This window comes from Olea europaea, chromosome 18, assembly GCF_002742605.1.
Source record: "Olea europaea var. sylvestris chromosome 18, O_europaea_v1, whole genome shotgun sequence".
Taxonomy (NCBI): Eukaryota; Viridiplantae; Streptophyta; class Magnoliopsida; order Lamiales; family Oleaceae; genus Olea; species Olea europaea.
In genome coordinates this window covers 1,918,799-1,990,716 of record NC_036254.1, presented here as the reverse complement: position 1 = coordinate 1,990,716, position 71,918 = coordinate 1,918,799, and the positions used below count along the sequence as shown (strand labels likewise).

Here is a 71,918-nt window from a genome sequence, read left to right as displayed (position 1 = left end):
TTTAAGTTTTAATAATTTGCAAAGCCGAAAAATTCTTCGAATGGAAATCATGAGATCAATTTTCATTTTTATATAACAATCATGGAATTGGAAAACTCATTGCTATCGAGTAGAAGGATACAAAAAAGTTAGAGAATAGAAGTCTAATATACAAACTTACTTAAACGATAACTATGCGAGACAATAAAAACCATTATATTGTCCGTTTCTTGTAATTATTCGTTCAATGCTCTGTAGAACTTGGGCAAACAAATTTATCTCGTACTCAAATTTTGCGTAGATTCCTTGTATCCGATAATGGTGGTAGTGGCGGCAGCGTGGGGTGGAAGAAGATGCATTATTGTTATTTTTTTGTTATTTAGTGCTTTCTTTTGTTTTTTGTTTTTTTGTTTTTTTTGCATTTTTCATTTTCATTTTCATTTAGCTCACGTGTCATCTACTGCAACTTAATATTGATATAAAGAATGTGACATAAGTCAACTATAGAGTCGAGATAGTAGAATAGATAGACCAATTGTTCCTAAATTTTTATTTAAAGGGAGACTACTTAAGTGCATGTATGGAAAATATTAGAGGAAATCCCCTCAATGGTCACCGAACTTCACTTCATCCCTAAATGATCACGAACTTTGTCAAAATCCTCTAGGAGGTCACTGCACTTCACTTCGTCTCTAAATGATCACTAAACTTTGCCGAAGTTCCCCAAGAGCTTACTCAACTTTTGCAAAATGGGACTCCACGTATAACAAGTTCAGTGACCTCCCAGGGGCCTTTTACAAAGTTCGGTGACCATTTAGGGACGAAGTGAAGTTCAGTGACCTCCTAGGGGAAATTGGCAAAGTTCGGTGACCACTGGGGGGATTTCCTAGAAAATATTACAATTTTTTTACCATTAGTGGTTTTAAATATTAATTTTATCATATACTTTATAAGAAAAAATAACTACTATTCACTTATCAACCATTCATTTCAAGCACATTATTTCAGTAACTCATAATTTTATCTAAATAAAATAACAAATCTTAAAATAAGAACTTAAAAGCAATGTGCAAGAGAACAAAGTGTAGGGACATGATATCATTACGAAGAAATACCATGGGCTTAAATGGTATATTCTGAGGCCAAGTGGGTAAAGTTGATAGTTTACAATGAAATAAATTATCCCGTGGTTGATGAAATCACAAGCCTATGTCTTGTTATCCTAACAATAAATTAAATTTGATACACATATAATAAATGTGATTATAATCAATATATCTAACATTACTACTAATATTATCCTTGACTATGTAAAATTTGAGTACTCATTGGCTTCACAGTGACATATTATAGTTGAAGTCAACGATCCCATTTGGCCTCTCCAATTCTCCACACAGTGCGGATAGATGGAAAGATGGCTCCAAACTGTGCGGAGAGTTTTTTTCTCATGGTAGTTTATATATATTAAAATTATTTTTTTAATAGTGATGACACAATGCGTGTGGAAAAACATTTGTTAGATCACCATAAACAAAATCCTTCAAAAAATGTGAAAATGAAAAATGACATCACGCACAGTAAAATTGAATTAATTTACTCTTACATCTACATTAGTTCCTCACTGCCCTTTTTATAAGAAGTTAGAAATAAATATAAATTTTTTGAGATCTCCTTTGTTTAAAGCTTCAAGTGACTATTTTGAATTTAGAATCGACGTAGTGAATTAATTAACATTTAAGTTTTAATTTTAAAAAAATGTTAACACATAAAAAAATATAATTAAGCACACCTAAGTGCACATAACCGCGCCTGTGCACCTAGGCGCGCATTAGCAGTCAACAATTGATGTTGACCGCTAAATAAGGCGCAAAGCCACTTGGCTTGGCGTATCCATCGTGCCACGTTGACCGCTAAATAAGGCGTAAAGCCACTTGATTTGGCGCATCTGTCACGCATTGGCAAGTGCACTTCTTTTAGAGCAGTGGGCGGTGGTAGTCGCAAGTGGCTGTTGTGGTAGCAGTGGCAGTGTTGGTTATAATGTTATGTAACCAACTATTTAATTGTTACCTAAAAATTCGATAATTTGTAACTAAAAAATAATTCGTGACCAACTAATTTGAAAATTCTGTGATCGACAATAAATTATGACCTATAAATTTTTTGATTTGTGACCAATTAAATAAATTGTGACCTATCAAAATTGTTTATTTTGACTACAAAATAATATGAGACCAATAAATAAATTATGACCTATAAATACATACATGTGACCATTGTATAATTGTTATCTTCATATATTTAATTAATAAATTATAAATAATTGATTAATTAGTACTTGGATTTTTAATTTTAAAACTTAAAACCTGAAAATTGAATTGCCACAGATTTAACGTCCGACTTATGAATTTTTTCCATGAATCAAAGTGCTTAGACCCGTGAATGTGAAAAGATATAGGGGCTTGGGCCGAAAACAATCCCAATTGTTTAGGCCCATGGATCTGGGCCAGCAGCCACAGTCCTGCTTGTGGGCTTCCGTTCAACCCTTAACTAAGTAGGTCATCCTTGGTCCATATAACTCTTTGATCACACATTGATGGCTTCTTGATTTCCAATCAATTTTTCCACTAATGTTTATTAATTTTAGTAAATCAAAATGGGCGAATTGACTCGATCGACCACATACAAGATTGTCGATGCAGCTCAGGCCCGTAGTGGGCCTAGACCAACTGACCTAAAATTACAATTCGAGTCTTACCTGAGTTGTGTGGATTGGACTGGCCAGCTAACTCGTCAATACTCCATGCTAGCTAGACAAGTCTAGATCAACCTTTCATTTGATAATTTATAATTTTAAAAAAATTAAATATTCTCAACCCAACATTTGTAAATTGCTTCATTATATCGTTTGTGAAATACAAATAAAAGCTTTACAAGTTGAACTTGATAGTAATATTACATTTTTTTTTTAGTAAATCGAGCTGGTAGGACTAATCTTCATGGGTCACTCAGCTAAAAATTCCAACCCTACATGCATCATAATTGACTATTAACTTGTGAATTGGCACGAAGCGGGCTAAATTCGTTTTGATCCGATTTTTTTAATAGACTAGATAACCTTGATCAGGGTCAGATACTTATTTTGACACTTCTAATTAATTTTTCGATTCTCCTATCAAATATCCAACAATCTAACTTACAAATGCGGAAAACTTCACTGGTTGTCACATAACTTAGAACTTTGTTTCGTTTTGGTAGCTTAACTTCAATTTGTTTTAATGTGATCATTCAAAGTATATTTTTATTTCAATTTGATCATCACATATTGACTGTTATTTCGATTAGATAAGATTGACATAATTTATGAAATGACGAACGAAATTCATGACTTGGTTAACACAAGGAGTCAATATTTATATAAAGGTCATTGTTACTGTAGAAGACTCACTTTCTTAAAACACAAGACGTGGAATTTGTATTTTTTAGCACTTAATTTTTATTTTTATTTTTAAATTGAGTCACAAATTCCATTATCCAGACTGCAAAATCTACCACTTATTTGGCACTAGTTATAGACAAAATGGCCGTATCAATAAAAACATAAATTGAAATAATTATAGTTTAGCAACCAAGACGAAATAAACTTGTAACTTTGGTGACCTCCAGTAGAAAAAAAATTATTACAAACCATACCTATCGTGTTCTGTTTGATTTGATTGCCTTTGCAAACAGACAAGTCAAATTTTCAGATGAATTGAAGGATAAGATTTTGACATTTTCCCCAACAAATTAGGCAGAAAAGCCGGCCTGAAAATTTATTGACTCTAAATTGGAGACGGCAATTGGTCAAGTCGGTTAACAAACTTTTCGATTTAGCATAATTTATTGGCTCGCAAAGTCCACGAGCTTTACTTGCAGAGCTCGACTCAAACTCTTTTGGTTAAAATTCAAGATCGACTTAGCTCGACTCGATTAAGTAAGCGGATGGGGACTCCAAATTGGATAATAGGGTAACATTTGGGATTCGGCAATTAATATTTGATGTGAATGCGCAATAGCCCCCTACATGTGCATTTAGATATACGAATCTATTGGTCTATATTGAACAATGCGTGGTATGAATGCACAAAGCCTTTGTTAATTATAAGTGGTTGCCACGTTACAATCACTTATAAGCCACTATCCATAAGCACCACTTAAAATCAAGAAAATAATCAACTTATAACATGGCTCACGGGGTTTGCACTTTATTTGTCATCAGCTTAACAAAGACTTGCACGTTGGGTTTGTCCCAACCCTTGTAAAAGTTTATCAACACTATTAATGGGCTAGAATAATTCAATTTCTGAATTATTTTTTTTATGGACAAATAGTTAGTATGTTAGTGAAAAGTTTCAATTATGAACTTATTTTTTATGTCGTGGCAATTGAAGCTCGTATGTTATATATATATATATATCCATATGACTAGAACGATGTTAGTGAAAAGTTACTCGATCACCTGAGAGATAGAATCACAGCAAGTGTACATTTAATCAGTTGTCGAAACAAGAATTTTGGTTTTTTGTAGGTTTATCTTCACATGCAACTCCACTATAAGAAAAAAATAAAAAGGCTTGCGCAATTTGACAATCAGGGTTAGACTTTCTCGACTATTACAATCCAAAATTATTTATTTATATTTGTATCTTACATTATTCAGTAATGCTACACTTAAAAAAAAATAATACAGATGTTTTATAGAACACACCTTGTAGTGGAGCCCATCCCAATAAGATATTCACATAGAGTTCACCCCATGTGCCTATCCTGTAAAAGATTTGTGGAAAATTTTAGGTACACAGGGTATTTTTTAAAATTATTTATAGACTCTAACATATCCTTAATCTAAGGTTCCCATTGGTTGAAGTGACAAGTGGGATACCCCATGTGGAAATATAGCTTTCAAAACAGAAGGTCACAAGTCACTTTAAACTCCGGCCTCCAATAGGGCCATTTGTCGGCAATCGCATGTTACATTTTGGCATCGAAGAGGTAATTATATTGCCATGTCATCTTCTCGGAGTGTTTGAGGCGATGCTTGCTGTCCAAATTTTTTAGGAAAATGCAATGTGGCCAGGCTCGGGGCCGACTCGGGGACAGGGTGCCGAGGTGACAACACCTCGGCCATTGGATCTGAAAAAAAAATGAAGTTGAAATCCAGGGCTGAGATGATGCCACCTCAGCCTCCTGTCCCTGAGTCGGTCCCTAAGGTGGGCACTATAACACGGTTGAATTTTTTAATATTTGTTGGAGAAGAGAGATAATATTTTTTTAAATATCTCTCTTCTCCAACAATATTCATTAAAATTGTCAAAAAGTAAAAGAAAAAAACATGAATGAAAGTAGCGTAGGGCACATTTGATTCCTGAAGTTGATTTTTGGAGCAAAAGCATGTGCAAATGTAATAAACTTTTAGGGTCCCATATGTCATTATCAATCACATATTCAATGAAGCTATTCATTTATAAGCTTCAACGCTTTGAAATTGTAATTACCTAACGATTTTGTTGAGGATTTTGTGGGATATGAGATTGTTCAAAAAATTCGTGTAAATAATAGAATTTTTTTTTTATGTATGTTGATCGGAGTAGTCTCGTCCGAGATCAAACCCGAAGAATATCTTTCTTGCGGCATGCTTAATAATTCATATTAGACCGAAATATATAATTTTAACTTTTTTTTTTTTAATGATACTCAACACAATGCAATCATTCATACTAAATCCCTATTTGATATCGATTAAAATCTAGATTTTAATTTAAGTAAAAGTCAACAATTCATTTTAACCATATATTTTATAGATCACACAATTTTTCAAACCACACGTTTCGTCAACTTCTATCAAAATATACTAAAAAAATGATTTTAATCCATACCTAACAAATATGTGTACTAAAAGTTTAGTTTATTTTTTAAGTAAAAGTTTACATTGTTTATATCACAATAAAAATGAAACAATCATGCAAGTTAATTTCTTGTCTTTAATTTTGCTCGGTTTCTCTGTTATTTTCTTGAGTACCCTCAACTTTAATAACTATAGATAAAAATATGATGAAATGTTCAACATGTTCACAAGAACAAATAATATAAAATATACACATTTCAACATTCATTTAAAAATAATAATAAATTTTATTCTCAACAAATTTAAAATCAAAATTGTATCCATTCTTTTGCTACTGCATTAGGTTCGCGAATATCCAATGCAATTGAAAATATCAATATATGTGTCCGATAGAGTGTCCCTTGTTGTCTTGCTTTTCTACCATCGAAAACGTCCTTGACATGCCCTTTTCATATCATTGAAACGCCAGGCTGGGGGAAGATTACCAAATAAATTAATACAAACAAAAATTCTTTAATCTCCATTTCTAATTTTCGCAATGAGAATAATGATTAGGGTTGTGCTACCTGCTCTGTTGCACAGAGCCTGTACAAGTACACACACATGGGGTGGATCCATAGAGCCTGTACAGGTACGCACACATGGGATCCACCCCCCATGTGAGATGCCCTGTACATGCAGGCCTTGTGCAAGAGCACTTCTCCTAATGATTATTTGCAAAGATTATCATTCCAACACTAACTTTTAATATTTTATTAAAAATTCGTGTGTTGGACGTCTTAGTACATATGCTTTAAAAAATCCAAAATTCTATTTATTAGAATGATTTGATTAACTACAATTTTGATTAATTAATAAAGGAGGGACAATGTATTATAATATTTTATTATAGATGTTCCACTTGCCTTTTAATTTATAGTGGCCACAAACGTAATGATCTTGATGAAATAATTGTAAAAGATCACTACTTCTGACAAAAATAGATGAAGAATTATCTATAAAGACAAATGGTCATGTCATTGCCAAAAAAATAAATGAAAACATAGAAGTTTCTATCAAGAAACAAGAATGATATAATCAGTGTCGGTGTTCAAGATTTCTAAGAAATTAATTTAATTAGAATGTTAGTTCAAGATTAATAATTTTGCAGTATTATTTAGGAAGAATAATTAAATAAAAAAGCTTACCCATCAAAAGACGAGGAATACTATGAAAAATTTAATACTATCACTTGGACGTGTTTTTCCAACTTCTTGTTACTTTTCGACCCAGAGGGATTTTGTATGCATATACTGTGTGTATTTACTTGTAATTATTGCATTTTTCGAAGGCTATATTTCACATCCCAACATGACTAGTCGAACGTTAAAAAAGACGAAAACATATTCTATGTATACATAGAAATCTTTTGTCGGCCCATTCATGAATATTAAGAAATGAACTAATTAGGTAAACCCTTTCAATTTAGCATCTTAGATTCAACTTTCACTATAGCAGATGAAGACTTGAAATCCCTTTGGATGAAAGGAATTAGCTAGACATCAATTTTATTTATTTATTTTTTCACTTTTGTAAAAGTCAATAATAATTGAGAGAGGTTGTTGGCCCATAAATCTCGTTTCAAAATTTTTTCCACCCCAATGAAATTTGTAAATTTTTTTCCTTTGAAATGAATTATTATTAATTAATATTTCATATGTTTTATAATCATTTCATAACTGCAACTTCATTGGACTTTTGTCACTACTTCATGTGAATTAACTTTGACATAAACGCCTAAGCATGTGCTTAAATCATTTCCCAATTTTAAGAATCCATTGATTAGAACCCTACATGTACCTGAAATTATGTGGACTTTTAACCCAAGTTGGCTTCAATTTCAAAATCTCTTGACTATTTGTGAAGACTCGACATGGTATCGAAGTCCAAAAAAATTCAAATGAGAAATCGATTCATCTAAAGTTCAAACAAATTTGGATTTTCATTGATGTTTTCACGCAAAAAAATCATCATAAGGGGCATGTTAAGAGTAAAATATCGTATTTGTTTAAACACAAAAATAAGATTGAATCCAGGTTAAAAAAATTCAAACAAACAATCAATACGTTTAAAGACCAAACGGCTAATTGAATTGCATGATTAATATTCTCTATTAGTCACCATCTTGTGAGACATATAAATGATTAAATCTTGCACCATTTAAACAATAAAATAGTAATTAACATATAAGATCTAAAACTTATCCTCTTAATAAGTGTTTTACCCTTTAGGATGAAACTTCAATACTCCAACAGCAATTAAAGCAAATGCTCGTTTATCGACATGCTCCATATACTGCACTAGCTCGACTCTTCTTCCATGCACCTCTGTTTTAGTCTCATTCATCCCATCATAGTCCGGAGAAAGTAATGCATTTTTGTGGGTGGGAGTTGGGGTGGAGTGGGGTGGGTGAGGTAGGGTTGCGTGGGGTATAATGAGGGGACAAGTTTTTCAATCTTTTGTGTAAACTTGGACTTTTTTAACGGCCAAAACTACCATATGGGAATCTCAATAAAACCAGTAATTACAATGAACAAATGAGACCCTACATGTATAATATAATCCTGCCACCTTCCACGGTGGTTTTGGCCCTTTATAAACACCTCAATCCCTCCATTTTTCTCAGTCCCTCACTTCACAAATCAGACATAACCACCAATGGCTACATTCCCTTCAATCCTATTTCTTATTTTTATAATTTCTCTTCAAATCCCATCCCTCATTGCCTCATCTTCAGCAGTACAAAACCCAGAATTCGTAGTTGAAGAAGTACACAGGTACGTGTATGCGCATTTTTAGTACGCAGTATTGGACATGACGGTAATGTTGTTCGTAAACTAATTTGATTTTTTTCAAATGCAGGAAGCTCAATGCATCAAGGAGGAAACTAGGATTCCTTTCTTGTAACACGGGTAATCCCATTGACGACTGCTGGCGGTGCGACTCCAACTGGGAGACGAACCGCCAAAAGCTAGCGGATTGCGCTATAGGGTTCGGGAAAAACGCAGTTGGTGGAAGAGATGGTAAAATTTACGTTGTCACGGATTCCGGTGACGATAATCCAGTGACGCCGAAGCCCGGGACTCTCCGGTATGCGGTCATCCAAGACGAACCATTATGGATCATATTTGCTAGAGATATGGTGATCCAATTGAAGGAGGAGCTGATTATGAACTCATTCAAGACCATTGATGGAAGGGGTGCTAGTGTACACATTGCTGGTGGTCCATGCATTACTATACAATATGTTACTAACATTATTATTCACGGAATTAACATACATGATTGTAAGCAAGGAGGGAATGCTATGGTGAGGGACTCCCCAGGGCACTACGGGTGGCGGACCTTATCGGACGGTGATGGTGTGTCGATCTTTGGTGGGAGCCACGTGTGGGTAGATCATTGCACCTTGTCTAATTGTCGTGATGGTTTGATTGATGCCATTCACGGGTCCACTGCTATTACCATTTCAAACAATTATATGACCCACCATGATAAGGTCATGCTTTTAGGACATAGTGATGCCTATGGCCAAGACAAGAACATGCAAGTTACAATTGCCTTTAATCACTTTGGTGAAGGGCTTGTTCAAAGAATGCCAAGGTAACATCAACTCAACAATGTTACCGTTTTATCTTGTTCAATATTGTGTTTAAAATTCGTGGGACGTAATTTTTTTATTTTTTTTATTGCTATATGCAGATGTAGACTTGGTTACTTCCACGTGGTAAACAATGACTACACCCACTGGGAAATGTACGCAATTGGAGGGAGTGCTTCGCCGACCATCAACAGCCAAGGCAATAGATTTCTTGCTCCAAATGACCGGTTCAACAAAGAGGTACATTTCGTCCAGTACTCCAAACTAAACATGTATTTTTGTCTTGTTTAATAAGATGAGTTGCATAGTATTGTGTTCGATTCTAACAAGTACATATTTGGTGAAGGTGACAAAACACGAGGATGCACCAGAAAGTGAATGGAAAAATTGGAATTGGAGATCGGAAGGGGACTTAATGTTGAATGGTGCCTTTTTTACGCTTTCGGGCGCCGGAGCTTCATCGAGTTATGCTAAGGCTTCAAGCTTAGGTGCAAGGCCGTCTTCACTAATTAGTTCCATTACCTCCAGCGCGGGCGTCCTCCCCTGCAAGAAGGGCTCTCGTTGCTAGTGAAATTACTATATTGTCCTCTGCATTAATGTGAAAATTTCACATTTCTAGAAAAAAAAAAAAAAAACCCTCAGGATTTTATAGAATATAAGAAAATTATATATGGCCAAGAATAGGTCCAAGAAGTCAAGATACTATTGCTAGTCTCTCTCTCTTCCCCTTCATGTTTTTACTTTTAGAATTGATTGTCAAATACAACCTCGGCATGTTAAATATGAACCAATGGAAGTTCGGTCGAGCTTGTAATTGGTTTTATGTGAAAGCAAGTGAAGAAGTGTTGATTTTAGTTATTTAACTCTTTCTCTCAATTTTAAGTGAGTAATTCTGTAATAGTTGTACGTGCAATTGATATATAGTACTAAATATGATAAAATTGTATATAAATTAAAATTATAATACGTTCAGTACGTAATCTTTTATGCTAATAATGGTCGTCCATCAAAGCATGCAGTCATATTTATGGAGTCCACTACCACCTAGATTGTTGTTTATCATCAATAGTGATATATAACATTATTCACGTGCTATTGTTTTTCTTTTCGACTTTATATCTTCTTATAACAATTTTTAAAACGTAGGAAGCCTGATACGTAAATATGAAATAGAACATAGCAACGCAACATTCAACAATCTAACTTCAAGTCTCGTTGCTATCTTTATTATTAAGATTTTACATTTCATATTAAAATTTCAATCTTGTAAGAGTATTAGTCCAAAATTTTATATGTTGGTTGTTTATTTTATAATATTTCGATATGAAATTTATTCCTTAACATGCGCCAATAAAATGTTGGCTGGTTTGAATAGATAATCTCTTGTGCTTGTTTCTTGGTTTTAATCTGGTAGAATTGCTCGTTTGAACTTAAGAGTTTTGATATTATATCAAAACTTGTGATTTTATTTTAAAAAATTAATTAAATTTTTTTTTTTTTAATAGAGTAGCTCAAAATGTTATATGCTCATTGTTTATTTTATAATCTATTGATGTGAGATTTATTTCTTAATATTTATAACAATAATTCTTGATTCGTCATTTAATAGAAAACGAATTTTCATTATTTTATGTAAATGAACTTTTATTGAAACAATTTAGATAAAATAATTGTCTCCTCTGTAACATTTTCACGGGCAATACTAAAAATTGAAGAATAGATAGCTCCTATTTGACATTTTTTAAAAAAAAAAATTTAAAGAATGAGTTTTGAATAGTAAATTATCATTAAAAAGTAAGGACAAATTTTGGATTCACGTGAAAAATATTTTATTATAAGAATGTATGATTAAAAATAAATACGAGAAAAAAATGAAAAAGAACGATTGTCAAACAAGGGCAATATAATATACACGTACATATTTGCCTAAGCTATAAAGTTTTAATTCTAAGTAATAAGTTACTTGTAAAATTAACTATGATATTAAGGTTTGCGTGAGCCCCATTTTTAATAGTGATTTTTTTGAAAAGTGTCATTAAAAATGAGTGAATATTATTATTATTTTTTTTTTTAAGGAATAAGGATCAAACAGAGACTTATTATTATCTATATTTTAGGGAAAATTACAACAACGGTCCCTAACATTTTTATTTTTTGCAAATTTTATTTTAACTTTCATTTTGTGTCAGTAAAGGTCCATAACTTTTCTAAATATGTATTTGAGGTCCATCTGGACGGAAACTACCCAGAACACTATTAATTGACTGGAAAAATTCTTTGAACTATCTGCTACTGCGATGATTTTATTGGATGTTGATGGCTTTTTGGATGATGTTTTTGGACGGTGTTTTGGACAGTTTTATTGGACGTTGATTCCTTAATTTTCCCTGTCAACTTACGATGTTTTGGACGGTTTCCGTTCAGATGGATCTCAGATACATATTTAAGAAAAGTTAGGAACCCCAGTTGGTACAAAATAAAAGTTATGGTAAAGTTTGTAAAAAATGAATAGATTAGGGACCGTTGTTGCAGTTTTCCCTATATTTTATGACATGAACAATTGTGTTGGTTCCTCAACGTTTTAAATAATGTAGTTTTCGGTCTCCAACTTTTAAACTAAAGATTTTGGATTGTCAAATGACACATGCTGTCAATGTAGACATTAAAATTTGCATACAATTTTTGCGTGACTTAAAGCTGGACATGAAGTAAATTAAAGATTGTCCTCCAACTTTAAGTCGCTTTTTAAATTTCATAAAATTTTAATTTCTACATTGACAATATATACCACACGAAGACCTAGATTCATAGATTTAAAAATGTTGAGAGACCTATGAACTCACTTTTTAACGTTAGTGATAGTGACCTAAATCTACACTAATTTTAACTTTCCTTCTATAATAACTTATTTTAACTTAAGTACTTATATCTAAGCTTAGTCAAAGATGCTGCTTATAAGGTCGAAAAATAGGCAAAATAAATACTGAAAAGAGTCGAAGAAGACAAATATAAAGGTTCAAAAGTTACCTACCAAATGCAATAAATTGACAAGAGTAAGTTCAACTGCTTGTTTCTAATTGAATCATCGTTTTTCATAAAAGGCCGAATTTTATCATTAGGAGTGAGGTTAAAATGTGTTTATTTTATTTAATAATTAATTAGGAGAGGGAATCCGATGCTAATTTATCGATAACTCCAAACAGTTCATATGATTCTTTCTTATTTTTGTGATTTTTTTTTCCCTCTCTCTTTTGGCTTAGTAACTTATTGAATTCGGCCGTTAACCAATATTTGCATGTTAGATATTTATGTGGAATTGAATAAAACTAAAAATAGTAAATAAACATTATTTTACTTGGGTGTTAGAATTACGTTATACGAAAAACTATATATTTTTCTCGATAAAGTTAACTATATATATTATTATTCATTACTAAATATATAATTGTACTTTGTTACTAAATATATACACACATCTCTTTCTTAGTCATTGCGATTGAATGTACCAAAAATTCTGAAGCTTTTGTAGTTGCGGTAAAACATTCTTAATTGCGTTTTTAAGAAATATCATCATAACCTGAATTTTCCAAACTTGTATAGAATCTCTTTTCTTATTTTATTTTCTTATGTTTTAATGTTTGATTCGTATTTTGAAAATGTAAAATAATAAAATAAAGTGTAACTAATTAATATATTGGAAATTAAGTGAGTATATTTTATCCTCGCTTTCACCTCCATCCCCATGTCGAAGGCCACCACCGGGATCACCCCACGGTTACTATCCCTATCCCTATAAGGCCCTTCCCCCTACCCACCAACCCCACAAACAAAAACATTTTTGTGGGTTGAGGAGGAAATTTTGATGGGACAAAAAAAGGCAAAAGCACATGCCAATAATTTTGTTTTGATGGGATTACAATTGGTTACACCGACACCTTTGACAAAATTCTCTTATATTAAAGAAAATCAATTAAGGACTCACCTGTCAGCATCAAGTTCACACTCCATAAACACATAATATGATGAATCGTGATTTGGAAAAATGTGAGCTAAGAATAGGGGAATTAAAGTAATTTTTGAAATTTATCGATGCGAGATAACATGTAATATTTATGTATGTTAAATGTTACTTTTTAGAAGAATATTATATAGTACTACCAGTGTTTAGCACATAACTAAGTGACTCTAAGCCTCACTAATTCATTGGAAATTAACTAGTGCGGCTCACTATCACCTAAACTGGCGTTGAACATCGAATCAACCATATAGCATTTTCATATTTTCTTACGTCTTCGACTCCGAGAGTATTTAAAAGAATCTTCTATTACCAACAATTATGTTCGTGTAGAGCCTCAAATTTATGTATCGATATCCTTGCTTATATGTGTCCCATGGACTTGAGAGAAGATTTTGCACTGATTTAAGCAAATAAAAATGTCTTCTATGTGATGGGGTATTCAACATAGTAATATTAAAGAATATAAATATTTTTAATTTGAGTCTCATCAAAATATTATGCATATCATGTCCATGATAAAAAGAAAAATGAATCCGTTCACCTCGATATTTGGACCCACCACGTGGCAAACAGCTAGCCACTCCACGTAATCCTCCCTGCGCACAACAATGCACGGTTAGAAGCATACGATCGAGACCAGCGGTGGCGGCGGCGGCCGCATACACTCCGATGGTCAAGTCAGCGTTGGGTGATCGGATCAGTGCTCTAGTGGTGCAAGAGAGTGGGAAGGAGAACATACGTTTCTTAGTATGGAAAGCTAAGTTATCAGAGTTTTCATTACATTTGTCTCTTGCCAAACCTTGGATATTTATAGGTGTAGAGCACCGTTGGATGTGTGACACGTGTATGCATCTGACGGTGTGAGGTGTCTGCTTATAGGCATCACTCAGCCGCGTCTAGCGTGGGCGGGCAATTAGTTCTTCTCAATTGAGTTGACATAAAGTCGATGTGTCATGTCAATTAGATCTATAGAGACATCACGTCAAGATCCTGACAAATATCGTTCTGACAGTGGCGGTCGAGGGATCTGTTAAGGGAGTGCCTTGGGTCCTTTAACCCTTCGGCGTTGAAGGACACTCCGGTTGCTTCATTGGATCTATTCACCTTACAGCGTCATGTTGAGGTCGTCAGGAATTGGCATCGCTCTGGAACTACTTCGGGTGGACGCGTGGAGCTTTGGAGAGTGATGTAACATTGTGTTGAAGTGGTTTTAGTGTCGAAGTGGAAGTGGCTTGGTTAGGGGCGTAACAATGGTCTCCCCAAGTTCAGGCATAAATATTTATATCATGGGTGGACTTGTTTTCCCGACTGTGTATGCCGACCTTGGAGTAAGTACTGTGGATTCTGATGAGGTGCTGGCGTAAAAGGGTGAAGTGAGCAGATGTGCCGAACACCTGTTGGTTGAGGCGAGTGATAACCGAGGTGATGTGGGTGGGGCGTCCTCTGGGTCGATCATTCGTTGAGTCGTATGAGGTGATTCCGCTGGGAAAATAGCAAACATTCGCCACTGATGTTCCGACCCAAATGGGACGACGCGTTAGGGAAAGGCACTTCATAAAGATTGAGGGAATGTGCGATCGAGGCAGTGACCCACAGGGGATCCCGTGTCAGTGGCACCGAAGCTTATAAAGCTGGGTGAAGAGCACATCTTGCAACCGTGCGCTGACTTGCAAGGGACGACGCATTGGAAGATGGCTAAAGCCTTGTGAAGCTAAGGAAATGTGCGACCGAGGTGGTGACTGACAGGGACTCCGCGTCAGTGTCGCCGAGGCTTGTAAAGCTAGGTGAAGAGCTCATTTGTTACCGGTGCACTGACCTACAGGGGACGACGCGTTGGGAGATGGCTAACGCCTTTCAAAGCTGAGGAGTCGTGCGACTGAGACGGTGACCCACAGGGGACTCCGCGTCAGTGGCGTCGAAACTTTTAAAGCTGGGGAGTGTATTCATCCGAGGTGAATTGGGACAAATTATCTCTGATCTGAAGTGCCTTATTTTGACGTCAATCGATGTGACAGCTGTCGCGTATTTCCAAGGCGACAATTGGATGTGATGCCCGTCCCCAGAAAAAGGGCTGTGCGGCCACTTATTGCTGATGGTTGTTGCTTGTCCGAGGCGACGCGTTTTATGCGCGTGTGAGGGGCGCCGTAAGATCTTGGATAGTAGGGGTGCCTCTCCCAGGTGCTTCTTCAGCGCCTGGAAGGCTTCCTCGCATTCGCTTGTCCATTGAAATTTCTTTCCTTGTTTCAAGACTTTAAAGAAGGGTAGACTCTTGTCAGTGGCCCTGGAAATGAAGCGACTGAGCGCAACTATTCGGCCATTGAGGCTTTGTACTTCTTTTGGTTCCAGTAGGGCCCTTATCTTTTCTGGATTAGCCTCAATTCCTCTTTGGTTCACGATATATCATAGAAACTGACCTGAAGTTACCCCAAAGGTGCACTTGAGGGGGTTCACTTTCATTTTATACTTTTTAAGAATCTGAAAGGTCCGATCGAGGTGACTTACGTGTACTTCCGCCTAGAAGCTTTTAACTAGCATGTCGTCCACGTAGACTTTCATAGTTTTGCCAATGAGTTCGGCAAACATTATGTTGACCGGGCTCTGATATGCGGCTCCGGCATTTTTCAATCCGAAGGGTATCAACTTATAGCAGTACAATCATTGATGAACGATGTGGATTTCTAGTTAGGTCGGAACATGGGTATTTGGTTGTACCTTGAGTATGCATCCATGAAGCTCAAGAGCTCATGTCCAGCAGTGGAATCCACCAGTTGGTCTATCATTGGGAGAGGGAATCTGTCCTTAGGACATGCCTTGTTAGATTTTTGAAGTCTACACATACCCTCCATTTCGCGCTGGGTTTTTTTTACGAAGACCGGGTTGGATATCCACTTTGGGTAGATAGATTCCCTGATGAGGCCGCTGCGAGAGTTTATCGATTTCTTCTTTGAGCGCCTCATATCGCTTTGAGTTGAGGGCTTGTCTTTTCTGCCGATGTGGGGCGCAAGAGGAGTTGATGTTAAGGTGGTGACAATTGATCCCTGGGTCTATTCCCATCATATCTTCGTACTTCTAGGCGAAGACATCCAGGTTCATTTTCAAGAAGTTCATCATTTTTTCTTTCATTCCAGGGGATAGTGCTTTCCCTACCCACAAGACCTAAGTGGGGTCTTCAGGGTTGACGGGGAAAGTTTTCAGTTCTTCCATTGGAGTCGCATTCGGTTCAAACTCGATAATTCGAGGGTCCAACTCATCAAGAGGGTGCCCTTCTTCAGGGGCCTCCATCATGTTGACGTCTTTCTCCTATTTGGAGGTGTGCTTTTGTTCAGGGGCGTCGAGCATTTCAATGTCCATGTCGGCTTTGTTGTCGGCCTCTGTTATAATGACATTAACGGTGCGGGGCTCGAATTTCGTAGATAATTGAGGTAACATGCTCTTGAGCCCTTTTGGTCACCTCGCACTGTAGCAATCCCATGCTCAGTTGCAAACTTCATACACAAGTAATGGATGGAGGTGACCGCCCAAAGATCTTTCAATGCGGGTCGACCCAATACTCCATGATAAGCTGACCTATGGTTCACCATCAGGAATTCCATGAAGTGGTGGGCTACTAGGGGGGCTGATCCCATTTTGATAGGTAGAATAATTTGCCCTCGTGGGACGATGCTGTCGCCAGTAAATCCAAATATCGGGTCGGTCATGGGGATCAACCCATGTTCAATCTGCATTTTATCAAAGGTGGATCCGAGTAGTATATTCACCGAGCTATCATTGTCGACGAGCATGCGTTTGAGTCTGTTTCTAGCCACCACGGCTCTTACCACCAACCCATCACAATGGAGGTGGTGAACTTCTTGTGCATCTTCTTGAGAGAAAGTGATCGCGGTCATCTTGTTGGCCTCTTGGGTCTGGTTGACGATGTAAGTAATCATTGGTGGATCCTTTACTTCCCTAGTGTAATTCCTCTGGGCGTTCCTGGTGTTGCCCCCGATGTGAGGTCCTCCAACGATTGTGTCAATTTCCCTGATAACTTGGCCTCCAGATGGGGCCTAGTCCCTATGTCTGGGTTCTCCTCTGTCTCTGGATTCTTTCCTCCAGGGTGATTGGTCTCTATATCGCCTCTCTCCTCTATTCGGGGAGGTGGTATTCACCCCTTCTTGAGGAGCGTAGACTACTCCGGTTCATGGATCGAGGAGCATCCCTACATTCACTAGTGTCATTTCCGTAAAGTTGGTAAAATGTATAGAACCTTGCCCCTTCCAGGGGCCTGTTTGATCGCTTCTTCTGCTATCGATAGTTTGTTCTTTCGGATGGTCCTGCTTCAGCAGGAGCATTTTCGTATGCTAGCACTGGCACTGCATTTAGTGTTGCGAAAACCAACGCTTGTCCGGACGTGGGAGCTATTGTGTGTCCTGCTTGGGTTCATTTCTAGGTGATGAGGTGGGCTGCTAGTCCTCAACCTACCGTCTCTGAGGCGGAGGGAGTTCCTGCGTTGCATGATTTCGGTGGTCAATCATCTCATCATTGACGATCTCGACCCTTATCATTTCTACCAGTTCGTCATAGGTGGTGAGATTTTTACTACGTACATCCTTCCAGAACAGTGTGTTCATGTTGAGACCACCTTTCAAGGTCGAAAGGGCCTCTTTGTCAGTGACTTGCTCGCAGTACGTGATTTCATCAGTGAATCTGGCGAGATAGCTTTTCAGCGTCTCGCTAGGAGCTTGCCTCATATCTTGTAGGCGTTGTACTGAGGCCTCTTCTTCCCTTCGTGAGAGGTACTGGTTCAGAAATGCCCTCTTCAAGTTTGGCCAACTTCTGATGCTCAGGGGTGGTATTCTGCTGTACCACACTTCAGCAGCTCTGGTGAGGGTTAGATGGAAGACTCTACATTTCAATGCCAGCGAGGCTCTTCTGAGGCTCATTTGCGTCATGTATTTAGTCAGGTGTTTCTGTGGGTCCCCTTTTCCTTCATACTTTGAGATTTTAGGGGGCATGAAGTTTGTAGGCATTGGGAAGCTTTGAATTTCTTTGGAGAAGGGAAGGTTGTTGTCATCGTCATCAATTTCGTAGGAATGACATGGCCCTTCAGAGTCTTCCCCTTCTGATGCATTTTGGGGAGGTGGGGTTGCCTCTTCCCGACTACTCTAATCCACTAGGTTTCTCCTCTCGCGTTTATTTCTAGGCGGGGGAGATCCTTGTTCCTGCTCTTGTTGAACTGATCTTTGCACGGGGCGGACCCTATTGCTAGAGTTCTGCCCTATTCTGTCGAAGACACTGACGGACCTTTGGGGCTCATATTCCGGTGGAAAGTTCTCTCCTAGTGATGGTTTTGCCGATTGGCTCCCCTTTGCGTAGGATGTGACATCAAAACCCACTTCTCTTTCAAGGGGGTGTTCCCGGCGCTGACTCGAATGACCTCGGCCATGAGGCGCAGGACTTTCTTGGGCTGGATATGGCTCTTGATGCATTTGGAAACCCTGACGACCTCGGGCTTGCATGAAGAATTCACGCATCGCCACGGTCTAAGCAGCAATGTCCCTCATTCCACAGCTGTTTGGGCCATTCCTTCAGTGAGTGCTGCTGTCCTGTTGCCTTGGTGACGCCGATGATGGGGTCTCCAATACGTGAATTGGTCCTGATTACCTCTTCTTCAGAGACATCACTGTGCTCTTCAAAATTTGCGTCTTCATTACTATAACTCATCTTGTCCATTCCTTTTTCAAGGGTGTTTAGATATAGGATTGTAGATTGACTATTCTTTGCCGGTGGCTTTTTCCGGTAGAAAATGTGGCACTTTTGGACGGGATGTTTTCCATGAATGGCGCCAATTTGTTGATCTCGATATTTGGACCCTCCACGTGGCTAACAGGTAGCTACTCCATGTAATCCTCCTTGCGCACAATAATACACGATCAGAAGCACACGGCCGGGACCAGCGGTGGTGGCGGCGACCCATACACTCCGACTATCAAGTCAGCGTTGGGTGATCGGAACAGTGCTCTAGTGGTACAAGAGAGTAGGGATGAGAGTATATGCTTCGTAGTATGAAGAGCTAAGTTATAAGAGTTTTCATTACCTTTGTCTCTTGCCAAACTTTGGATATTTATAGGTTTAGAGCACCGTTGGATGTGGGACACGTGTATACATCTGACGGTGTGAGGCGTCTGCTCATAGGCGTCACTCAATCGCGTCTAGCGTTAGTTCTTCTGAGTTGAGTTGACATAAAATTGATGTGTCATGTCAACTAGATCTATGGAGACGTTACGTCAAGATCCCGACAGATATCTTTTTGACATTGGCGGCGGAGGGATCTGTTAAGGGAGTGCCTCGAGTCCTTCAACGCTTTGGTGTTGAGGGACACTCCGGTTACTTCATTGGATCTATTCACCTTGCAGCGTCATGTTGAGGTCGTCAGGAATTGGCATCGCTTCGGAGAGTGATGTAACATTGTGTCGAAGTGATTTTAGTGCCGAAGTGAAAGTGGCTTGATTAGAGGCGTAACAGAATCTATTATGTATTTCAGATGATGCTTTAAAGAAGTATAAATTAGAATGCAACAGATTTTGTGAATATTAAAAAATTTCACTCATCATTCTTACAACAAATATAAACTCATTCCAATATATAATTAAACGTAAAATTCAGATTCTGCCTATAACTAAGGATTTATTATACTTTGAACATACAAACGAGTCAAGAAGATGGGCTGCAATTGAGTAACTCCAATTATTCTTCAATTGGTATCATGCACTTGCGACCTTGTACCATCATATTGGTTAGTCTTTGTTGAAGACCACATTTAATTAAATATAATTGATTTCCTTTTTAACGACTTAAATTATGCTTAATGGTAAGAGTTCACAACTAGATCAGAATGAAGACTTTTCTTGACGATTGTCTATTTCGTAAATAATGTTAGTAATCAAGCGAAAGAATAGAAAATTTACTTGAATTCGAAGAAATTGTATGAATACTAAGATTGAATCAATTGGCTTCTTTTCAACACGATCTGAGCAATCCTTCTAACTAAACTCTTCTCACCCACCCACCCATATATACAATATTATGGGCATGGTTAATTCACACGTTCGAGTTGTCCATTTCCCATAGGCTGCTATGATTAAAAAAAGAAAAGAAAAATGTAGATCAAGATTTATAAAAGCTCAATTTTAGATCAAGATTTATAAAGTTCAATTATAAAATTATGTACATAGTAATTTTCAAAATGACTGTGTGTAACATATAAATACACCCTATTCAAGATGTAACGTGTCAATTTTTCGTTTAAAAAACGACCAATATATGTAAAGAATCTTCTTCTTCTTCTTCTTCTAGTTTAACGGCCTTCTTGTGTGATGAATTATATTGGACATTCAAAGCAGATCGGCCCATTTAAAAAGCCTAATTTAATTCTTCAAACAATATCCATTTCCCTTCCAGAAAATAAACTTCAATGGATTAATATGTTGAATATTGAAACATAGAGATTGAATTCTTTTTATTATTTTCCTAGTCAAAATTAAGAACTTTTTTAATTTTTTTTTTCATTTTACTAAAATTGATTATTTTCAAAGATTCTGTGAAACTTGGAGTTCGTTGTCTTTACATTACTATTTAAAGTTTGTTATTTTTTCTTTTACGACATTTATTTTATTGAAGGGGGTTGTTTGTTTGTTGAAGCATTGAATGTTTCGATTTTGAAACTATTAGCTATTGTTTATCATAAAAACTCGATCATGACATTTAATTGGTCAAGTTGAGCGAGTATTTATTACAACTACCTCTTTGAAAAATGTGTGGTACAATTAGGGCATATGAAATATTTTTAAAATTTATCGAGATGAGAGAACATTTAGGGTTTGTTTGAACTCCATTTTTTGGAAGAATGAATTTTGTAATAGTGATTTTTTTGGAGAATGTTGTTGAAAAATAGATTTTATTGGAAGAATGTTGTTGAAAATGAGTTTGAAGAAGAATGAGTTTTTAAAGAATAGAGTTCAAACAAGGGCTTAATATGTAAACTAGGGGGATTAATTTTTTTGAATAATGCTATGTAGCATCATTCTTAATGTCAATCTATGTGGCAATGAAACTCATCATTTTATTGTGTAATGAAGTTTTGAGGCATTCTAATTTATTGGACAATGAATTTGTAAGATTTATTGTCATCTAAACTGGTGTTAAGTATCAGTACTGCTACGTAGCATTACCATACTCTTCTATACCCCTTCAGTCCTTCGGGAGTACATCAAATAATTTTAAACTACCAAGTATTTGGTTCTTATAGAGCTAGCCTTCAATTTATTTATTGATATCGTTACTTAATCCCCGCTCCCTCCATCGGGTGGCGATTGGACCAAAAAATCATTCGATTGCAAGAAAAAAAATTATTATACACTCAGCATCCATAAATATGTCAAATCACTTTATTCTTCTTTCTTTCTCTTGGCATCAATCAGTTATTTTCGAGTGTCTTCTTGGTTTGATCAAATAGTCACAATTTGAATCAAACGTCTTCATTGTATCCTGAGAGAGATTTTCTATCATACCCCAATTGTGACTTTGTTGGATAGGGGAGAAATATCTCTTCAAAGATAACGTTTTTTCGTGCTTTGGAGTTCATTAAGTATTCAGATTTCCCTACATTTTTCTCAACATTAATTTAGACAAAATGGTATGTACTTGAACTTGGAGAATAATTTGTTTCATGAATTGACGAATGGTTTTGAAAATAATTAAGTTTGCATGAATTTTAATAATTTATTTACTCCTAAACTAATTGAATAGTTCACATATGAACTTGGGAGAAATAACCTCTTTCGAGAAACCAACCCCACCAATTACATATGTACATACTTTCCAGTGTAAGGAAAATGCTATAAACACGGGTAGAGGGTTTTAAAGGAATTAATTGTTAATTATTGAGTATATGGATGTTTAGGGAATTTGAGAAAAATTTTAATTTAAAAACTAATACATATAGAAAAATGAAAAGTAAGGTAAAAACGAACAATAGGATATTAGTGAAATAATTGAATTATAGTAAGGATAAAATCATCCAACAAATGATTCTCCCTTGATGTAATATTTATATTTAACTAGTTAGAGTTGAACGTACATTGAACATTACTTTGAACTACTTTATAAGTGTTGTAAAAGTAATAATTGATAACAATTTATTAGGAGGATTTGACGAGTTTTAAACGAACTAAAGAAAATAAAATTTAGGATATAAATTTAAGAGAAAATTTTTTTAATATCAAATCTCAACTTCTATGATTCATATTTTTTCTATGATGATGAAATGCTACAAATGAGCAACCTTTTTATACTAAATTTGGTACATAAAAATTAATTACAAATACATGATTAAACGCCCATTAAAATTTTCTAGATATAAGAATAGAAATGAATCCATTAATAATAACTCTATAGTCATGTAGATCAATATTCATCAAGTTAAGATTCATCGACTTTAAATTAATGTGAATGTTAATTAATTAAGAATTAACAACATTAAATTCATACACGACATTAATTTTGTAGTAGTTATTAAATATTGAAAAACGAAAAATAAAGTATTATTAAAATAATTGAATTGTAGTGGGATTAAAATCGTTCGAAAAATAATGTGTGTGTATCTGTAAATGAGATGGTTAATTGTCCATTACTTTTATAACACGTTATCAATAAGAAGTTTTAGCCAACCGAGTTATCAAATGTCATTCAAATATAAATATAGAATTCTAGTCAATTAATTTCGAAATACATAATTTTTTCTATGCAAAAGAAAAGAATAGATGAATAGAATCTCTCAACTTTTTCATAACAATATATCGTTATATGTTATTCAATTTGGTTATATCATTTTGAACATATCAATTAGTATTACGTTATATTTGTTTCCGAATAACTACGTTTATAAGATTTAAGAATACTATATTCTCATAAAAAGGAACGAATTATACATATCAATGCTTCAGATAAATGTTGTGCCGTGAAGCACAAAATTTATCCTTTTTTTAAGAAAAATATAATGTATTTTTCTATAGATAATTAGAAGAATATTTCATTATCGTACATGAAGAAGCACACATTATATTACGTTAATTAATATTTCAGTAAAATATTACTTAGTCTTAAAAATCGTAATTTTGGAATAATTAAGAATATTATTATATTTCTTCCTATGAGCAAATATTTATACAGTTTAATATTTTAGAATAATTTGTTATTGCTTTGAAGAAGTAATATTTTATATTTGATATCGTGATAGAATATTATTTGCCCAGGGAAAGAATTTCATTACAAGTTATAATAATCTAGACCTTACCCACCACATCTAGACCATTCAGGATCTGCCATCGGAAAATAAGAATTTGGGTTCACACAATACCTACAATATAATATTATGAACGGAGTGATTTTAAGAATTGATTTTTTGATCGTTAGAAAAAAAGTGGGGTTCATCTGTGAGAGAAATAAGTCAAATGTGACGATTGAAAAAGTGAAATAACGGTCAAAAAAATCAATTTTTTTGGAGAAAAAATCACTCCCAAACAGGTTGTATGTATCAGCGTGCACTAAATAACTTTGTTTGATAAAAAATTTTAGGCCCTATTTGGGAGTGATTTTGAGAATTGAGTTTGTAACCGTATGGGAAAAGTGGGGACCACCTGTGAGAGAAAAAATCAAACTTTACGACTGAAATAATGAAATAACGGTAAAAAAATCAATTTTTTTGTGGTAAAAAATCACTCTCAAACAAGCTCTTAATAAATTTTCAACTGATTAAATTTCAATTTTATCTATATATTTCAAGAGATTTACAACTTTTATCAATTTTCGACCACATATTTCATTAACTTTTATCAAAATTTGTTAAAACATTTTTAAAAACCTTCATCATATAACCTTAAATAAAAACTTCATCATATAAACTTAAATATAATAATTAATGTATCTTTGATGCCCACTTATTTAGAATTTTGATGGCTGAGATCAATTTCATCCCTAAAAAATGTACCTAAAATTTGCAAATAATCAGATGCACGCATGTACAAATATGAATCCGGCTTTTCACAAGTTCTCTGGAAACTGCATTAGTCGTACGTATGGGTACTAACCCTTTTGAGATACTCAACTCCAAGAAAGAAAATACATGCATAAGAATTTATTTATCTATTTTATTTTTTAGTTAAGAAGAGAAATTTAGTCCGAATATTATCGAGTCTTGTCTATATATATGGCTGCAAGATACCCCTAAGAAAAAAGTTGGGAGTCTTTCTTGGTGGCTTTTCCAGTAACTTAGCAATTCCTTGTTCTTTTTCCAAAACCGGCCAAAGCTAGCCTCGTACGTCATGAATTTCTCAATCTCACTTGCACAATTTTTAGTTATTTGACTTGGATAAAATTGAAAAGAGAAACTTGTGATAAAATATATCGCATGCGTCTTTCACATGACTTAAAATTTTAACGCAAAACTATAATATGTATATCCAACAATCTACGTAATTCAAAAACCCTCAAAACCTGAATTTTGGATGTTGGGATCTAAAATCCGAAATCCAACTCTAATTTTTCCTTAAATATTAAACAGAGGAAATTTCACAAAATGTCCATTTTTACCTAATCATTTGCAAAAATGTCTAATTTACAAGAATTTAGACCAAAATACCCTTATTAACAATTTATAATTCCACATTAAGACAAACAAATGGACATTCTTGCAATATTGTTATTGGCCAATAAAATTTTGACATATAACCCGTTATATTTATTTCAAAAAGTATACATATCAAATCACAATAAATGCTATGTTTTTCATTGATTTAGAAATGTCGAGAATGACATTTTTAAATGTAGAGAAATGTCATGTTCAAAATGAAATGTCATTTTAGACAAATGAAATGGTGTTAAATGTCGAGAATGACTTATGAAATGTCGAGAAACATTATTTTAATGTAGCTTCTCATGGAAGCCACTTCTCAAAATTCGTAATAAATTGATAAAAAAAATCAAATGTCAAGAACAACATTTAAAATGTCAAGAATACCATTTCAAAATGTAGTTTTTCATTAAAGGCATAATAGATAAGTTGACACTAAATTCAAATGAATGGACATTTTTCAACTCATGCCCTTGAAATTGGACATTTTTGAAAGAGTAATGCTATTCGTAATCGCTCACTGCGGTAGTCGTCCTACGTGGCATACACATGACATGTGATTATTTGATACATTAATGTGGTAGTTTTTTATTCATTAATGTATCAAATAACCATCTGTAATATGTGTATGCCAAATAGGGCGATTGTTGCAATGAGCGACTGCAAATAGCATTATTCTTCTTAAAAATGCCCCTATGAAATAATTAAATAGCCCACAAATGAACAAACACCAAGTGGGGTTTGGCCCTTTCTATTACCCAATGACAAGGGCTTTCTCACAAGCCACAAACATCATATATCCCACATACCAACTTGATTAAAAATAACACCATAATTTTTTGGGGCATTTGCCACGTGCCATTATATAGTTAAACGGCCTAGAACTTTTTTATTTTTAAATAGAGACAAGTTGGAAAAGTGAGGTGGTGCAAGAAGTAGGAAGGATTTTTAAATAGAGACAAGTTGGAAAAGTGAGGTGGTTCAAGAAGTAGGAAGGATTAGGATGACACGCAGGAAATTGTTGGACAAACCGGGTCAAGATTTGACCCGTATAGGTGTCGGTGACCTCTAAGGGTCATATCTATTCCAAAACGACACTTGCTCCAGATAGGGTTTATCCATAATCCTTGTCAGTACTTTAAGAAATCCAAAAAGCCACGTCAGAAAATAACAAGAACTTATAGACATTTTAAAATTTCGTGTATGTTTTAAAATACCAAAGACCAAATCGAACAATTGACATATTTTTAGCATTGTAAACAAATGTGGCAGCTCCTTCGATTGCACTCCTCGATTTGTGCCAAACGGATAAATGCGTAGTCCCTTTGTGCATTTGTATAATGCTTCCTAACATTCTTGTTCTGATTATGTTATTAATAGAAGATGCTTTTTATGACAAATATGCATGTATATTAGGTAGCACAAATTAAGAATCGATGACTCGTTACTTTGTTATAATCAATTATGTCTTTTTTCGGCATTAATCATTATGTATGTATCAATATGCCATTTGATTGGAAAGTAGGTCCCGACCTCTTGTCGTCATCTTAGGTGACCCCAAAATCTCTCTTAGTCCCTTTGGTTGATGTCTCGGACCACAACAACTAGCTATTTTCATTAGTTTTATTCGATACTTTCGATCCAATCTCAATAGTATACTGAAATTAGTTCTGATTTTTATTTAACTGGAAGAATGTACTTGAAGTCCCGTAGTTTTGTTCATGATACATTGGATCTTGATAAAGTTTGATGGCTAGAATATTACTCGTGAGTCGTAATTGTTGGGCAATTACTCCTTGTTGCAAGAATAAATTCAACAATCCAAGTAACTAATTAGAGTGATTAAATATGAAAGTAAATGATCAAAGCAAAATAAGAGAGCACAATATCAAATTTTTGTGGCAAAAAGCTTTTAGTGTAGAGGAAAAAAATTATAGGGTAATTCGGCCAAATCCACTATAATAAACAGAGAATACAATGGTCAAGTTTATGCCAAAAACTCAAGTTCTCAACAAGTTAGAAATACAGCAATAATCAATCTCCAAGATAACAAATAATCTCATAACAAATCATCAATTTGACCTGTGATATATACACTTTGAATATTACACCTCTACAGTACAAAAAATGTACCACTTAGAGAAATCCCCAATTGTATTGTGTAGAGAAATACTTATGTGAAATCCACAATAAAAAAATTGAAAGAGAAAACCTTTTTCTTTTCTCTCTCCACTCTTGTAGCATCTATTGTTTTATTCTATTTTGTAGCATGTTTTCTTCTCACATAGCAGCCCTCAATTTTTGTATATATTAATAAGTAGCCACGATTTTTTTTATTAAATGTAGTCATAATGTGACCTACAAGACATTTTGGTGGATTTAGACCAAGTATTGCTCATTGGCTGGAAGACTATATAACAATTTCCCCCTCCGGCCTATTGAGAAAGGAGAATATCCTTTAACTGATTAGTTAGACTCCATGTTGACTAGCTAGGCACAAAATCAAGCTTTTCTCAGGTCACAACATTTGTCATCATATCAACTGGATTCTCTTCAGTGTGAATTTTTTTTTCAAACAATATCAATTGTTCCTCCCCTATTTGTCGTAGCTAATAATATCTCACACTAATGTGCTTCGTCTGAGAATGATAAGTAGCATTCTTGCTCAAGTCTCATGTGTTCTGACTATTACAATTAACTACATACCCATCTTGTTTCAAACTCAAATCTTAGAAAATTCGTTCATCCAAAGCATTTCTTTCGTTGCTTCAGTTGCTGCAATAAACTCAGTCTCAGTTGTAGATAAGACAACACAATTTTATAGTTTTGATTGTCATGAAATAGCCCCTTGCAAAAGTAACCAAATGTCATGAAGTTGATTTTCTACCATCAAGATCATCAGCCGTATCTGTACTTGTAAGGCCCTCTAGAACTAATTTTGAATCTCTAATATTCAAGTACATCTTTGAAGTACCTCTCAAGTATCTAAAGATCTATTTCACTGTCTCCCAATGATCTTTACCAGGTTAACAAGAAACCTATTGACTACCTCAATTGTATAAGCAATGTCTAGCCATGTACAAGCTATAACATACAAAAAATTCTCAACCGTAGAGGAGTAAAGAATCTCTGCTATTCTTTATTTATCTTCGTTCTTAGTAGGATAAGTTACCTCAATTTGAAGTGACTACCAGGTGGTGTCCCAGTTGATTTAGCATTCTTCACGTTAAACTTTACAAGCACTCTTAGTCTCTTTATCTGGATTTTATAATTGAAAAGATAAAGTAATCCTCTGAGTTAAGTTAGCTGTTTTGCATTCTAATTTTGGGAATTTATTTTAGCCTTTTTAAACATGATGAAAGTCTTTTTAATTATATTCTTAAGCTTTTCTTAGAAGGTTAAGAAAAAAACTAAGAGAGAGTTAAAAAAAAAAAAAACCTAAAGAAATTGATTTATTTAATAGTAAAGTACTCTAAGGGCATTACTAATATATTGTTTTTAAGTTCTAAAATTTTATGCCATTAGATAATTATACTTCATCTACTTTATTTTGTTGTTCAGTAGAAAGTTTTAAAAAGTTTATTAATCCTTGTTTAGAACATAGAGAAATTGGAAGATTAACTGTTATAAAAAGTCACATATTATTCATATTAGATAGAAATGGATATGACTCTTCTTTATAGATCAAGAAGCAAATCACTAAACTTTCTATTTCTCAGTATCTGAGTTTCTTGATAGAAGTTTCTAAAGATTGTAAGAAAAGGCGTTAAAAAAAATATATTATAGGAGAAAATAAAAGCAATATTAAGATTCATTTTTTTAGAGATAAGATTTTTCTAAAAAGCTTTACGTAAACATTTTTAAAGTCTCATAGTCACACTCCTACATATATACATACACTCCAAGCACATCTATCTCCAGATACACATTTAAGAATATTGGCAATGTATGTTACTGTCATCGAATCATTCATCAAATAATCTAGAAAAATGAAAATTTAATAAAGGAAAGGAATACAAGACTGCATTAGATGCTAACATTTCCGTGACAAAGCAATAGGACCAACTCAAACTTTGTAATTTATAAAGATCGATATAATATTAATGAAAACAGTCATAAAAAACATGACATATGTTGGAAGAATTTTGTGAATAGTGACGCCAAAAAAAAAATAGTGATGGTTTGTGAATCCGTGCCGAAAATTGGACAGAGTAACGGTAAAGAAAACACAAACAAGAAGAAGAAGAAAGTAGGGACAAAGCCGAGGCAAGAGTTGGACTCTTTGTCCTTAAGTCGAATTTGCCCCGCAACGGTGCCTACGGATTTCGGCAATCGACTCCCAAGATACAACGGCTACACTTGTGTTTGAAGCACTCCAAAACACAAGTACAACGAACCAAATTTAGGCTTATGTACTCCAAGGATGAAATGAAGGAAAATCAAAATAAACGAAATGATTTTGATTTTGGATAGAAGAGAGGATGAGAGATGTTTTGCATATCAAATTGTGAGGAATAGGACACTCAAAGGGTCCTATTTATAGACCATGAAAGGGTGTGGACGAAATGGTTGAGGCCAAACCATGCACCCTTTCCAAACAATGCACCTTTATGAAAATGTGTCTATTCACTAATGGTTGAGGCCAAACCATGCACCCTTTCCAAACAATGCACCTTTATGAAAAGGTGTCTATTCACTGATTTTCGTCATTTTTCGTAATTTCTCATTCATCCGATATTGGTTTTTCGAAATGCCAAATATACCCTTCAATACATGCAGAGAAATCAAAATTCTCTTTCGGGGGCGTTGCCCCCTCGACCCCCCGCGACCTGACCGGGCAAGTCGATCCCCGTTTATGCGCCCCGAAGTGGCGAAGTGGCAAACAATTTTGCCTAAACGGATTGAGTCGAGCTTTTGAGTATTTGGCCGGGCAAACAATTTTGCCTAAACGGATTGAGTCGAGCTTTTGAGTATTTGGCCGAAGTCGATACGAAGTCACTTTAATCGATTTTCAATTCTCGATTTATTTAACCAATATCCAACAATCCCCCACATGAATGAAAATTCCTCGATATGCGCAACACAATGCGAATGCAATGCAAATGAAATGCAGACTCTAACAAATGGAGTACACACGACAAGTCATAGCATCAAGATAGGTAGCTTGTGGCCTTGAACCTTCTTTAGTTGAATACAATCGGATTTACTATGCTAGTTGGGGAACCCGATGTCTTGAACCATCCAGCCGTTCGTGTAAAACCAAACAACTGTACCAACACCATGACTCATCTAACCTATTCGGTTCTCATGGTTGAGTCCATTTTGGCCCTGGACAACTCTTGGTTTCATAAGTGCTCTAAGAGAATTAAGCCTCGAATTCTCGTAGAAATGGCCCCACTTCACACTTATATAGGTGATCTCATACCTTTCTATCTCAAGGTTATGAATCATTAAAAGTATATATATGTATACTTATCCTTATACACATTTTACATAGCACTTTAAATTTTAGGAATGGGAATAAGTGCTTTATTCCGAATCATTTATGGCTTAGTTGTCCCATTGAACCAAGATCTTGGGATCTCCAATCTACAAGGTTGGGTTTCCGTCATAGTAATTCTATTCAATAGGCTTTAGGCCCATTCCCCTCGAAAGATGGTATACTTGATCTCTTGCAAGTCCTTTCGTCAAAGGATCAGCCAAATTTTCTTTTGACTTCACATAGTTAATAGAGATTATACCATTCGATATTAACTGTTTAATGGTATTATGTCTTCGACGGATATGTCGAGACTTACCATTATACATACTGTTTTGTGCCCTTGCTATTGCCGACTGATTATCGCAATGTATATTAATCGCAGAAACCGGCTTTTCCCAACGTATTTCAAGATTATGCAATGTTGCGATTGCAATCAAGACACGTATAGACGTAATTCTTGTAACAGGTGAATAGGTATCAAAGAAATCTAGTCCTTCTTTTTGTCTATACCCTTTGACTACTAATCTAGCCTTGTATTTATCAATTGATCCATCCGACTTCAATTTCTTTTTCAAGATCCATTTACAGCCTAAAGCTTTGTTTCCCGGAGGGAGTTCAACCAATTCCCAAGTATGGTTACTCATGATGGATTCAATTTCATTGTGTACAGCTTCTTTCCAAAAAGGAGCTTCGGGACAGGACATTGCTTCATCAAATGTCCTAGGATCATTTTCAAGTAAATTGGTTACGAATTCTGGACCGAATGTCTTTGGAATTCGTTGCCTTTTACTACGTCTCGGTTCTTCATTTACTTGAAGATCATCATTCTTTCCACGTATGTTATCATAAGTTCGTTTATTTGAACTTACTTCCTTTTCTTTACACGAAAAACTGTCTTCAAAGAAGGCCGCATTTCTTGATTCAATAATTATACCTACGTGTACATCAAGTACTTCGGATTTGTGAACCAAGAATCGATATGCACTACTATTGATAGCATATCCAATAAAGACACAATCAATTGTCTTTGGTCCAATCCTAACTTGTTTAGGTTTGGGTATTTGTACTTTCGCTAAGCACCCCCACACTTTGAGATATTTGTAGGAAGGTTTCCGACCTTTCCATAATTCGTAAGGTGATTCAACCTTATCTTTGTGTGGTATTTTATTAAGGATATGATTTGCAGAAAGTATGGCTTTCCCCCACAAATTTTGAGGTAAGCCCGAACTAATCAACATTGCATTCATCATTTCCTTTTAATGTTCGATTTTTGCGTTTAGCAATTCCATTAGATTGTGGTGAATATGGTGCCGTTGTTTGATGAATTATTCCAGATTCTGCACAAAATTCTTCAAACGGTGCAACATATTCTCCACCTCTATCACTACGAATCATTTTAATTCGTTTTCCAAGTTGATTTTCAACTTCATTTTTGTAGTGTTTAAACACTTCCAAAGCTTCATCTTTGCTTTTCAACAAGTACACATAACAGTACCTTGTACAATCATCTATGAATGTGATGAAGTACTTTTTACCACCCCTTGTTTGTACGAACTTCAAATCACACACATCCGTGTGAATTAGTTCTAATGGTGTGGTGTTTCGTTCAACCGAATGAAATGGTGTTTTGGCCGCTTTTGCCTCTACACATGTTTCGCATTTTCCATTATTAAAATGCATATTCGGAAGTAAACTTAAATTCATTAACTTTCGTATTGAATTAAAGTTTGCATGTCCTAATCTATGATGCCATAGATTACATGACTCAAGAATATAAACTGAAGATGACGTTTTATTGATTGTAGCATTTGGCACAACAGTTAGGACATTCATTTTGAATAGTCCATCTTTTACATAGCCTTTGCCTACATATATATCATTTTTGGTAAGTACAAACTTATCCGATACAAAGACTAGTTTAAAGCCATTCTTGCTTAACAAAGAACCCGACACAAGGTTCTTGCGAATATCCGGTACGTGAAGGACATTATTGAGGCTAAATTAAGGATATGATTTGCAGAAAGTATGGCTTCCCCCCACAAGTTTTGAGGTAAGCCCGAACTAATCAACATTGCATTCATCATTTCCTTTAACGTTCGATTTTTGCGTTCAGCAATTCCATTAGATTGTGGTGAATATGGTGCCGTTGTTTGATGAATTATTCCAGATTCTGCACAAAATTCTTCAAACGGTGCAACATATTCTCCACCTCTATCACTACGAATCATTTTAATTCGTTTTTCAAGTTGATTTTCAACTTCATTTTTGTAGTGTTTAAACACTTCCAAAGCTTCATCTTTGCTTTTCAACAAGTACACATAACAGTACCTTGTACAATCATCTATGAATGTGATGAAGTACTTTTTACCACCCCTTGTTTGTACGAACTTCAAATCACACACATCCGTGTGAATTAGTTCTAATGGTGTGGTGTTTCGTTCAACCGAATGAAATGGTGTTTTGGCCGCTTTTGCCTCTACACATGTTTCGCATTTTCCATTATTAAAATGCATATTCGGAAGTAAACTTAAATTTATTAACTTTCGTATTGAATTAAAGTTTGCATGTCCTAATCTATGATGCCATAGATTACATGACTCAAGAATATAAACTGAAGATGACGTTTTATTGATTGTAGCATTTGACACAACAGTTAGGACATTCATTTTGAATAGTCCATCCTTCACATAGCTTTTGCTTACATATATATTATTTTTGGTATGTATAAACTTATCAAATACAATGACTGATATAAAGTTGTTCTTGCTTGACACTAAGTTCTTGCGAATATCCATCACATGAAGAACATTGTTGAGGCTAAACTTCTTGCCCGATGTCATCTTCAAAATTACTTTGCTTTTTTTGAACTTCAAAGAATTTTCCATGAACTTTTTGCTCTGGGTTGGATTGTAGGAAGAGAACATTCCTTTATCGGCACATATATGACGGATAGCACTCGGTAAATACCCACCAATCTATGGGATTTTCAACATTGTTGTATTTTGAAATAACGATTGACAGGTTTATATCTAATATATAATTAGACATGGCATCAGATTTGGTGATATTTCGCTTGGGCTTGCTTCTTAGGTTTGCGACAATCAACCGAGCGATGTCCAGCCTTTCCACAATTGTAGCAATTGCCCTTGAACTTCTTTGCATTCTTCTTTGTAGATTCAACGGAATGCTTTCTCTTCTTTCCTTTGTTGTTGCTAGATTCTACCACATTTGCCTTTGCTTGTGGTATGCCATTCCCAACTCGTTTTTCCGAACTTCGGTTGTCTTCTTCAATCCTCAATCGGACCACAAGTTCTTCAATGTTCATCTCCTTGCGCTTGTGCTTGAGATAGTTTTTGAAGTCCCTCCACATGGGTGGAAGTTTCTCGATAATTGCAGCCACTTGAAATGATTCGCTCACGGACATATTTTCCGCATGAATGTCATGGAGTATGACTTGCAATTCTTGCACTTGACTGATGACGGTCTTCGAATCTACCATTTTGTAGTCCAAGAATTTTCCCACAATGAACTTCTTGGTTCCGGCATCTTCGGTCTTGTACTTCTTTTCCAAGGACTCCCATAGTTCCTTTGCAGATTTCTTGTAGCAATATACACCGTATAAGGCGTTGTCCAAGCCATTAAGAATGTAATTCTTGCATAAGAAGTCCGAATGTTTCCATGCATCTAAAGCAATAAAGATGCCCTATTGTTTTCCCCTTCTTGTATGGCGGGAGGATCTTCATTCAAGAATTTCGCCAAGTTGAGGGTTGTGAGATAAAACAACATTTTCTGTTGCCACCTTTTGAAATGAACCCCAACAAATTTATCCGGCTTTTCCCCATGTGAAACGGAGTTTGAATGTACGATAGTAGGGACACCCACAACATTAGTAGTAGTTGTATTCACAACGGGAGAAATCACTCCGGTAGGAACACTTCCTTCAGAAGTTCCCATGTTCGAAATTTCATTTGAAGTAGTATCGGTATTAAGAACCGTATTCATTTCTGTTTATGTAAAACAGAAGATCAACCAAAAATAGAAGTGAAGAAGAAGTTAAACTTAACAAGTTTAACCAAACAAGAATGTCACTTTCACAAAATATATATAACTTCGACTTAAGATTGTTGGAAGAATTTTGTGAATAGTGACGCCAAAAAAAAAATATAATGATGGTTTGTGAATCCGTGCCGAAAATTGGACAGAGTAACGGCAAAGAAAACACAAACAAGAAGAAGAAGAAAGTAGGGACAAAGTCGAGGCAAGAGTTGGACTCTTTGTCCTTAGGTCGAATTTGCCCCGCAACGGTGCCTACGGATTTCGGCAATCGACTCCCAAGATACAACGGCTACACTTGTGTTTGTAGCACTCCAAAACACAAGTACAACGAACCAAATTTAGGCTTATGTACTCCAAGGATGAAATGAAGGAAAATCAAAATAAACGAAATGATTTTGATTTTGGATAGAAGAGAGGATGAGAGATGTTTTGCATATCAAATTGTGAGGAATAGGACACCCAAAGGGTCCTATTTATAGACCATGAAAGGGTGTGGACGAAATGGTTGAGGCCAAACCATGCACCCTTTCCAAACAATGCACCTTTATGAAAATGTGTCTATTCACTAATGGTTGAGACCAAACCATACACCCTTTCCAAACAATGCACCTTTATGAAAATGTGTCTATTCACTGATTTTCGTCATTTTTCGTAATTTCTCATTCATTCGATATTGGTTTTTCGAAATGCCAAATATACCCTTCAATACATGCAAAGAAATCAAAATTCTCTTTCGGGGGCGTTGCCCCCTCGACCCCCCGCGACTTGACCGGACAAGTCGATCCCCGTTTGTGAGCCCCGAAGCGGCGAAGTGGCAAACAATTTTGCCTAAACGGATTGAGTCGAGCTTTTGAGTATTTGGCCTGGCAAACAATTTTGCCTAAACGGATTGAGTCGAGCTTTTGAGTGTTTAGCCGAAGTCGATACGAAGTCACTTTAATCGATTTTCAATTCTCGATTTATTTAACCAATATCCAACAACATACTAGTCAAATAGATTTGTGTGCTTCCCAAGTAATGGTAGAATATTCTCAACAAGCAGTTTATCATTCAGTTTCCTGTTAAGCAAAAAAACACTTTAGTACAATGACATGTTATAATTCATGATATGTAAAAATGGAAAGCACATACATGGCTTTGGAAGAAGAAGAAGAAGCAGAAGCTAAGTGCTCATTATCATCCTACAGATGTCTCACATAAATGTCCACTCAGAACACAATCATGGAGGTTTATGTAGAAATGAATTGAAAAGAAGACTAATAGTAACATCTAAACAATGGAGCTTTGTCCATTGGATTAAGGTTTTTTTCATAGTAAATTTCAAAAAGTAAAAATTCTATAATTAATAAATCCAAACAATTGAAAGATATCACAAAAATCAACTCCTTCATTTCAAAATTCCTAACTTGTTTTTCCGCTAATCATTTTAGCTTTGAATTGAACCATATAGTACGATTCAAATTTACCAATTAAGTAAAACTATAATTTAGCTAAGGAATACAATTCGTTAAGCAGAAAAGGGCAAATTATGACATCCAAATTAGGAGAAAGGCAATATATATAAATATATGAACCATTCATCGAACTAATACTAATACATGAATTCAAACATCAAGAAGCCAAAAATAACTTCCGATGTAAATTTCTTTACCAAGAAACTAATGTTTTCTTCCGAAAATTCGTAATTTGTACTAAAACAAAGAAGTATTAACATATATCATTAGCTTGAATTTGACAAATTTATAAATGATTTATTTATCAAAGAATTTTCTCAAACTAATTATTTTCTATTAAAGCTAAGTGCTTGTTTAGTAGAGAGTTGGTTAATTGATTTTTTGACCATTAGAGATAAAATTGGATCCTTGTGAAAGAAGAATTCAAAAAATGACGATTAGAATAGTGAAATAATAATAAAAAATTTGGTTTTAATTAAAATTTGTTCCAAACAAGTACTAAATATGTAGACATAGATTCACAATCAGATCAATTCAGAACCATAAGAAAGTTCATCAAATTCAAAAAATCCTTTAAACCCTTTAAAATACGAATTAAATACACTAGAATAAGAAATTATTTCAAACTAGAAAAGTTCAATTTTTTCACCAAATCGACAAAAACCCGAAAAAAATGATTTTTTTAAACAAAACATCACTTTTTTTGATTCCCAGGTGTCCACCTTACAGCGATTAATCCTGGGGTCTGCGATCCAGCCCCTCTTCACGCAGACCAGGTAAACCGCGGGTTGTGCCCCAAACTGGCCAGGGTCTAAGAGCCCCCCAACTGAACTGCCAAAGTGCCGAACGAGTCAAATCCATGTATGCACCTTGCCTTCCAAGGAACTCCTGCCTTCTAGGAGAAAGCCTTGCCTTCCAAGAGCCTCATGAATTGAACCCGCGACCTGTGAACTGCCCGACTTGAAGAGTTCCGTCCTTTGCCAATTGGGATGTGCCCCGAGGGGCAACAAAACATCATATTTGAAAATATCTTGGGAGGTTCTAGAGGCAAAACATCCCAAACCAAACCTGATCTCTTCCTGGGTGTTTGATCCATTGTCAACTCCATTACACTTTCCATTTCCATTACAGATCAATAAAAACCTTGTGATATAAAATTATCCAGAGAGAACTTGAATCACTCAATTATCACACTATCGGGAAGGAATGAAAAGAATATATAAAAAATCTAAAACTCACAAGGATGTATGCTACAGAACCAAAGAAGAAATACGTTGTCACAACCATCATGGGACAGAAGCTTTCAAGGCCGGACACTTGAACCATATTTGCTAAATCAAGGAACTGCAATATCATCATGACACGGCATTAATGCCAAGAAATTAGATGGAGTCCATACCCTCTGTTATAATGAAAGTGAAATTACTCATTTAGACAGAGAAATTACCCATTAGAGAAGCAAAAAATGAAGTTGCAGCACGATTTTCACAAAAAGAAGCGAAAAAGGTAGTTTCAAATGAATTTTCACCGAGGGTTTTGGTTGACCGCAGAGAGAGAAAATGAAAAAGGAAAAGTCAAAGAGAAAGAAATGTCAAGATCAAGAAATGAAGAGAAGAAAGGAAAAGACGGAAGCGTGGAGAATGGAGGAAAGGAGCATGGGAGTTAGCCTGAAAATATAGAGAAAGAGAAATAGAATAAAAAGAAATGGTTAAAAAATATGATATATATGACATAACATATGGTGCTTATGAATAGCGGCAAGCAAATTTTCTCTTTTTGTAGGGAAACAAAATTATAATACTAATTCATATGCATACATATGACATCAGCATAAGGTAAGGATGATGCATTATGAATAGTAACCAACTCTCCTCTTTTATATATTGCAGTGGTGTAGCCGTAATGTGACCTACAAGACATTTTGGTGGATTTGGACCAAGTATTCCTTATGGGTTGGAAGCCCATATAACAATAATCATATAATTAGTGAAACCCAGTCTCAATTTTTGTTGTTCTTTTGAAATTAAAGGGCTTAAGTTCATTGTTCAAGTTCACTCATTCATCCTAAATGATTTACTGACAACTAAATTGTATCAAATACTATGATGTTCTTGTTCTTCAGCTAGATATTTTTGAATAATAACCTTAAATGGGATTGGTATGTTATGTTGCAGAAAATTGAAACTAAAGGTCCAACAAGATACAAAAAGAGGAGACACGAAGTTGAGATTACTTGCGAGAAAATATCATCTCAGCCTAGGTAGCCAAGAGTGTATACGAACTATTACAATATGAGAAGCTTTTTTTGTTTTTTTCGTTTTGTTTTGTTTTGTTTTTTTTTTGATAACGGAGAAACCCGCAGCTGCTACCCTTCGGTTGTACACTGGGTAAACCCTCGGGCTGATGCAATAGTCTGCAAATCACGTCAGCCAGATAATACAGTATGAGAAGCTTCGAACTGGAGAAGTTAGGTCGAAGCTAACTGAACCTTGAGTCGACACATTTCTTCTGTCCTCCGCTTGTAAATTTGCTGCTGTAGTCATTCTTTGTTTCTTATGCACTTTGGTGATCCCTGTTTTATTTATAGGAGGGTCAACAACGAATGAAATAAGAATTTACAACATCAAAATACTTTTCTTTTGCAAATTGATAAAATACTTTTGCTAAACTTTTGAGACTAGTTTGATAGACCTTTACTTACGAGATTATGACACATAAAAGTGAGTCAATTTACTTGATGTAGGTTCGCTCCTCTTGACAGTCCTTTTCGAATTAATTTCTTTCTCTACTAACTTTTAGAAATTGTCATTAGACAACATTAAGGAACACAAAAACGTGAAATGTTTGTGACCTATCATTCTTCACCTTCTTTAGGCCGTAACTAGTAATGATATATTTGGTAACATGGATTAGACAAATACCCAACTAACCTAATACTACTTCTTTGTGGTTATGTGAATGTCCCATTTTTTGCCATAAATTTTGTGCCAGAAAGAAGTGATTTTTGTTCCATTTCTAATGCTGCCAAACTAGCCCATGCGTACTAAATTACTTATCTCCCTTTCTCGGGCTACGCACCTTGGATTGGATAAAATTTTGGATAAAATTGAAAAGGATACATGTGTGATGAAATTTGTTCATTGTTCTTCTCGACTTGTCCAATTTAACTTAAAAGAATGCTAAGCCTAGGTAGCATCAACCTCATCGCTTCATTGTCTAATGATTTGAAATGCATCCCATTAGTTGGACGATGAAATATTGGAGTTTAGTGTAATTTAAATTGAAATTGAGTACCATTCATACATTAAAATGTAGATAACACTTTTCTCATATGTTTATAACATGTTACAACTTAACAGAATGATAATTATAATAACTCATATATACATATTTGATGATGATTTAAATAAATTTAATGTCAAAATAAGGATTTTATGCTAATCGTAATTAAATATTAAATGAGTAAATAGCCGAAGTTAAATAAAATATTGTACTATAAAAGTTGGGTATTCGTGAACAAGAACCAAAAAAACATTTTCACCCAAATGAACAACAACAATGCTTCATATACATAATATTGTACAGTTTTGTGGACACTCTGCCACCTGTCAAGTTCCGTTTTGACAATTTAAAATAAAACAAACTTTTCATCAATCACACGTTGTCAACTCGAATGATGTGCACAATAATGTACAAAAAGAGTGTACAAGTGGTTTTATTCAATCAACAAAGTGACAAACATCCAATGTTGGTGACCTTTTCGGGTTGGGGCTCATTCTATTACACAATGACAAGTGATTTCCCACAAGCCCCATACAACAATATCCTACATTTTATAAACCAACTTGACCAAGAAAATCTGACCCATAATATTTTTTTTCTGCCTTTTCCACGTGGCATTATAGGATTGCACTACCTTTAACTCTCTCTTTTTTTAATATTTAAATTGAGACAAGTTGGCGAATTAGGATGACACATAGGAAATGGTTGATCAAACTGGGTCAAGATTTGACTCGTTAATGTGTTTTATGACCTCAAAATGACTCTTGTTGCATAAGGGGTTATCCATAAATCATTGTCGGCAATTTCGCAAATATAAATAGCCATGTCAGAAATACCAAGGCAAAATCAAATAGTAGTATGAAAATGGGTAGAATCGTCTAATACTAAAATAATTTACCTTGTTAAAAAATCAGAGTGAAACTGGCTTGATCTAATTTGGTCCACGGGTTGGCCCGCCAGATAAATGAATAGTGCTGAATTTGATTATCTATCTTGACGACTCATGAGTGCCGACCTAGTAGGTGGGTCCAAAGGATCGTGCAGCGTACCCTAGATATATTTTTAGATGAATTGGTTCAAATGGCTTTGAATCGACCTTGATTGTAGAAGGGCCGATCTAGCTTAGAACTACTCATTTTGACACTCATAAAATCAGACATGTACTTAAAATTTTTACAGTAAATGATTTGAGTAGAAGTTTTCATTTTTGTTTTTTTTTTGTCCCTTTCACCTGAGTTCTAGGTTCCACCACACATCTCCGGAGTCTCCTAGTTGTGAACTATTAATAGTGGTCGAAGCTCTTTATGCTTGGCTCCATTTGGTTACTTTCAATTTATTTATTTTGCTCTATCACTCACTCCTTTTAGTACATTTTTACTCGGTCTCATAACTCGAGATGAAGATCGAACAATTATTTCAAGCATACATGTACTCAACACCTTAGTCGTGGACGGACCATAAGTCACCCCACACGTCACAACACTCAGATTTTGCATATTACATGGCCTTTGAGAAGAATTATTGTATTACATGGCCTTTCATGCTAATTGGAGACATTGTAAGAAACTTCCATGTAGGGTCATGGTTGGGACCCACAAATCTTGTAGGCAAATTAACTTTCGCCTTTGTCTATAAATACGCAGCCACATTTCTTGTACTACGATAAACAACCTGAGACCGCAGTATTCATATTTGTTACAGATTATTCACATTTATTAGGAAAAAGTTACATTTGCGAAGTCCCAAAATCATGGTTCAATTGCAGAATCAATTTCTAGAAAATTCTCCTGTCGCCCGCAACGGACCTATGGTTGCCGAAGAATTGCCGGAGCCCGACGTTCAAATCATCACCTCCGGTGGCAGGAGTATCCCGGCGCACTCTAGAATCCTGGTATTTTTTCCTTTCTTAAACCCACAAAATTCAATCTACTGTTCGAAAATCTCAACTGGGTTTTTTATTTGGGGATTGGGGAAATTTTTTACAGGCTTCGGCATCGCCGGTGATGGAGAGATTAATAGCACGGCCGCAAAAGCGCTGGAGCTCTGATCGGAAAATTCCTATTCTTGGTGTTCCATACGACGCCGTTACCCTGTTCGTGCAGTTTCTTTATTCCTCCAAGTCAGTTTCCCATCCTCCACGCCAATTATTCTTTCTACCATTTTTAATTTGTCTAAGTTTATTTACTTTAATCGTGCTTAGCTTAAGCACCGATGTTAATAACCATACACGTCGCACATTCCACACCGATTCTCAATAAATTTTTATATTTTTATTATTTTATTTTTGTGTTTCGCGGCGAATTATGATGCTTCCAAGAACATAGGAATTTAATAAATTATTCGCGTGTTTATTTTTCATCAGGTGTAATGAGGAGCACATGAAGAAGTATGAAATTCACTTGCTGGCATTGTCACATGTATATTTTGTACCACAACTAAAGCAGAAATGTAAAAGGGGTTTAGCCGAGCGGTTGACTATCGAAAATGTTGTCGATATACTCCAGCTTGCTCGACTCTGCGACGCACCTGATCTTCACCTCAAGTGCTTGAAAGTGTTGTCGAATAATTTCAATGCTGTTGAGGAGACTGAAGGATGGAAGTTTTTGCAAAATCACGATCCATTGCTCGAACTCGAAATTTTACAATTCATGGATGAAGCCGAATCGGTATAGTCCTCGACACGTCCCTTCATTTGTTCATATTGTGTTTTGGTTATGTAATGCTGATTATCATATGAATTTGCTTTTGATAGAGGAAAAAGAGGTCGAGGAGGCACAGAGAGGAGCAAAGTTTGTATTTACAATTGAGTGAAGCGATGGATTGTCTCGAGCATATATGTACTGAAGGGTGCATGAGTGTCGGGCCATATGACATGGATACGAGTAAGAACAAGGGTCCGTGTAGCAAGTTCTCGACCTGTCATGGAGTTCAACTCGCGATTAAGCATTTTGCTACTTGTAAGAAGAGGGTTAACGGAGGGTGTTTGCGTTGTAAACGAATGTGGCAGCTCCTTCGATTGCACTCTTCGATTTGTGACCGAGCGGATGAATGTAGAGTCCCTATGTGCAGGTATAAGAAACACTTCCTAATATTCGTGTTTTAATTTTGTTATTAGTAGAATATTCTTTTACAATGTGTCTTAGGTAGCACAAATTAAGAATAGGTGATTCGTTTCATTTATTAGTATAATGGAAGGAAGGAAAAATAAGATGTCCATATCTCATTTGGTCGGAAAGTAGGTCCCGGCCTCTTATCATCTTAGGTGACTCCAAAATGTTTCCCCGGGCGATTAATAGAACTGATTTGGTCCTTTTCTGGTGAGATATTATTAGCATTCATTGGTTTCTCTTCTCTAAAGGACACCAAGTTAGCTGTAAGTAGGGCCGCAAATTTGTTCATCTCCCTTGGGTTTTTGTCACTCCCTGATAGCTGTTTTCAATAGCTTTGTTAGATATTTTGTGATTCTTTGAATGTGAAAAAGTGGTTGAAGTACCATTGTTCGTGATACATTGGATCTTGATGAAGCTCAATGCATAGAAAAGGACTTGTTAACCCGTCTGAATTTTAGGTAGATGTTAAAATAGGCCTAGATTATTGTTCTAGGGGCTCATTCGTCCTAATTGAGTCGAATGACAACTAAATTGTATCAAATATTTGGTACTATATCGTTCTTGTTTTTTGGTGAGATATTTTAATATAGTAGTTCTTCTAAAACCTTACGTGGGATTGGTTTGTTATGTTGCAGACAATTCAAATTGAAGGTCCAACAAGAAAGAAAACGAGACAGCACAAAGTGGAGATTACTTGTGAGAAAGGTCATCTTTGCCAAGGCCGTATCTTCCTTGTCTCTTGTCGAGAGGAAAAGAGAAGAGGAGCCAAGATTGACTATGAACTATTCCAGAATGGGAGGCTTTGAACTCTAGAAGTTAGATCGACCGAATCAAACCACTAGTAGATACACGTTTCCTTAGACTGAAATGTTAATTTTACTCTTAATTTTCTGTTTTAGTCATTCTTGCTTCTTTTGTACCGCTGTAGCCCCTTTTTTTATTATGGGAGGGGTCAGCAATAAAATAGGATTGACCACAACAGATCAAAATAGAGTTGCGGTTGCTTGTCAATTTACTTTTTCTCACTTATTTTATTTAAGTTATTTATTTTGCTTCTCCAATTGGCTTTCTTTTCTTTGAGAATAAATAGTCAAATAATGGTTCCTTTCTTGAAGGAAGATCCTAAAAAATTCTACAAAACTAGGTCAAAAGACTAGTTCTACGAGCGTTGTCAGATTAGAGTACTGAAATTTTTGAAAGGGTAAAACTCACCACGGGAGTCGTCTGACATTTATGTATTCAACTTACCATTTGTTGCACTCGTGTCTCCAATAATTTTAACATTGTCACTTGTGTCCTTAGCTAATGGAAAATGTTTAATTGAGAGTTAAATGGTTATACGACACTCACGTGATGTTGGATTAAAAAGATTAGATTCGTCGATTTTCGTGAATCCTATCCTCGACTTCATGTCATTGTTATGTCGTTGATAAAAGTCAAGATAATGTTTAAGATCTAGCTGTTATGTTAATGTAGCAACATTAAGATGACGACCAAATGATTATTGACAATTACTTTGTTAAGCTTTCTAATACAAATTATCTTCCTATTGGCTACTATTTCATCTGTCTCTATGCTTTGTTGATGTGATTAACGTACCGGCATCTAATAACTTCCTAAAAAACTTCTTATAAAACATATTTGAAATCGTGAAAGCTAGAGAATTTGGACAATAAACACATCTTAGTTGATTTCAAACAAACCCGTCAACATGATCATCTTCAAAGCAAATGCCCATAAATTCACATAGAGAATACTAAGAATTTTGAGCTTGCTACTCTAAAATATTAATATCAAGAATTTGACAAAATTACTGAAGAATCAACAATATTATTTCACACTATCATATTATTACGAATATCTAACTCAAATCGAGAATTGGAATTTAATAGTACCAAATCCCAATTCCAAATTGAATGTGGTCTATCAGAGTTCATCTTTGCGGGTGGATTTTTCATGTTGAATGTGATTATTTTTGGAAGATTTAATTGGATAAGAGGGTTCTATTGCTATACCACATAGTCCTTCCTTAGCTTTCACTCCACGTCCCATTCTAATATAACCCTTTTCTCCCCATTCAGGACCCCATGAATTCTTCACAATCCAATATTTTGTTCCATCAAGTGTTGTTCCATATCCCACAATCGCCACCCCGTGATCCAGCTCTGTCCCACAGTCGCCTTCAAACACCCCCTGTTGCACAAGTTGATCGGTCGGTCAAACCAAAGTCAAATCAATAAGAGGTTATACTTGAATCAATCGAGTGGTTTACCTCGGAGTAGAACTGGAAATCAGAACCTCCGGCGTCAATGGCAACTGATACGGGTTGATTCGCTACAGCTTTCAATAGTGCATCTTCATCGTTCGCAGGCACATCTTCATGCCCATCAATTGTCACGGCCGCAGAATTTTCCTGAAAAATTAAAATTTTATTCATTATACTGTCGAATTATATCCAGTACTATATATGAAACATTTGTGCGAGATAGTTTAATTACCTTTTTATAATTGCACCTTCCATCTTTAGCCGTGTAAGGATAGTTTTTCTCAGTTGTAATGCCTCCATTTTTCTTGATGAAGTCAAATGCTGAATCCATAAGCCCTCCATTACAACCTTGATTTTCAGTATTGTCACAATCAACAAGTTCTTGTTCAGACAACGAAACTAGGTTGTTTGTCCTAATCTGGTTTATTCCTTCAACTGCCACCACTGTTGAAAATGCCCAGCAACTACCTTTAAAATCAACAACAAAAAATTTAGATCTAGTTAGAGGTGTAAAACGAGCCAGATTGGACCCACGATCATCTTCTAAGCAAATGCTCATAAATTCACATAGAGAATACTAAGAATTTTGAGCTTGCTATTCTAAAATATTAATATCAAGAATTTGACAAAATTACTGAAGAATCAACAATATTATTTCACACTATCATATTATTACGAATATCTAACTCAAATCGAGAATTGGAATTTAATAGTACCAAATCCCAATTCCAAATTGAATGTGGTCTATCAGAGTTCATCTTTGGGGGTGGATTTTTCATGTCGAATGTGATTATTTTTGGAATATTTAATTGGATAAGATGGTTCTATTGCTATACCACACAGTCCTTCTTTAGCTTTCACGCCACGTTCCATTCTAATGTAACCCTTTTCTCCCCATTCAGGACCCCATGAATTCTTCACAATCCAATATTTTGTTCCATCAAGTGTTGTTCCATATCCCACAATCGCCACCCCGTGATCCAGCTCTGTCCCACAGTCGCCTTCAAACACCCCCTGTTGCACAAGTTGATCGGTCGGTCAAACCAAAGTCAAATCAATAAGAGGTTATACTTGAATCAATCGAGTGGTTTACCTCGGAGTAGAACTGGAAATCAGAACCTCCGGCGTCAATGGCAACTGATACGGGTTGATTCGCTACAGCTTTCAATAGTGCATCTTCATCGTTCGCAGGCACATCTTCATGCCCATCAATTGTCACGGCCGCAGAATTTTCCTGAAAAATTAAAATTTTATTCATTATACTGTCGAATTATATCCAGTACTATATATGAAACATTTGTGCGAGATAGTTTAATTACCTTTTTATAATTGCACCTTCCATCTTTAGCCGTGTAAGGATAGTTTTTCTCAGTTGTAATGCCTCCATTTTTCTTGATGAAGTCAAATGCTGAATCCATAAGCCCTCCATTACAACCTTGATTTTCAGTATTGTCACAATCAACAAGTTCTTGTTCAGACAACGAAACTAGGTTGTTTGTCCTAATCTGGTTTATTCCTTCAACTGCCACCACTGTTGAAAATGCCCAGCAACTACCTTTAAAATCAACAACAAAAAATTTAGATCTAGTTAGAGGTGTAAAACGAGCCAGATTGGACCGGCCACATTGTCAAAACAAGCGCGTCAGGTGCCTTAAGACTTCGATGACTTGACCTAATTTGTACCAGTATGCCTAGTTTTAGAAGTCTACATCTCAAGTGGGTCGTTTTTGGGGTGTGCTACTTGGACAATCCCGCCCAAAAAGGGTGCGACGCTGTTTGGACGGGGGATCGTCCAAGAGGAAAAACTCGTTGTTTATTAGTTTTCAAAATATGAGTTGTGACCGAAAGGGGGTCCGTCTGACCCAACCCACCTTACACTTGGTCTCACGGTCAAGTAAAATATATAGTTTAATTCGTTGAAAATACACTCGTGTGATAAGCTTACCACATTGGCCTTGATCCTTGATATCAGTGACAGCGCCTTTCTTCCTCCAATCAACAGAAGGTGGAACACTCTCTACATTCGCGTACATGAAAGTTCCATTTCCTTGTGAACCTCGGAGCATTCGATGATGCTTAATCTTAGATCCAGCATAAACACTTCTGAATTCATGGCTAGTCATGTCTGCAAACTTGTTGAGTTTCAACTTATAAGGCTTATCTTGCTTGTTGAAATTATGAACATAACGAGCATTGGCCTTGAACACATTGAAACGTCTATGCTTTTCATCTAAATTCGTTGAAACGGTGTGGTAGCTCCGCCACCTCTCGTACAAATCCAAAAGCCTCTCCTCCGTCTCGAGTTCTTTCTCGTGAAAATCGAAGCATATTCCGAGAGTGAAAACTAAAGCCAAAGAGAGGAAAAGTATGAAAATTTTCTTCATTTTGTAGTGATGAAAGTTGTCACAAGATGAGAATTTGTAAAATACAAAACACCTTTAAATAGAAGAGAGAAATCAATGAAATCACGAAGGGATGGAAGTGATGTATTCCTTACGGGAAATAACAATCGAGAATTTTGGATTGAGAGGTATGGAGAAGCAATTAATGGATATTAAACTTGTCTATACAAGCAAGAATTCTTATAATTGGTATAGTTCACACACAAAAACAAACTTTTAACATGGGGATGGGGTTATATGGGGTGTGTGTTCAACGTAAAAAAAAGTTAACTTTTATGTGATATTGGGAAAAAAAGGTCGGTGATTCAAGCATTAGCTATGTGGTTAGATTCCTTTTGGCGTGCTTTCTTGCAGTCAAAACCAAAGTTTTTGGGTCCATAATATTAGATATGATTGTATAATATGTGAAATAAATAAGATTTAAGATTATTTTGTAATTTAACGTTGTTCAATTGAGCTTCTATCGAGCATGTCATATTCGTTGATAACTGAAAAAGAAGATTTTGAAGTGCTTTATGGATGGAATAGTGGCAAAAGAACTAGAAAAGTAATGAGATTTGAATAATGTAATAAAGAAGACTCTATTAACATGTTCTTTGTTGTGTAGTCGAACTTATCAAGTATATCATGTTTCTCAACAACTGAAAATGAATATTTGAAATGCTTTGTGGAGAGAAAAATAACAAAAGGATGAGAAAAGTACGGAATATCTGCTTCCTTTTTAGTCTTCTTTTTGAATAAAATGACAATGTCTTTTTTGAATTTATGCAAGAATTTTTATTGTTCTTGGAAATTAATTTTTTTATTTTAATGTGGGGGTAAACGCTTTCATTATTGTTCATGACATTATCTTCCAAACCATTAACTTCCAATTGAAATGAACATTTATAATCCAAAATTTAATACCCAAACTTTCTTTTGAGTTCAAGATTTCGACGCATGTAATGTCAGAATACTGCATTGATTCTTCTGTATTCAGTTGCGAATCACTAATCATTAACCCCCTTTTTGGGTATTTGGAGAATCAACGAATCTTTGAATTTTTCTTGCATCGCATTGTATAATTATTTATATATTACACTAAAATAAACATGAATTCTTACCCCTAATTCGAGTAATTTAGTGTTGGAAAAGACTGAAATTTTATTAACTCTTGATAGGGTTTGTATAGATAGAAAAGAGTCAAGATTTAGGATTGGGCAGCCATGTAAGCAAAAAAATTGCTTTAACTTCCAAGCTGATGACGCCAAAAGATGTTGCTGGTAAGACTCCTATTGCTTGAGATAGTTCCCAAAAAAAATGCATATTATCATTTGTGTATCATAATATCTTCGTTTTTTCCTCCACTACAGATCGACTTTCGCGTTAAAGTACTGATGAATTAAAAAATAATAATAAAAGAAAACCAGATCATAATATTCCTTTGTGCCATAATGAAGCCCTAAATTAGTAAATAGAAGCAAATCGCATTCAAAGCAAATAATTCTAAATCTTATGTTTTTTATTGCTTTCATTTTTTCTTGTAAATATTGTTTTCAATAATACATGATTAAATGTTTAGTCACTAACAGTACATTCTATTTTGCTAGATTTGAAAATTACCATCAATATCTCATGATGCCGAGTGCTCCCTTCTTCCCTCCTCTTCTCTCCCTCACTCTCCTTTTTCTAATATGAACCTTGTGTTATCAAAGCCTTTCTGATTTGGTCTGGTCCAGCAGTCCTACGTGTCTGACCCTTCAAAAGGTGAAACTCTTGTCGTAGTTTGACGATCTCTTTTCAGTACCGGCATTTTATTACACAATATTTATCTTTTCGATATTGTCATATCATCATAGGCTTCGGACACAAAATACAAAGCAATTGTCACTTCATCATTTAAAAAAATATAAAAAGGTTGAACCCCAACCTTGAGGGCCCCATCGCCCCGGCCCTAAAGCTTTGTGAGGGAGGTAAATTGCGGGACGTGTCCCAACAGGTCAGGGGACAAGATTGTCTCTTCATCATTTACTTTTTGTTGGATGTTGTCAAAGGGACAAGTATGCAAACAAGTAGCGCCCAAACAATAAGTTCCAAAGAATGACTTTATTAAGACTTGGAGTTCCATCATAAAGATAAACATTTTTGTAGTCTAATATCTTACATGTTGGTAAATAGTAAATACTTAACCTATGTGAAATTTTTCCTTGATATGCCCCAGTGAAATGATGGCTCACGAGGAATTCAAATACTCCTTTGAACTTTAGACAAATTGAATCACTCGTTGAGTTTAATGGACTTCAATATCCTATTAGAATTTGGAGTTCTATCTTGAAAGGTCAACAATTAAGTTGCATTAAGTCTTTATATGTTGGTTAATTTTATTATACTTAATCAATGTGAAATTTTCCACACAACGGGCTTTACTGGATTAATAGGAGAAAGCCAAGGTCCTAAATGAAGATTTGTAATAAGTTAAAGAGATTTCATGCCAATCATTTACAAAACCTTTTATATAATTTATCTTTGATTTTATCTTATTATATTAAACATTTGATGTGTAAAATCTAATTGTACTGTTTACTTTTTTATTTAACTACATATCGACCTTCAAGTTAAAGTCGAGAGGGTTAAAAATGATCGTAATCTTCTTCTTTGTCATAATGAATTTCTGCAGCTATTAATAGACATAAATCGCTTTAAGAGTGAAGCAACCAAATCACGTGTTTGTAAAAATTTGTTAATATTACTCTCGATACTATGAAATTAATATTTAACCTAAAACATCACATACTATTTTGCTAGGTTAGAAAATCATAATCTATATTGAATCGAGAAATTTTTTTGACCCACAGCCTTTATATAATCATACTGTCAAAATTATTTTCAGTATTACGAGATTATAAACAACATTGCTAGTTTTGAAATAATCGTCTATACCTAACGTCTGGACAGACCTAGAATGTTCGGTTAACTTTTAATTGTAAGCGCAACAAAGTTTAGTGTGTCTCCATGCATTCTAAGGATAATAATATAATTGACATTCAATAAAAAGGTGAAGCATTCTATATGTACAGAGTCGAGTCTACTCGGCTCGTCGAGCCCATGAGCGGCTCGTGGGCACACGGCCCACGAGAAAATATTAATTTTTTTTAAATGTTCAAAATGTGCAAATTTACCAAAAAAAAATTAAAAAAATCACGAGCTCGCGAGACGCTCGTGAGCTCGGCTTGGTCCCGAGCAACTAGCAGAGCTCGAGCTAGGCTCGTCTATCACGAGCCACGAGCTTGGCTCGCCACGAGCCCGAGCCGAGCTCATGGGTTAAAGGGCTGAGCTTATGGACAATATTTTAATCACAAAGGGTCCACCCCCATGTGAGTGTATGTAGCAATTCTGTGGAACTCATTTTCTGTACAAATGGTTTAAACCTAAAAAGGTTTCCGAACTACGTGATATTAATATCGAACAAATATAAGACATCGTTCAAAGAGAAAGAGATAGATATTAAATTATGTGGACTCACCTTGATTATACTTTGAACTGATCAAATTCTATTTTTATCCACACATTCATTATATACTCGGAACCTATACATCCAATAATTGATGGCCCATTATTTGGTCAAAACAATGTTTTGAATAATGATTTTTAAGAGCATGTGTGATTAAAAAATAAGTATAAGTTTTGACCTTATGTGCACATATTTTATTGTGCGAATATGTGTTGAAAATGTATATGCAGAATTTTTTTTTTTTCAAATAATTGTTGTTAAACAGTTATTTTAAGTACGGTAAAAAAAGCATAAGTCAAATTTACAGTAGAATAAATAGATAGTCTATTCAGTTCTGCTATGTGTACGTTCGGGTTTACACCTCGGATGATACTCCACACACATGGGGTGGAGCCATGATTATTTTATTAGGCTCGGGTCCTACTCCATGTGAGTGAAGTGTCATCTAGGGTGTTAACTTGGACGTACACAACATTTTTTCTAATTTATTTTAGTCAAACATCTAGCGTCAACGGGTAACCTGGTGAAAAAGTCGATTTTCAGTCGAGAGTACACCGTCGACCTCACATCACTTAGAGAAATTTTTTACAAGCTACTTTCTGATTGATTTGAACTTGAATTTTCCAATTTTTGAATAAATTTGATTGGCTATGTTCTTCACTAATTGAACTAAAACTAGGGTTTCCTTACTTGAATACATACATAAATACATAAATGATTGCGTTTGTATTCAGTTATCAAATACTAGGATCTTGTAGTAGTACTTCATTGTAATGTTATATTGTGTTTCCCTGTAATGCCTGCAAAGCCACTCTGTTATTATTGATAAAGAAATAACACTATATTTTATTGGAATTTAGTCTTCAATATGCCCTTATGCGTGCTTATATTGTACTTTGTGAGTTGTATACACTAGAATCCCTCAAGCCACTGTTCATTTTGTGTATATATTCTAGTTAATTCTACCAAACTTCAAAGGGATGTCTTAATTAAGACTCAAGGTTTCATCATAAAGGGCAACCTTTATATGTTGGTTAGTATTCTTGTACTTAACTGATATGAGATTTATTCTTAACATGTCTTACAAGATTGTGTCTCGTTTGAGCACACCAATCTTGGAATCTAAACGCTCGTGAGTTCGAGTTGCTTATTTGAGCTTATTGGGCTCTTATACGCCAATCACCTATAGGCATTGTGTTTGTTTAAAGGAACCCCACTGGAGTCATTGCCAAAGGAGTCTTCATAGGCAATTGTCACGGCATAATTGAAAGAGAAAATTTTTGAAGCAGCATTTTTCATGCCAACCAATTACAAATCATTCAATATAATTTGGTCCTAATAAAAGTCAAATAGTTATATTCTCAACTCATTTGATCAAGTCTACAATGCTTGCCTGTTATTCGATTAATGAATTGCAATTTGCTATTTACGTGCTATGTCAAAGTTTCCACGATGTGTTGATCTATTTATGCTGAATATGTAACAATTTATGATTGCTTAATAGTGCAATTTTCTGTCTGTGAGCATAGAGAGATCAGAAATGGCTCATGCTGCTCCAATTTCTCTGAAGCAGATTCTTGAGTAGATCCTGAATCCTGACTGTCAAACTAAAACTCTTATACCTCATGATGAACAACAAATTGAATCCCTTTTGGAAAAAGTTGGTTCTTTACAAGATTTGCTTGAAAATTCTTCGCCAAACAGAAGCAATGAAAGAGCAAATTTGGAGAGTTAAATCCGAGACGCAGCTTATAAAGCCGAAGACATCATTGAATCCTACATTATGGATCAAGGTCCTTCAGAATTTAGAAGTCATACAGATAATTTCAATGACTTATGTAGAGGGCTTGAGGAAGCAAGGAAGGAAGAAACTGATTCTAAGAAGAAAGGGCTGATGAAGACTGATGAGCCGAGGATTTCGTTGCATGCTGATTAAACTAGACTCAGTTAGAGCGGCAAGAATACTCTAGTTGGCCTCGATGATGACTTGACGAAGGTCAAGACTTGGCTGATTAGAGATTCATTAAGACTTGAAACTATAGCAATTGTTGGGAAGGCTGGAATTGGTAAAACTACACTCGCAAGAAAAGTTTGCGAGGATCCATTTGTTCTAAACCGCTCACGCACTCGTGCTTAATTGGGTAAATTTATCTCAAAAAAATAACGTACAACAAATTCTTTTAGGCCTTCTACATTGTATGAAAAAATCAACCAATGAGATGTGCTGATAGAGCGATGAACGACTAGCAGAGTGTCTTTATAGTAGAGCGATGAACGACTAGCAGAGTGTCTTTATAGTAGTCTAAAGGATACTAGGTATCTCCTTGTAATGGATGGTGTGTGGGACGTTAGGATATGGTATGATGTGAAAAGATCATTTCTAGATGACGCGATGGAAGCCGAATCTTGTTAACTGCTAGGTTAAACAGCATGGCTGAAAATGCCGACTTGTCACCCGATTCATCAAATGCATATTCTAAAGGCCGGATGATAGTTGGAATTTACTTCATGAAATGGTATTTGGAGGAGATTGTTTTCCTCTTGAACTAGAGGAAATTGGAATCAAGATCGCTCAAACTTGCCATGGACTTCCACGCGCAATTGTGGTAACGGGCAAACTGCTGTTGATGGCCGACAAGACATAAGATTGTTGGCGAAATGTGCTTAAACAAGTAACATTATCTGCAAGTTATTCTGATTTGCATTTCTAAATTTCATGTTGAATGTTTAATAATAGTATCAACAGTTGATTTCTTTTTTCCACAAAATATAAATATAAATAAACATGTTTCTTCAGTTATTTGTGTAATTTCATTGTCTTTGATGAGTAAAAATGTGTTCGCCTATTAGTGAGAAATAGATTAAAAATAAAATAAATACTTTTTTCATCGCTAGAAACTAAAAATTATAAGTGATTTAGACGTCAACAATGGTAGTTATAAAATTATATGAGTGTGTATTACTTTTTTATTGTGAATTACGAAGAGAAGAAAGACTGTATTAGGGTTGGGCAAAACTCTCGAACCGAACCGACTGGCCCGAATTGAACCTAACCGTTCTTCTCAAGTTAAATACCCGAACCTGTATCCAAATCAAGAACTGTACGGTTCGATTCTCGGTTTTAGACCAAGAATAGAATAGCCAAATAAGAACTGAATCTTTCTAATTTTTTTTTTATATTGAATAAATCAAATTATTTTAATTTTTTCTAAACAAGTTAACTAATTAGGCGATTGATTGATATTCCATCTCTCAAGCCCTAGCTTAGCTAGCTTGACCTAAACCAACCAATTTCTAAATCCAATTTTTTGGCCCACTTATTTGTTTCATTTCTAATTTTTTTAATTTTTAGCCCAAGTGTCCTTTTTGTTCTTCCATTTCTTAGGCCAACATCAAACCTACTAATGACTAATCCTAAATAAATTACACACATTATCACCTACTCATCTGACATGGATCGTCAATATTTTAGTATTAATATCTACTTTTTGGTATTTGTATATGTTGGTAAATTAATCTTATTGGACAACTTGTTATTTATATGTTTTTGAATTGGATTTCGTTAATTTGTAAAAGTTATGATTGAATATGTTATTAGTTGTATTTATGTAGTGTTGTTATAAATGTTAAAAAATGTAATTATGGTACGGAACCGAATAGAACCGAACCTAACCGAATCGTACGAAAATGAGTTCAAACGGTTCCATAATTATATTTGGATCCGACAGTTCCACTTACTCAATACCCGAAATTTTCGATTTGGTTCGGTTCGGTTCAGTTCTAAAGAGAATCTAACCGAACCGGACCATGCCCAACTCTAGATTGTTTAAAGTAAAAATAATGGAAGGATTAAAAATTTATATTATTTTTCTTATCTATAAATCACAGAAGAAAAGATAACAGTGAAAGAAACTAAATTTGCAAGAACTTCAGGATATCACTTTATTTTGAGGTAAATTGTTTTAATACATAATTGGATAGGTTGAATCTATTGACTTCATAGGAATGTCGAAAATTATTATCAAAATAAGTAAAGAACACTTGTTTACTCTTATTTTCAAACTTATTAATAGCATGTTTAGTTGTGCTTAAGAGTAAGTGATCATATAACTTTCAATTTGTAGCTGATTGCAATATTAAGATGTCAGTATCTTTTGATTGTTTTGTCAAATGTTTGAACTTTTAAAGGATTTGATTGACTGTGATCATTCAAAATTTAACAATTCTTAAGGTTTCTTAATTGGATGCACACACAGATAACTACATTTTCTTTTAGTCATCAAATACTAAGATCTTGTAGTTGAGCGGGATTTTTGAATCGTGTTTTTCCTGTAAGGCGAAATCCAAAGTTAAGAAATTACTTTGTTGGAAAGTCCAATAAATTTTTCATTTGTAACAGTGATAGATTGGAAAAGCTCCGCCCTTAGTAGGAACGAGTCATAATACCTTCTATATAATTTGGTGGGAAGTCTTTGTCCATCGATAAAGTCAGAATCATTATATTGCCTTGTCATATTTTCAAGTCTTCATTGTTTCTTGTTATTCAGTTAAGAAATTTCAAGTTATTTGTTTGTTTTGTACTTTGGATGACAGTACTTTTTTTCCTGTAAGGCGAAATCCAAAGTTAAGAAATTACTTTGTTGGAAAGTCCAATAAATTTTTCATTTGTAACAGTGATAGATTGGAAAAGCTCCGCCCTTAGTAGGAACGAGTCATAATACCTTCTATATAATTTGGTGGGAAGTCTTTGTCCATCGATAAAGTCAGAATCATTATATTGCCTTGTCATATTTTCAAGTCTTCATTGTTTCTTGTTATTCAGTTAAGAAATTTCAAGTTATTTGTTTGTTTTGTACTTTGGATGACAGTACTTCAGCAATGTGTTGATTTAATTAGGCTAGATATGTGTTGACAGTACTTAATTTTTGCTGCTATTTTTTGTTTGTGAGTGTGAAAGAAGATCAGAAATGACTCGTGCCGCTTTTGCATTTTTTAAGCAGGTTCGTGAGCAGATCATTCATTCAGACTATCTGCATATGAGACCACTTAATAAAAAATTGATTAAATCTCTCGCAGAAAGACTTGGTGTCTTGCAAGATTCTTCACAAAAGAGCAGCAAAGAAATAGCAAGTTTGGAGAGTCATATTAGAAATGGAGCTTATAAAGCAGAAGATAGAATTGAATCTGTTGGGAAAACACCTCCCAAAGATTGCCCAAGATCAAACAAAGCTTGACAATGTGAAAAATTCCAAACCACTTCAAGAACAAGAAAATTGGGGAAGAAATGATTTCAATGGAATAAATGAAGAACAATGGATTGGATTACTTGAACAAGTCTCAAGTTAATCCCCAAGAAAAGAAAATAGCTTTGAATTTATACCCAAGAAGAACAAACTCTTACTTGTTAAATTCAATCCAAGCTCTCTCTCTTTTCTCTATAAAAAACGGGTGTTAAAATGAAGGAGAAAACGGCGCCACTCAATATATATAGAAATCACTGCCCATTTTTTTCAATTTGGGCGCTATGGCGCCTGCCTCCCTGCAACCATTATTTTTCACAATTCTCCACCTCGTACATCATTTGATAGACCTCAAATTTTGGACGAACACAAGAAGAAGCAGCAAGCGCCAAAACTCGGCTGCACCATTCAAACCATGGTTGCCTACGTACCCAAAACTCGGGATCAAGCCTCCGTAGTTCACCTCCACCTTCATATACTCTTCACCTCATTTCAACCCTGCCCCGAAGGGCCATGCCCACTCGGGCATATCAACACGGACTAATGTGAAGCAAGTCCAAGCAATGCTGAAACTTGCTACCCGTTACCACTTTGGTTAACATGTCTGCTGGGTTCTAATTTATGTGTACCTTCAAGAGTGAAATATCACCTTTCTCTATGACATCGCGCACAAAATGATACCTGATATCGATATGCTTGGTTCGAGCATGATGAACCTGATTCTTAGCCAAGTGAATCGCACTCTGGCTATCACACCACAAGTCCACACAATCCTGCTCAATCCCCAAATCATCTAGAAGACCCAATAACCACAACGCTTCCTTCACTCCCTCTGCCATGGCCATATACTCGGCCTCTGTAGTAGAAAGAGCAACTGTAGCCTGTAACATCGATCGCCAACTAACTGGGGCACCATGTATGCAAAACACATATCGAGTAGTAGATCATCGTCTATCTAGGTCACCTGCATAATCCGAGTCCACAAACCCACTTATATGACATGCATCTCCACCAAAACATAAGTCGGTATCCGTGGTACCTTTTAAGTATCTCAGGATCCACTTCACAACTTCCCAGTGTGCCTTCCCCGGATTCGCCATAAATCTACTGACCACACTAACCGCCTGTGAAATATCTGGGCGTGTACACACCATGGCATACATCAAACTGCCAACTGCACTAGCATAAGGTACACGATCCATGCGTACCTTTTCTTCCGCTGTAGTAGGAGACTGTTTACCAGAGAGCCTGAAATGTGGAGCCAATGGAGTCACCACCGACTTTGCACCTTGCAACCCGAACCTAGCAATAACCCGCTCAATGTAGCCTTTCTGACTCAAGAACATTCGCCGGTTCGTCCTCTCTCTTCTAATCTCCATATCCAATATTTTCCTAGCAGCCCCCATATCCTTCATCTCAAACTCTTTACCAAGTTGAGATTTCAACCTATCTATCTCCACCTTGCTTTTCGAAGCGATAAGCATGTCATCCACATACAAAAAAAGATAGATATAGTTACCTCCCCGAAGTTTTCGAATATAAACACAACAGTCATACTCACTTCTGGAGAAATCATGCTTTAGCATGAAGGAGTCAAATCGCTTGTACCACTGCCGAAGAGATTGCTTCAATTCATAAAGTGATTTTCTCAAGCGACATACCTGACGTTCCTTATCCTCAACCTTGTAGCCCTCAGGTTGATGCATATAGATTTCCTCATCCAAGTCCCCGTGCAAGAAGGCGGTTTTGACATTGAGTTGTTCCAGCTCAAGATCATGATGAGCAACAATACTCAATAGCACCCGAATGGAAGTATGCTTGACCACCGGAGAAAAGATCTCATTGCAGTCAACTCCCTCTCTTTGTGCAAAACCCCTTAGCCACTAACCTTGCTTTGAATCTTGTACCACCGAACTTGGTAGGATCCTCTTTCTTTTTGTACAACCACTTGCAACCAATAGCTTTCTTACCTATGGGCAATAGGACAACCTCCCACGTTTGGTTCTTGTAAAGTGATTCCATCTCTTCTTCCATCGCTGCCAACCAACTCTCACTATTGTTATTTAAAATAGCTTCCTTGAAAGTGGTAGGCTCATCGTCCTCTACCGAGAGTGCATACTCAACTAGATTTGTCTGCCCATAGTGCCTCAAAGGCTCGTCTGACCCCAACTTTAGAACTTGCTTGTAAGTACGGCGTGGCCTAGAGGAAGCCAAGTTATCTGCAAGCTGCTGTTGTTACTGTACCTGAACATTCTCTTGCTGAACCGCCTCTTGTTCAAGTCCATCATCACTCTCATCTTGAGTGTCTGTATGATGCTCCTCTTGAACATGCCTAGAACCAGGTTGATCTCTAGGTTCTATGTTAACAACTTGAGACTTTGTAGTCTCAACATCATCACCACCGGGCACTGTAGCTTTCAACGAAGCTATCATGGAGTTCTCATCAAAAGTAACATCTCTGCTGATTATGAACTTAGAATCCTCTACACACCAAAGGCGATAGCCTTTAACACCTGCCGCATACCCCAAGAATATAGCCTTCTTGGCCCTCGCATCAAGCTTTTCCTCGTTGACATGATAATAGGCTGTGCATCCGAATGTTCTGAGTTTCTCATAATTTGCATGTTCTCCTGTCAATACCCTGTAAGGTACATCTCCATCTAACCTTGAATGTGGAGACCGGTTCACTATGTAGCAAGCGTTTGCAACCGACTCTGCCCACCATTCTCTGCCCAAACCAGCATAGGATCGTATACACGTCGATTTCTCTCGAAATGGCGACCCCATTCTGTTGCGGTGTATTTCTAACTGTCCAGTGTCTCACAATGCCTTTCTTACCACAGAACTCCTTGAAAGCACCATCTGTATACTCAGTACTTTTATCAGATCGCAGTGTCTTCAATTTCTTTCCTGTTCTGTTTTCAACCATTGCTTTCCACTTCTTGAAAGTGTCGAATACCTCATTCTTATGCTTCAAAAAATAAATCCAAGCATATCTAGAATAATCATCAACAAATGTAACAAAATACCTGGAACCGCCTTTGGAAGTGACAGAAGCCGGACCCCATACATCCGTGTGTACATAGTCTAGAATACCTCTACTTCTATGTTTGCTTGGCTGGAACTGAACTCGGTGTGCTTTACCGTACACGCAATGCTCGCAAAAATCCATGCAAGGCTTCTTCAAGTTTTTTAGCAAATATTTCTTGACTAGCAAATCTAGCCCCTTTTCAGACATATGCCCAAGCCTCCTATGCCATAGCTGAGTGCACTCACATGGGTCTCCACCACTTCCACTTGTTCCAACTGCTACATCTTCAGTAACCGTAGTACCTTGAAGGGCATAGAGATTGCCTTCACGAATACCCTTCATCACAATCAAAGAACTACGAACAACCTTCTTTACTCCATTCCATGTTACAATCTTGCAACCACCGGAGTCTAAGGTACCAACAGAGATAAGGTTCTTTCGCAAATCAGGAACATGTCTAACATCCATCAATGTTCTAACCACTCCATCATGCATCTTGATTCTAATTGAACCGAGCCCCACCGTTTTACAGGAATGGTTATTACCCATCAACACGGTTCCACCATTAGTGCTTCTATAGGTAGTAAACCACTTCCTATTTGGACACATATGGTAAGAGCATCCAGAATCAAGAATCCACTTACCGGAGGTTTCTTCATCACAAGAGATGGTGTAGCACTCATCGCTTTCCCCTCCTTTCGAGGCATAGCTTATCTCTTGCTTGACTTGCACTTTCCCGTTGTTGTTGTTCTTATTGTTCTTTTTTGAACCCCTTTTGTTAGGACAATTCACCTTGAAATGCCCAAACTCGCCACATTTGAAACAAGACCTTTCCGCAAGAGGTCTAGAACTCGATCTAGATTTTTCTCCCTTGCCCTTTGGTCGCACATTGCTTCTACCCCTTACAAACAATCCTTGAGCTTGCTCCTTGTTACCAATGGTAGACATGCCACTAGTTGCAACCTTTCGAGACGTTCTAGTGTCCTCCATCACAAGTTTATCACCCACAAGCATCAATATTTGTACTAAGGTCTCGTAAGACTTTGGCAATGAAAGAAGTAGTAGAAGTGCTTGATCCTCATCATCTACTTCCACATCAATGTCCTTCAAGTCCGATATGATCCTATCAAACTTGTTGACGTACTCCCGGATTGGTGTACCTTCATCCATCTTGCAAGTATACAATTTGGATTTTAAATAGATCCGATTTGTTAGAGTTTTCGTCATGAAGTTCGCCTCCAACTTTATCCACACCTCCGTCGCCGTTACCTCACTATCAACCAAGAAAGCAACATCTCTTTCAAGGCATAGAATGATAGACGCTCGTGCCTCAAGATCTAGCTCTTCCCAATCCTCGTCCGACATATCAACGTGCTTTTTCTCCTTTCCCGCCAATGCCTTGTGCAACTTTTAAGAAATCAACAAATTTTTCATTTGCATTCTCCAATATGAAAAATCATTCTTCCCATTGAATTTCTCTATCTCATACTTCCCAATCTTCACCATTCCTCTAGTAGACATGATTTATCCACTTGTTTACCGAAAATAAACCACCAAAGTTCACTTGGGAATTTTCACAAACACTTTGTGTGCACAACAAAGTTCAAGCAACTCACCAAAAATCGAAGCTTAACCACCTTGATTTAAGAAGAAGCTCTGATACCAAATTGTTGGGAAAACACCTCCCAAAGATTGCCCAAGATCAAACAAAGCTTGATAATGTGAAAAATTCCAAACCACTTCAAGAACAAGAAAATTGGGGAAGAAATGATTTCAATGGAATAAATGAAGAACAATGGATTGGATTACTTGAACAAGCCTCAAGTTAATCCCCAAGAAAAGAAAATAACTTTGAATTTATACCCAAGAAGAACAACCTCTTACTTGTTAAATTCAATCCAAGCTCTCTCTCTTTTCTCTCTAAAAAACGGGTGTTAAAACAAAGGGGAAAACAACAATATATATAGAATTGAATTGGGCGCCATGGCGCCACTCAATATATTTAGAATTGAATTGGGTGCCATGGCGCCAAGTTTCTTCAAAACCTTGGGCGCCATGGCGCCAGCATCACTGTCCATTTTTTTCAATTTGGGCGCCATGGCGCCTGCCTCCCTGCAACCATTCTTTCTCACAGAATCCCACATAACAGATCAAGGTCCTTTACAATCTACAAGTCAAGGGATAATTTTACTCTATTCTGCGGAGACTTAGATGAAGTAATGAAATAAATAGATTCCAAGAAAGGACTGTTGAGGATCGAGGACAGGAGTGGCGTCCAACAGAGGAATTCATTGCCTGCTGGTTGAAAAGGGCTTACGTGGAGCACCCTGGTTGGCTTTGATAATGACTTGCTAGAGATCAAGACTCGACTCGGTAGAGATTCATTAAAACTTGAGACAATCTCTATTGTTGGAATGGGTGGAATTGGCAAAACTACTCTGGCAAGAAAAAGTTTACAATGATCCATTTATTCTACATCACTTTCATTTACGTACATGGATAATAGTACATCCAAACTGTCATGTTCAATAAATTCTTTTAGGCCTTCTAGAATCTATGGAAAAGTTAGCTGATGAAATGCGCCAGTGGAGTGGTGAACAACTAGCAGAGCATCTTTATAAAATGCTAAAGGGTTATAATTATCTTATTGTAATGAATGATCTGTGGGATGCTAAAATCTTGGACGATATGAAAAGATTATTTTCGGATGACAGAAATGGAAGTCGAATTATGCTGACTACTAGGCTAGAGAACGTGGCTATTGAAGCCAATTCTTGTCTACCCCCTCATCACATGCGTTTCCTTAGAGAGGAAGAAAGTTGGAATTTACTTCGTGGGAAGGTATTTGGAGAAGGTTGTTGTCCTCCTGAACTCAAGGAAATTGTAATCAAGATTGCACGGAAGTGCCATGGACTTCCACTTGCAATTGTTGTGATTGGTGGGATCCTGTCAAAGGCCGAGAAGACAGAAGAATATTGGTAGACTGTAGTAAATTCAATTGGTAGTACAGACGATGAGAAGTGCTTAGAGATTTTGTCTCTAAGTTACTTTCACTTGCCTCATCATTTGAAAGCCTGTTTTCTTTCCTTGGGAATCTTCCTAGAAGGTGCTAATATTCTTGTCTCCACACTATTCAAGTTATGGGACACTGAAGGATTCCTAACCCCTTCACGATCTAAAAGCTTGGAAGACGTTGCTGAAGAGTACTTGTTGGATCTTGTTAACAGAAGCCTTATTTTGGTTCATAAGCATAGGTCTAATGGTAAAATTAAAACTTGTGGAATCCATAATCTCTTACGGGACGTATGCGTAAGAGAAGCTCGAGAGGAGAAGTTGTTTCAAGTTGCCAATAGGTTCCACTTATGTGTTGCGGAAGGCATTATTCTGTGCAGCATAAGTATCTATTCAAATATAGAAATTCTTCATTCTGATGCCAAAATAGTGCCAACTTCACCGCTAAAGTCTATTTTATCTTTTTATTGGAATCTCCCTCATTCATTCATTGTCTCTTTAAATTTTAGGCTGATCAAGGTATTGCACATGTTGAGTGTGCAATTTTTTTCAATTTTTGCCAACATAGTTGAACTAGTTAGCTTGCAGTACCTTGCTTGCTTCCTTGGAGTTGATTGGCTTTTGTCATCAATATCACGACTTCAGAATTTACAGAGCTTGTTTCTTTATGTTCAAGGGGATTCAATATATCTACCATTATGGAGGATGCCACTATTAAGGCATATCTGGTTGACAGCAGTAAACCTGCCTGATCTTGCAATAACAGAGGGAGAAATTCTTATGTTCTCGAAAATCTTCAAACACTATCCAGCATAAGAAATTTCAGATGTTCTGAGGAGGTTGTTAAAAGAATTCCAAATCTGAAGAAATTGAGAATCTTTTATGATCATGAATGAGAGAATTGGCCGGACTACTGTCTCAATAATCTCGTCAATCTTCATGAACTTGAAATATTAAAATGCACAGTCGTCGGCTGTACCCATCTTTCTTGCAGAACCACTTTCCCTCCTTCGTCAGAAAGTTAACTCTAAGCGGTTGGGGTCTACCTTGGGAAGCTACGACAATTATTGGTTTGTTGTTGAATCTTGAAGTGCTCAAATTGAAATGGAGGCATGCTTTTTATGGGAAAGATTGGAAACCAACTGAAGGAGAATTTCCTCGACTAAAATTCCTACTGCTGGAATGCCTTGAACTGGAGGATTGGATTGTCGACTCTACGCATTTTCAGAGACTTGAGCGTCCAGTCATTAAGAATTGTGAACATCTGAAGGAGATCTCTCATAGTATTGGAGATATACCAACGCTTCAAATAATTGAGATGGATGACTCCAGCCCTTTAGCCGTGAATTCAGCAGAGAAATTACTAGAGAATCAACTAGATCTAGGGAATGATGTCCTTCATCTTCATATTCAAGAATTCGTGATTCAGGATTGTCCATTGAAATACTGTAAGTTCATCCAGATAGTATAATGAACAAGATTTTTACTTCCTTCTCCTTAATACTATCCAATACTATTTAATTCTGCCTACCAAAACATTCCTTAAAGTTAATTTTTCTTTGTTGTATTAAATTGATTCTCTTCTTAGGCATTTCAGTTATTGATGTCTGGAGTGCTTCGTTGGATGTTTGTCGATGATACATATGATTTAGTGTTGCTGTCAAATGATATTTTGATATATAGGATTTCAGTGTTGCTGATTCTAATGTGCAGCAATTGAAACTATATTATGAATCAAAGTATTGTTGATTTTGTGTTTGATTTACTCTGCTTCATTGGATGTTTGTCGATGATACATATGATTCAGTGTTGCTGTCAAATGATATTTTGATATATAGGATTTCAGCGTTGCTGATTCTAATGTGCAGCAATTGAAACTATATTATGAATCAAAGTATTGTTGATTTTGTGTTTGATTTACTTCTCTTTAGTTTCCTTTTCTTTTTGGTGGCCTTGTGTGAATTTGTGAACCTGCCAAGTTGTTTGTTTTGGAAAACATCGTTAATTTTTGAAGTACCATGGCTAAGAATTAGATACGCATGTTTGGTTAAATTTATAATGAATTAAAAATTTACTTTTAAGCTTAGCCAAACAAACTAGAAAAGAAGTTGAATCTTGTTCTATTGCTCTCCTCTTGCTCCATCAGGCAATGCTCACAAGTTGGCTCCATTTTTACTACATCAATCTCATTAACAAGCCATGGAGCATACGGTGCCACTATGAAGAGTGTTAAGCCCTTTGAAGCCTATGAGTGTTGAGCCTTTCAAAGCCTACTCAAGATTTTTATGGGACATTCGATAAAATTGGAACAATACATAGAAATTAATATAGTGACTGCACAAGAATGACACGCATAGAGAGATACTAGATGTTAAAGGCATTCTTTATACAGGCCTGCCTAAAAAACAAGTGAAACTTGTCAAGAGTGATGAATTAAACCATGATATGCCCCACAACTTTTTCCTCATGATAGAAGAAAACTGGAAAAGTTATTAACCGAGGTCGTCGTGGAAACTCCGAGAACAAGATACAAGGCCCCATAACCATAAATTAAATCGTCATCTTTTCGTTGCTTTCTTTACACCTATGAAAAAACACACAATGATCTACACCACCATCGACAAATTCACACTGCTCGTATTCTGTCTAGCCAACCCACTCTCTTTCGTGCCTTCTCTAGTTGATGATCGACACTCCTAGACTTGTCGTGATATTCCACACTTTTCCGAGATCTTTCTATCTGGTCAAATGATATTCTCAACTTCAAAAGCTTGTCATCAGAATGAAATTTGTATTCATAATTTTTCATTTTTGGGGCTTATTAGTGCTTCGTCTAGGTTTCTCCCTCCAGTCAATGCTCTTTCTTGGAGCCTCGTAACATTCGATCCTCCTCGATTGTTCGGGCCGTTTTATACTTCTCCGGGAAGTGTTCCTCTGCGAAGGTGGTTTTTTCAATTGTAGCAACAACCTTCTTTAGGCGCCTAATATATTCAGGATATAGTTCCAAATCACAATGGTTTCCACGCTTTACCCATAACTGTTCGAATTTCTATTGGTATAATTTGTGAAGTTGTTTCTGTTGGTCCCAAACATTATTATTTCGTAATTTTAGAAACATTATAGAAATGTAAATCTCAAAAAATAAAAATAACAGCAGATATGTTTTGCTCCAAAAGGAGCCCGGGTGTTCAGTTTAAAGAACATAATCACCCGTTGAGCCTCAGTCAAGAGTATGCTCGAGATTCCACTAAATATCACAAAGAAATCGTACAAATGTTCGAAGAAATTAGAGATTTCTTCGTTTTATCTCGCCTCCTTTCACTCAACTTCTCTCTCAAACAAGATCACACAGATCACTCAACCTTTCTTTACAGAATGAAAGATTACAAGACAAAGAATTTCAGATTTTCAGAGAGAATGAAAAACACGAAGAAGAAGAAGAAACCCTCACACAGAGAGAGAAAGAGAGTACACGAGAAAATTTTAGAGAGTAACTAAACCGTTCCAACTGCAGAAGACTAAAGGACCAAGGTAGATATCCGTTCAAGTGAATAATTTGATCCAAGGGTTGAGACTGTGCCACGTGTATGGCACAGCCCAGCCCTCATAGGAGGCAAAAGACGTTTTTTCCACAAAACACGTTTTTATAAAATTGGGTTGGCCCTGACTTATTTTGCAAAAACACGGTCCAAAGAAATTTCAGGCAGCCCAATTTTCAACATTCTCCACCTTGCTGAACAATTTCTTTGTTTCACCAAGTGGATTCAGGCTTCACTTGACTTCATTTGCTCTCAGAACCTGTAAAGAAGAAAAATCTGTAGTTAGTTTATTTTTCAACAAAAAAGTTCTGAATATCACTTAAACAATATTTTAAGTGATGTTCAGAATTTTCAAACAGTTCATAAATTTACTTAATGTCAAAATTTTTGTTCCTAAGTCAGAAGGATTAAATTCTGTAGGGATTTTAACAAGACTAATCACACCCTCTTCAACCATATTCCTTACAAAATGGAATTTTATATCAACATGCTTGTTCTATCATGATAAACTGGATTTTTACTTAAATGAATGACACTTTGGTTATCAGTATGAACAGCAACATATTCATTTACAAAACCAATATCATTTAGTAATCCTCTTAACCATATGCTTTCTTGTACATCATCACATGCTGCTATATACTCAGCCTCAGTAGAGGACAATGCAACCAATTTTTGCAATTGAGATTTCCAACTAATACAACTATTACACAAAGTAAATATGTAGGAGGATGTGGATCTCCTTCTGTCAAGGTCACCAGCAAAATCCGAATTTGTAAAACCCTTTAAGACTCTTAAATTTTAATCCTAGGTTAATTGAGCCTTTCAAGTACCTAAACATCCACTTTATTGCTAACCAGTGAGTTTCCCCAGGATTTGCCATAAACCTACTCAACATACTAATTTCATGAGCTAGGTCAGGTTTGGTGCAAACCATAATAGATCCTACAGCAGTAGCATTGGGCACCTTTTCCATTCTTTTTATTTCATGTTCTGATTTAGGTGATTGATCACTGGAGAGTTTAAAGTGATTTGCAATGGGTAAAGAAATAGGTTTACACTCGCACATAGCAAATCTTTCAAGTATTTTCTGTATATAAGAAGATTGTTTTAAAATTAGAGTGCAACTAGACCTATCTCTTTCTATTTCCATACCAAGAATTCTTCTAGCAGATCCGAGGTCTTTCATTTCAAATTCAGATTTCAGTTTTGACTTAACAGACTCAATTTCAAATTTATCATAACAGGCAAGCAGCATATCATCCACATATAACAACAGATAAATGGATTCGGATCCACCTGACCATTTGAAAAAAAAAACAAGAATCATAACTGTTTTTCACAAAACCTAGGGTCTGAACATAGGAATTAAACTTTATATACCACTGCCTGGGGGCTTGCTTTAGCTCATAAAGAGACTTTTTCAGAAGGCAGACCTTTTCAATTTTTGATTTTACTTCATAGCCCTTAGGTTGATTCATGTATATAACTTCATCAAGATCACCATAAAGGAAGGCAGTTTTAACATCAAGTTGTTCTAGTTCCCAATCAAAATGGGCAGTTAACGCCAATAGAATTCTAATTGAAGTATACTTGGCAACAGGAGAAAAAATTTCATTATAATCATCTCTTTCCTTTTGGGTGAACCCTTTAGCCACCAATCTGGCTTTATATCTCTTATTTTCTGTTTTAGAATCTCCTTATTTAATTTTGAAAATCCATTTGTAGTCAACAACCTTTTTATCTTTAGGTCTGTTGACAAGAACCCATGTTTTATTCTTTATTAAAGAATCCATTTCCTCATTCATGGCTTCTTTCCAAAACTTAGAATCATGACAATTTATTGCATCTTCAAAATCATATAGTTCAGAATTCAAGGAGTCCAGAACAGAAAATAGGGTAACAAAGTCATCATTTCTGAATCTGGTTGAGGGTATTATGTTCCTTCTTTCTCTGTCTCTTGTTAATTGATAATCTGCTAATGGAAGATTAACAGATTCAGTTTCAGATTCAAAATCATTATGGTTATTTTCACCACTAGATTGAGTAGACTCCACCTCAATCAAGTCATGTTGATCTATATCAGTTTCAGTTTGATCTTCCACTAAGGTTTTTTCTCACAAGTACAGGTTCATCAGATTTAAGATTAGTAGGGATATTACAGGGAAATATATTTTTATTGAAGATAACATTCCTGCTCAAGATAACCTTGTAGCCATGTTGCTCTTTAACCCAAAGTCTATAACCATTAGTCTCCTCCCCATAACCCAGAAAAACACATTTCAAGGATCTAGGTTCTAATTTTCCTTCATTTTGATATGAATAGGCAGCAAAGCCAAACACCTTGAGTTTACTGTAATCTGGCATTTTTCCTAACCACAGTTTTTCAGGAATATTGAAATCAACAGCACTTGATGGACTTCTATTTATCAAATAAATTGCAGTTTTTAGGGCTTCTCCCCAAAACAATTTTGGAAGACCAGAGCCGTGAAGCATACACCTGACTCTTTCCAGTAGAGTTCTATTCATTCTTTCAGCAACTCCATTTTGCTGAGGAGTGTAAATCACATTTCTGTGTCTTAAGATTCCAAAATCTTTACAAAAAGAATTAAATTCAAAATTACAGAACTCAAGTCCATTATCTGTTCTTAGTGCTTTGATTTTCTTATTTGTTTGATTTTCAGTCATCAACTTCCAATGTTTAAAAGCTTGAAAGATGTCAGTTTTTTGTCTTAAAAGAAAAAGTCCATATTTTCCTTGAAAAGCCATCTACTATTAGTAGATAGAATCTAAAACCACTTAGAGTATTCACAGTAGCTGGTCCCCAAAGGTCAGCATATATATAATCTAAGATGGAGGTGGATTTGTGAAGTCCAGTTTTGAAAGGGATTTTTGTTTGTTTTCCAATTATGCAGTCCTTACAAAAATCTAACTTTCCAATGTTATCATTTCCAAAACATCCAAGTTTATTTAAGGAAATTAACCCCTTTTCAGAGATGTGGCCAAGCCTTCTATGTCAAATTAAAAATTTGGTTAAGGAAGAGTCTAAGACAGTAGCACTGTGACCTACTAAAGGTTCAGCACAGATGGTATAGATACCATTTATCTTAGGAGAGGAGATTATATTTCTATTTTCAAGATTTAGTCTTAAAAGACCTTTATGAATCATTATGTTATAATTATCATCTAATTCTCCCAAGGAGATTAGATTCCTTTTGAGTTCAGGAACATATCTAGTGTTTGTCAGTTCAAGGATACAATTGTTGCTTAACACTAATTTCAGTTTCCCTATTCCTTTAATTTGACAACTCATGTCATTTCCCATTTGGATCTTTCCCCCATCAAGTTCAACAAATTTAGAAAATCAATCTCTAATGGGGCACATATGAAAGGTACAGCTAGAATCGAGAACCCATTCTTTTGGATCCCTTCTAGTTGTAGTAACAAGAACAACCCCTTGTATTTCAGGGTCATGGTTGCAGGCAATGGCTGCAGAGCCATCAGCATTGATCTTGCCCTTCATATCAGAAATCTTCTTAAAACAATCCTTTATTAAATGTCATGTCTTTTCACAGTAATAGCATTTTCTAACTTGATTTCTATTCTTCACTTGAAACTTATTCTTATCTTTAAATTTCTGATTCACAAATTTCCCTTTCTTAGAAGAAATGTAATTACACTGATTTGTCTTTTTATCTCATAATGGTTTTTCTTTGATGTGAAATCCCCCACCACCCTTATAATTTCTGAAGTCAACTTGTAGTTCAAGTTCTTTATTTCTCAAGGAAGTTATTATGATATCAACAGTAAGGCCATCTCTGCCATATTCAAGGGCATTCCTAATATCCCTATATTTCTCACTTAGAGAATTTAGCAGGCCAACAACCTGTTGTTGTTGAGAAAGCTCTTCGTCACAATTTGCCAGATCGTGAGTCAATTTAGTGTATTTGTCAATGTTCTCTTCTAAGCTACTTGAGGGATCAAACCTAAAGTTGTAGAATTGTCTTAAGAGATAGCATTTGTTTGGCATGATTCTAGTTAGATATAGGGATTCTAACTTAGTCCAGAATCCTGCAGCAGTAGTGGTTTCTCCTACCTTTCTAATGACACTGTCAGATAGATGCAGAAAAATGATACTCCAGGCAATCTCAGATAGTTCTTGTCTCCTATAAGCACTAATTTCAGCAGCCCAGGTGCCATCAAGGGCACCTACACACCTCTGTTGCAATAATAGGGCTCTCATTTTCTGGCGCCAGAGACTGAAGTCTCCAGTGCCAATCCAGGTTTCAACTTCAAATTTATGAGAGGTTGACATATTGACAAATTATTCACAAAATCACAGCAACACAGCACACAGAGTATTGCACTTTCAATTAACAGATTTCCAATAGCAAGAATGTGATAAGTAGGTAAGCTAGCAGAGATATGTATAAGACAATATTATCATGCAGAGCTACAGAAGAACCAATTACAATTGACAGTAATAAGGAATTCACGTATTTAACAGCCTAAGGAGTGATAATCCTTATTTCCACTACTCCCTTATATTCCTAGACCCTCACAGGAGATCTGGACAACAGAAAGTAATGGAGGATTACTGAACTTAATGACTGGTTCCATAAATAATCAAGGTAACAATTACAAATATGAGGGGGTTTCAGAAAAATACCATGTTCTGAAAAATTTAATTTCAGAACACAAATACCAATCAGAGATTATCAAGAATGTGATCAGAATGTCAATGCAGGTTCAAGAACCCTCCGAGTTGTGGTGACTCAGTATGAACTTAGCAATATGTTAGTGACTCGATATGAACTCAAGGTGGGTAAACTCAACTCGCCAAACTCAGTACAAGTTGTACCGAGTTACTCAAACTCAGTACCAGAAACAGCAAATCAAAAAGGTTAGTATCGAGTTATGAACTTTTGCAACAAAACGTTTCAACAGCAACAATAGTCAATGTCAGATCTTGCAAGATCTGACCAATTATTTTGAAATAACCAAGTTTTACGAAGAATGCCTCAAGTCAGACACATCGAGAGTGTTTTAAAAAAAAATTCTTCGAACAAGAAACAACAAAAAACTTTCAGATTTTGACAAATTAGTAAATCGAAAAACAATTTCAAGAAATAGACTGTAAAGAAAATTTTAGAAACAAGCTCTGATACCACTTGTTGATCCCAAACATTATTATTTCGTAATTTTAGAAACATTATAGAAATGTAAATCGCAAAAATAAAAATAACAGCAGATATGTTTTGCTCCAAAAGGAGCCCGGATGTTTAGTTCAAAGAACCTAATCACCCGTTGAGCCTCAATCAAGAGTATGCTCGAAATTCCACTAAGTATCAAAAAGAAATCGTACAAATGTTCGAAGAAATAAGAGATTTCTTCGTTTTATCTCGCCTCCTTTCACACAACTTCTCTCTCAAACAAGATCACACAGATCACTCAACCTTTCTTTATAGAATGAAAGATTACAACACAAAGAATTTCAGATTTTCAGAGAAAATGAAAAACACGAAGAAGAAGAAACCCTCACACAGAGAGAGAAAGAGAGTACACAAGAAAATTCTAGAGAGTAACTAAACCGTTCCAACTGCAGAAGACTAAAGGACCAAGGTAGATATCCGTTTAAGTGAATAATTTGATCCAAGGGTTGGGGCTGTGCCACGTGTATGGCACATCCCAGCCCTCATAGGGGGCAAAAGACGTTTTTCCACAAAACACGTTTTTATAAAATAGGTTTGGGCCTGACTTATTTTGCAAAAACACGGTCCAAAGAAATTTGAGATAGCCCAATTTTCAACAGTTTCCCGTGAGAGCAGTCGACAACATCATAAGCAGTGCTTTGCACATAAACATGGAAATGTAGTATAATGACTAAAATCAATTAGCTATATGTGAACACATATTCGGGTGCTAAGATCCAACTGAAGTAGGGCACGGGTTGGTACAAATATTTCTCATGAGAATGAAGTTGCTACTAAAAGTTATTGGAGTGATGATGATAAACAATATTGAATAATTGTTTTATGTAATCACAGAGAGCAAATTTGTACTTATATGAATAACGAAAATAGGACACTTCACCAATGGAATTTTTTCAATGTTCTGCACAACACCAACATAAAGTTACGTCCACAAATATGGAAAATGACAACATTTTTATAATGGCAAGCATGTAGATATAAAAAAGGAGGCACTTAGTTTAAGTATAGCGAGCAAGAATAATATTAAGAAATATAATTGAATTAATCATATAGTTCAAGAACCAAACAGTTACCATATAAATGTCAAACCAATATGAACGCCTCACAGGATACATGACTCTTAAGCCTGATAGGATAGCACTATGTAAAACA

General features: G+C 35.8%; 6 protein-coding genes across 7 annotated transcripts; 3 read left to right on the top strand and 3 right to left on the bottom strand.

Annotated features, from left to right (window-relative positions):
• The first annotated feature begins 8,510 nt into the window (after positions 1 to 8,510).
• Positions 8,511 to 10,379, top strand: LOC111367127 (probable pectate lyase 18). The gene is made up of 4 exons (XM_022987852.1): positions 8,511 to 8,679; positions 8,765 to 9,505; positions 9,605 to 9,743; positions 9,850 to 10,379. Exons 1-4 carry the CDS (start codon positions 8,561 to 8,563, stop codon positions 10,069 to 10,071), a joined length of 1,221 nt encoding a protein of 406 aa, XP_022843620.1. The 5' UTR covers positions 8,511 to 8,560; the 3' UTR covers positions 10,072 to 10,379.
• A 26,353-nt stretch (positions 10,380 to 36,732) lies between these two features.
• Positions 36,733 to 37,865, bottom strand: LOC111367126. Of its 2 annotated transcripts, none has more exons than XR_002697718.1 (2): positions 37,421 to 37,865; positions 36,733 to 37,324 (listed from the first exon to the last, which is right to left on the bottom strand). XR_002697718.1 is itself a non-coding variant. In XM_022987851.1 (2 exons), the coding sequence occupies exons 1-2, from the start codon at positions 37,538 to 37,540 to the stop codon at positions 37,033 to 37,035; spliced, it is 381 nt and encodes a 126-aa protein (XP_022843619.1). In that variant the 5' UTR covers positions 37,541 to 37,865; the 3' UTR covers positions 36,733 to 37,032. The 2 variants fall into 2 exon arrangements, 1 of the variants encoding a protein (XP_022843619.1); XM_022987851.1 differs by having other exon boundaries at positions 36,733 to 37,293.
• Positions 37,866 to 41,140: 3,275 nt separating this feature from the next.
• LOC111367125 (BTB/POZ and TAZ domain-containing protein 1-like) lies at positions 41,141 to 43,634 on the top strand. Its single transcript, XM_022987850.1, has 5 exons — positions 41,141 to 41,354; positions 41,449 to 41,582; positions 41,826 to 42,129; positions 42,216 to 42,532; positions 43,209 to 43,634. Exons 1-5 carry the CDS (start codon positions 41,214 to 41,216, stop codon positions 43,384 to 43,386), a joined length of 1,074 nt encoding a protein of 357 aa, XP_022843618.1. The 5' UTR covers positions 41,141 to 41,213; the 3' UTR covers positions 43,387 to 43,634.
• Positions 43,635 to 44,260: 626 nt separating this feature from the next.
• On the bottom strand, positions 44,261 to 45,331 carry LOC111367124 (vignain-like). Its single transcript, XM_022987848.1, has 3 exons — positions 45,072 to 45,331; positions 44,846 to 44,986; positions 44,261 to 44,766 (listed from the first exon to the last, which is right to left on the bottom strand). Exons 1-3 carry the CDS (start codon positions 45,168 to 45,170, stop codon positions 44,500 to 44,502), a joined length of 507 nt encoding a protein of 168 aa, XP_022843616.1. The 5' UTR covers positions 45,171 to 45,331; the 3' UTR covers positions 44,261 to 44,499.
• Positions 45,332 to 45,414: 83 nt separating this feature from the next.
• LOC111367123 (vignain-like) lies at positions 45,415 to 47,333 on the bottom strand. Its single transcript, XM_022987847.1, has 4 exons — positions 46,785 to 47,333; positions 46,159 to 46,394; positions 45,933 to 46,073; positions 45,415 to 45,853 (listed from the first exon to the last, which is right to left on the bottom strand). The coding sequence occupies exons 1-4, from the start codon at positions 47,221 to 47,223 to the stop codon at positions 45,587 to 45,589; spliced, it is 1,083 nt and encodes a 360-aa protein (XP_022843615.1). The 5' UTR covers positions 47,224 to 47,333; the 3' UTR covers positions 45,415 to 45,586.
• A 13,652-nt stretch (positions 47,334 to 60,985) lies between these two features.
• On the top strand, positions 60,986 to 62,830 carry LOC111366588 (putative late blight resistance protein homolog R1A-10). The gene is made up of 4 exons (XM_022987316.1): positions 60,986 to 61,157; positions 61,235 to 61,303; positions 61,545 to 61,980; positions 62,047 to 62,830. Exons 1-4 carry the CDS (start codon positions 60,986 to 60,988, stop codon positions 62,828 to 62,830), a joined length of 1,461 nt encoding a protein of 486 aa, XP_022843084.1.
• Positions 62,831 to 71,918: the final 9,088 nt, after the last annotated feature.

Coding starts and splice junctions, on each gene's coding strand:
- LOC111366588 (XM_022987316.1), top strand. CDS start 60,986: ATGGCGCCACTCAATATATTTAGAATTGAATTGGGTGCCATGGCGCCA. Junction 61,158..61,234: donor ATCCCACATAACAGATCAAG/GTCCTTTACAAT, acceptor TGAAATAAATAG/ATTCCAAGAAAGGACTGTTG. Junction 61,981..62,046: donor GAGAAGACAGAAGAATATTG/GTAGACTGTAGT, acceptor TTTGTCTCTAAG/TTACTTTCACTTGCCTCATC.
- LOC111367123 (XM_022987847.1), bottom strand. CDS start 47,223: ATGAAGAAAATTTTCATACTTTTCCTCTCTTTGGCTTTAGTTTTCACT. Junction 46,074..46,158: donor GAAGGTGCAATTATAAAAAG/GTAATTAAACTA, acceptor TTAATTTTTCAG/GAAAATTCTGCGGCCGTGAC. Junction 45,854..45,932: donor ATTTCCAGTTCTACTCCGAG/GTAAACCACTCG, acceptor CTTGTGCAACAG/GGGGTGTTTGAAGGCGACTG.
- LOC111367126 (XM_022987851.1), bottom strand. CDS start 37,540: ATGATGATATTGCAGTTCCTTGATTTAGCAAATATGGTTCAAGTGTCC. Junction 37,294..37,420: donor GTTCTGTAGCATACATCCTT/GTGAGTTTTAGA, acceptor GGAAATGGAAAG/TGTAATGGAGTTGACAATGG.
- LOC111367124 (XM_022987848.1), bottom strand. CDS start 45,170: ATGGATTCAGCATTTGACTTCATCAAGAAAAATGGAGGCATTACAACT. Junction 44,987..45,071: donor GAAGGTGCAATTATAAAAAG/GTAATTAAACTA, acceptor TTAATTTTTCAG/GAAAATTCTGCGGCCGTGAC. Junction 44,767..44,845: donor ATTTCCAGTTCTACTCCGAG/GTAAACCACTCG, acceptor CTTGTGCAACAG/GGGGTGTTTGAAGGCGACTG.
- LOC111367127 (XM_022987852.1), top strand. CDS start 8,561: ATGGCTACATTCCCTTCAATCCTATTTCTTATTTTTATAATTTCTCTT. Junction 9,506..9,604: donor CTTGTTCAAAGAATGCCAAG/GTAACATCAACT, acceptor TGCTATATGCAG/ATGTAGACTTGGTTACTTCC. Junction 9,744..9,849: donor ATGACCGGTTCAACAAAGAG/GTACATTTCGTC, acceptor TATTTGGTGAAG/GTGACAAAACACGAGGATGC.
- LOC111367125 (XM_022987850.1), top strand. CDS start 41,214: ATGGTTCAATTGCAGAATCAATTTCTAGAAAATTCTCCTGTCGCCCGC. Junction 42,130..42,215: donor TCATGGATGAAGCCGAATCG/GTATAGTCCTCG, acceptor TGCTTTTGATAG/AGGAAAAAGAGGTCGAGGAG. Junction 42,533..43,208: donor TGTAGAGTCCCTATGTGCAG/GTATAAGAAACA, acceptor GTTATGTTGCAG/ACAATTCAAATTGAAGGTCC.